The 72,089-nt window shown below is 35.8% G+C and overlaps 5 protein-coding genes across 6 annotated transcripts in view; 3 read left to right on the top strand and 2 right to left on the bottom strand.

Moving 5' to 3' along the window:
• Positions 1–3,773, bottom strand: part of LOC144453759 (methionine synthase-like) — an 18,634-nt gene extending 14,861 nt beyond the window's left edge. The window contains exons 1-4 of the mRNA XM_078145101.1: positions 3,628–3,773; positions 2,815–3,014; positions 1,764–1,853; positions 566–728 (exon numbers count right to left, since the gene is read on the bottom strand). Of these exons, the coding sequence (XP_078001227.1) occupies positions 566–728; positions 1,764–1,853; positions 2,815–3,014; positions 3,628–3,673 (499 nt within the window). The 5' untranslated portion in view covers positions 3,674–3,773. The remainder of the gene's footprint in view (positions 1–565; positions 729–1,763; positions 1,854–2,814; positions 3,015–3,627) is intronic.
• A 332-nt stretch (positions 3,774–4,105) lies between these two features.
• Positions 4,106–11,733, top strand: LOC144450244 (syntaxin-5-like). The gene is made up of 9 exons (XM_078140840.1): positions 4,106–4,311; positions 4,770–5,047; positions 6,940–7,010; positions 7,403–7,458; positions 7,977–8,089; positions 8,426–8,557; positions 8,863–8,950; positions 9,666–9,912; positions 10,382–11,733. The coding sequence occupies exons 2-9, from the start codon at positions 4,871–4,873 to the stop codon at positions 10,539–10,541; spliced, it is 1,044 nt and encodes a 347-aa protein (XP_077996966.1). The 5' UTR covers positions 4,106–4,311; positions 4,770–4,870; the 3' UTR covers positions 10,542–11,733.
• A 14,915-nt stretch (positions 11,734–26,648) lies between these two features.
• Positions 26,649–27,829, top strand: LOC144446428 (uncharacterized). The gene is made up of 2 exons (XM_078136191.1): positions 26,649–27,236; positions 27,731–27,829. Exons 1-2 carry the CDS (start codon positions 26,649–26,651, stop codon positions 27,794–27,796), a joined length of 654 nt encoding a protein of 217 aa, XP_077992317.1. The 3' UTR covers positions 27,797–27,829.
• An 8,984-nt stretch (positions 27,830–36,813) lies between these two features.
• On the top strand, positions 36,814–42,659 carry LOC144452945 (uncharacterized). Of its 2 annotated transcripts, XM_078144178.1 has the most exons (8): positions 36,814–36,944; positions 37,788–38,033; positions 38,219–38,350; positions 38,805–38,909; positions 39,237–39,355; positions 39,520–39,588; positions 41,279–41,311; positions 41,830–42,659. In XM_078144178.1, the coding sequence occupies exons 2-8, from the start codon at positions 37,838–37,840 to the stop codon at positions 41,923–41,925; spliced, it is 750 nt and encodes a 249-aa protein (XP_078000304.1). In that variant the 5' UTR covers positions 36,814–36,944; positions 37,788–37,837; the 3' UTR covers positions 41,926–42,659. The 2 variants fall into 2 exon arrangements, with proteins under 2 accessions (XP_078000304.1, XP_078000313.1); XM_078144187.1 differs by lacking the exon at positions 39,520–39,588.
• Positions 42,660–62,416: 19,757 nt separating this feature from the next.
• LOC144446418 (formin-like) lies at positions 62,417–66,640 on the bottom strand. The gene is made up of 8 exons (XM_078136179.1): positions 66,615–66,640; positions 65,993–66,122; positions 65,679–65,751; positions 65,169–65,242; positions 64,531–64,711; positions 64,053–64,197; positions 63,527–63,676; positions 62,417–62,537 (listed from the first exon to the last, which is right to left on the bottom strand). Exons 1-8 carry the CDS (start codon positions 66,638–66,640, stop codon positions 62,417–62,419), a joined length of 900 nt encoding a protein of 299 aa, XP_077992305.1.
• Positions 66,641–72,089: the final 5,449 nt, after the last annotated feature.

The raw sequence follows: 72,089 nt of genomic DNA, 5'->3' as shown, positions 1-72,089 counted from the left end.
CTTGTGGTAGGAAACAAGATTTGATATTGAATCATACAAACTCAAGAAAGAAAACAAACTTGCAGTCAGGGAAGCAGATTGATATTGAATCATAAGATGCTGAATAAAGAAAACAAAAGAACTTGTGGTCTGGAAACAGGTTGAATGTTGAATCATGAAAGAAACTAACACAAGAAAAGAGTGAACAGAAAATTGCTCCCCTTTACTGATTGACACTTGGAAAGGGCATTCATTGCTAGACGAAAGTTTTGAATAAGATTTTAATAAAAATTGATATGTATTAAATGTTTGTTTATTTGCGAACTATGTTTGTACACTTAAATTCATGAATGATAGTAACGATACTCACATAATTTTACTTGTCAGCAATTTGTACATGAAACCCTATAATATTTCACATATATGAGGAGATTTTTCTTATTTTGTATAGCATTTTAGGACAGCATGCAGACAGAGAAAAGTAACTAGCTATTCTGTAACATACACACATATACATCCTAAATAGAGAAAAGCAACCATTTCCACAGCATCATTGAGCTTCTTCCAAATTCAAAACAAAACTTACTGATATTTCTGTAGTCTGGTTTTTCAACAGATGGTGATATAGATAATGTTCTGTTAGTTGGTCCAAGTCCTCCAGCGACATACCGCTGTGTGCCAGTTTCCAAGGTTACAGTATCAGCAGCTTTTCTGGCTAACTCTGCAGCACATTTATTTAGTCTGTATGTCTAGATGCATTCAAAACAGAAATATATACATATTTGTATTTTCAAAAAATACTATGCAGTGTTTTTGTTAAAGGTGGCAAGTAGGTGAAATCCTTTATTGCCTCGTCACTGTATCAGGATCCCCACCAAAACTATGGTACAAGGCATAGAAAGCTTTAAAGGGGAGGGGAGGGGAGGGGGGGATGCACAAAGGTCAAGGCCAGGTCAAGTTCAAGGTCAATACATGTATGTGTTCAATTAATTGTTTCTCAACAGTGACTAAAGTTTAGACCACTAATACATGGCATACTAGACCTCACTTCTAAGTTCTATGTTGCCATTGTGTTTGTTTATGTCAGTGTCAGAATATGATTCTGTTTTCTGACAAGAAGTTTTTCCCTTTGATAAACTCCTGATGTTGATTCAAAAGAGTCCAGTTAGCCTGCCTGTCATTTGATTGTCATATTCTTTGGTGGTTTAGAAAGATCACTTCACACGTTATTCAAGATGTCCAGCAACTTTTCTATCACCTTTTGCTATTTTACAATACACCTATTATGGAAAGTGTCAATGAAACCCTTCTATTACCAGGCTTCCACAAACCATGGAGGTATAACACCTCCATGTACAAACTTATCAAAAATACTGGTACAGTGTGTGTGAATTAGAGAAATAAAAAATGTCTGAACACAAGGTTCATGTCTCTTAAGTTTTATCAAAAGTATTTTTCAAGTTGTTCTATCAGCATTTCATAAAAATATTATGGTTTGATGCAGCAAATGACCATGAAAAAGAACATATCATTCTGGAATTAAATTGTTTACAAAAAATCAAACTTCTCTACAACAGAACCATATGAGCAAATGTCCATACATACAACATGAAATTGATATTGTATTTTGTGACCTTTTCTTACTTGTTATGGAGAAATATTGGTACCCTTACAATTGTTTTCATTTCATTTTTCACCACAATAAATTCATGCACATAGAAGATGGACTAAGTATATGTAACAAAGTCCAGGGCACTCTAAAAATATCTGCAAAAATCTCTTACCAACTGTTCTAATCCATAGTCACTCTGTGATATGCTTGTACCACTAAATGTATTGGTTGTTATAATGTCTGCACCAGCTTCTAAATAGTCCTGTTATCATGACAAGAAACATGGTAGTTATAAAACTTATAAAATGATAGTTCTACAGCCACATTGGCACATGCACTCTACCAAATGAGTTATGACATAGCTGGAATTTGTGTGCCAAATGACATACTAACTGGAACTTATGTACCAAATGACATGGTTGGAATTTGTGTACCAAATGACATACATGTAGCTTGTTTCAAGTTCTTTGAAGGTACCATAGACTATAGGATCTATGAAGTTACCTACATGTATCAGAGTAGGGAATGTTTATATAAGAGGATATAGATATACAACAGTACTGTACGGACAATATATACCAATTGCACCTACATTTTTTTTGTAAGCCTAACAAGTGCAAAAGTTAGTGAGATAAAAAGTTGTTAGAAACAGTTTTAGGTTGTTAATATTGATACTAGTAGTATGTACATTTTTGTTCTCATACTGCCTTGATAGCTTTGTTTCCTATTTCCTGCCTCCACAAAAGGTACATACCACTTTCACAAAATACAATTTCCTATATAATGCATCAAAACAATGCTTATCATGTCCTGACTTGTATTGTAGAAGAGTAATAAAGTTATTGTCAAGTCTGGTGATGATAATATGCCTAGGAAGACAGTAAACTGGCAGTAATAAAACAAGGACTTGTTTCTGTATAATTGTCATTGGCTACCTTCACAATTTCCATGACTTACGTTGGGCCTTATCAAAATCATTACTTCACAAGTTCACTGAAGTACATGAAGAGCTACTATTGAAATAATCAAATTAATACACAAATTGTTGTAATGAATGACTATAGGTAAGGAAATGAGTAGAACAGATGCCTAAATTATAATGGCATCTGAATGGTAAAATATTAATGTAGATATGCAGACAACTTGCCTATAGAGAAGTTTGTTTGTATGTATTTAAAAGACCTCGCTAAAATTTATTCACCTGTATTTAGGGTTCAACTTACCTTGTGAATTTTGTAGATAATATCTGGTTGAGTGATGCTTAGTAAGTCATTATTGCCTTTCAATGATTTGAGATGATTTTGAAACTCTGTCCCACGGTAACCGTCTTCATCTAATTTGTGGGTTTGAATCATGGTACCCATTCCACCATCGGTTACCATAATTCTCTCTTTTAAAATGTCCAGAACCTGCTTCCCCTTTTCTATAGTATTTGGTTAGAAAACATGAGCGAAGTTAAACTAATTGGGAAAGTTGAAATACAATTAGGAATAGTATATAACATTACTAACAACTTGAAAAGTTAACTACCAAACTGACAATGGTTAATTATGTAATGGTATTTTATGTAAACTGGGGTAGTAAAGTTATGTTATGACTGTAAATTTCAAATCTTAATTTCATGACTGTCACGCTATTACAAAAACACAAAGAAATAAACCATAATTTTCTGAATGATTGAGGCTCATTGAGGACTTCGTCGTTGTATTTGACGTTCTAAATATAAAACTTCGTCTGCTGTTTTCTGATCAATTTATTGAATGACACGTGTAATGCTTATAAAACCAATTAATTAATTGTTTTAAACGCAAAATTCTAGAATTCCTTAACCCCCTGATTATTGTACACTGTCACATTTTGTTAATATTTTGGTAGAATATTTTTCGTTGTGAACATTGTATGCACAAGTGAGCGATATACACGTGAGAAAGTAACTACCTGCCAAGTTACATAATAACAGTGATGTATGTAGCGTAGATAATTATGTCTATATATTGGTAAGAAGTTAGATTACATTGATTCTTATCTGTACATACCTGACATGTGGACTGGCGCCATATTTGTGGTACTTGTTGGAGGCATGATAGAGGCTTGTGCAAGTTTCCACCTCTTACCGTTAAACCAGTCACTCAGTACCGGGTGTTCGTAGGTGATAGCCCTTTTCCCAGCCGTCCGCCAGCCGTGCTGATGCAAGAAGAAAGTCTACGGGAATCGTGCTATATGTTATAAACACTGAATTTGCATGTTTTAGCTACCCTATCTAACTCTAAAAAGTAATATATTATTATCAGTATGGCGTTTCTATTATTCTTAATATTCTTTATATCTAAGCATTTCTTAAAATACCGGACTTATTATTCAGCAATTCAAATAGATTTTAGAAGTAGTTTTGCTCCAATATGCGTGTTATGTGCCAAAAATCAACCATTTGTACTTTACATGCAAGCGGAAGTTATTTTTTTCCATCAACTTGCATTCTTTTACCCATGATTCTTTAGCAAGCTATAACGCATGCGTTAAAAAATTTGGTGACGTCAGATCGGTGCTGAGTCGTCTATACGTTGCCCCACTTTTATAGAAAAAATATCGGGATTTTAGGTGCTGTTTTTGGGTTCTTAGTTGTTGTGGTCGAAAAATTGTAATATCCGGTATCTTCTTCATCTGTGTAACCTTTAGTTTTGTGTAGTTCGTCAAGAAATTCTGCGAAAACTACATTTTCCGTAAGTACAGTGTGTGTTTTTAATGTTTGGCCACTTGGCAGTTCTGAAATGTAACGTCAACAATATTGTAACGACAGAGAAAAAAGGAAAGATGTAGATTTGTGTATTCTAAATTGCTGCTAACTTCATATTTGCGTGTCCAAAACAGGAGTTTGATGAAAATTTAGTTGGAGGCGAGTTATGAATATCTTTTCCTCAATTATGAACAATTTGTACCATGACATGTCATCAGGAAGAAAGGGGTATTTAATACTTTGAAAGGTAGTTTCAATGTTCATCATTACATGTATGATGTACACCCATAAAGTCACCGTTAGTGGTTTCATTACAACTTCACAGTTTGTACCAAGAGTTTAAATGAAAATTGTACTTTGATCTTTTTCAGTATTCTTGGATATATTTCTATGTGCATTTTCATATGAATGATAATCATGTAATGTATTGTTATCAATTTCCAGGTAGTGCCTAGCTGTTTTTTAGACTCAATTTTTTATAAGGCAAGCAAAGTGCCAACCCAACCCAACTGTTTTTTTGTGTGGATGTCTAATTATGTGGCCCAATGACCACTAGAAGGAGAAGAACTTACTCAGATGAAGCTAGAGAAGAAGAAAATTGGAACAACATTGGAAAATCAAATGTATCTCAAACATTTGTAGAAAGATACGATACAGATATGACTTGCCGGGATCGAACCCAGGAATTCTTATCAGCTGTGAAGTCTTTTCAGTCAAGACAGGTACATGTGATTAAATATTCATATGATTTAATAGCAAGTGAAGACATTTATGGCATGATTCTCGATGCAAAGTGTGATATCTTTTTGTGAATTTAAGTAATATGACAGATACAAAAGCCAAGCATCAATTGACATTTGTTTTGTAGTGGTTTCAACCCCATGAATTCTTGATAGCAATCAAGGTTAAGGTGACATGGTTAAGGACTAAGTTAAGGTGACACTGTCATACACTTTTACAAGTTTCCCATAATTACACTATTTCTGTCATATAAACACTGAAAAGGATCTCACCTACATTGACTGTACAAAGTGGTGTATGTATGCAATTGGGTGTTCTTTGAGTTAGTGTCATATTTGCAGAATCTGATAATCCAGTACAGTAGAACATATGAACATGATTCACTATAAGTACAAAATACCATGTTTTGTCAGCAAAATTGTCAGACTGTCCATGTAACTGCAAATGAATGAAGTTAGCAATCTCCTAAATCATTTTTGAGTTTCATTATTTGTAACCAGTGCAATCATTTTGAGAAGCTGTGTATCTGATGCAAATACTATTAAAGTGCTGTACATAATCCATATAAATTATATGGTCATTTTGTAGTGAAATACAAATGTTTGCTACTTCTAGTTACTAGACACTTCATATTTGCTCGCAATAACTGTATCTGATATCAAAGTGATGTATCATAACACAGTTTTGTGGATTTCACCCACACTTAAATATTTAGACTGAACGAATACATAGTCTCGGTTACCCAGACTCTCACCACTGGGAACTCTGCCTACCACTGGCCAGGTCTGGTAGGGATGTGTGGCCAATGCTGTCAATCCAAGGCCCCATTTTAGACTGATTTTGACCCAAAACCAAACCCCATTTTAGACCGTCCAACTTTTTAGAAGACCCCATTTTAGACCAATGTTGAATGCATGGTTGAACGATGAATGCAGTGTTGCGCATGCACAGTTAACGTAATGTTGCATTATGGGGCGATATCTAAGAACAAGCATTTCAGGGGGTTTGCATGCTATTGCATAGTGAACACATATTGCCTGGCCATGAGGGCTATAGCACCCGTTTATTACACCCGAGGGACTGTGAGTTACCAGAATCACATGCTATTTCCCGAGGCCAAAGGCCGAGGGAAATAGCATGTGATTCTGGTAACTCACAGTCACGAGGGGGTAATGAACGGGTGCTATAGCCCGAATATAGGCCAGGCAATATGTGTTTTATAATATACCTCATGCTGTGAACTCGCGGTGGCAGACGACATCGTCAGAAGCTGCCATTTTGACCTGCTGTGAACGCGCGGTGGTCACGTGACCATGTAAAAATTGATGGGACTATTTCCCCAAGCGAAGTAGTCATTCTATTTTCCTATCACGTGACTGATTCTAGCGAATCATGGCACAGCATTATCACTAGGTATATTATAATCTCAGATATGAAAATGTCAACCAGTGAATTAGAAGGGGAAAAAAATTCCCGGAAATTTCGAACTAGACGAGAGTTCCTTCCAGGACCCCATTTTAGACCAAACAAAATAATTTTTTTTTAAATTGTGAAAAGTGGACCCCATCTCATTAGCTCTAAAAAGACAGTACCCATTTTAGACCAAAGGTCGAAAAACCCTACCCCAAAGGGTGGCACATATACATATACCCAGTAGGCGGGAGTACCCCCCCCCCCAGGGACAAGACGTCCCCAAGGGAGAGGCTGGAGTTATGCTCTCAACAATGAGAGTCTGGGTAAACAAGACTATAAGAATACTTTGCTGTGGGATGGGACATCCTTATCATCCCTTTCCCTGATGAGAAGAGTGCCCACAATGGCTGATCTTTTAGTCTAAAGAATATGCTGATGATATGCATTTTTTCTTGTATAGGGTAATGGGTTGCCTCCACTGCCTAAAAATAATACAAAATTTCAACACAGTGAATTCTCCCAGATTGCAAGGTGAGTATAAAAATGTTCAGTAACATATAGTGTTCATTCATCACATAATGAGACTGCTGTGTGAATGTGATCCATTATTCTAGCCGATGAATGTGAAATACCAAATATATACATTGTCACACACACACAGGCATGGAAGTATGTTTTATATGGTGTGTATATAGAAGGTTAACAAGCATTATTGTCAATAAAATTATGGTAGAACATAACACAGTGGAGGCAGTAATTATTATATAAAATATCTGACCATTGTTCATTTGGTAATGTTTGCATTGTATATACATGTACATTTGTATTTTCAGAATGGGAAATCACTCAATACAAATTACAATGTGTAACCAATATCCTAGGCTATGTAAACTTGCAATTTTCTCAATTATTTTATTACTTAGGAAAATTGGGTATGATATCAGCAATACATTTGCAAAATTGGAGAAGCTCACAATATGTAAGTAAAGCATGGGTACTTTTTACATTTATAAATTCAAAGAAATCTTATGAAAGAAAGATTTTTATACCATGTAATTTGAATAGCATACACTATTATACTTAAAAAAATACACTTACAGTGTATTTTCAATTGAATGTAAGAACATTCCTTCTACGAAAATAATTCAGCAGCTGTTTAGTACTTTTTTGTTATTAAATGAAAATTAAAATCTTGTATATTATTACAATACCAACATTTTTGGAAACATCTGTTCAGTGACTTAAGTTCAGACTTATAAATTGAACATGGGATACCATACAATGTACATACATGTATGCTATCACTACATCTACAGAGTTTTCAATGATGTATCATTAATAGCATATCATCGTAGACATGATACATATGAAGTAAAAATCTAGTTATGCTTGTATCTTTTTTATCAATCAGTAGCCTTCTATCTTAGTTATTCACCATTTCTCTAAACTACATTGTAATCAACCTTTCATTTTGCAATGCCTTATTTCATTCCATAGTGGCCAAAAGAAAATCACTCTTTGATGATAAACCCATTGAAATACAAGAGCTGACATATATAATAAAGAAAGATATAAATAACCTGAACAAACAGATAGCACAATTACAACAGGTAAGTGCATTTGTGCCTTTTACTCTCTTTCTCAGTGGGTTATGACAGTGTCGTACAGATACAACATTTGTGGTACGTGTAGCTTATAGCCATTTAATTCTACAAGATGGTTTTGGAATACTTGCAGTCTCAGTGCATTCTGCCAGTCTGTTTATCAGGGATATAACTTTTCTATTGCTTCAGCAATCACCCAAGAAATAAACTACATGTATAACTTTGAATACACTATCATCATAACACAGTTTCAACGTTTTTCCAATGGTATAAGACCTTTTCTCATTTTTGACATGACATTGATAATGATATAATGACGTGTATTGTTTCCTCTTTTTGCAGCTTGTGAAAATGAAGGCACATAAGAGTGGTAAACACCTTCAGTCACATTCCAGTCAAGTTGTGGTATCCCTACAATCTAAACTAGCTACAATGTCTAATGACTTTAAATCAGTCCTGGAACTGAGAACTCAGGTAATTGACATTCCTACATAACAAAATATTGTTAAAAATCTAGTGACACACAGCCAGACAAGGATGAATAATTCATTTGTTGAAGTCAGCAATAATATAGCACATGACATCATGAAATGTGTTCAGTCATTGATTTAACAAAGACATATAGATATTTGTAAGTTAGTCATATTTAAGTCTTTGGGATAAATTTTTTGAAACATTTGTTTTAACCACATTGTATCAAAAGACATATATGAGTTTAAAAAGATAATGTAATGCAAAGTATATAAATATTGCATTTGTCTTTTGCTCTGTTCATAAAGAACCTAAAAGAACAGAAGTCAAGGAGAGAACAGTTCTCCCAGGGACCTGTAGCAGCAAGTATGCCCCCATCAGCAACAAATGGCAATAGTAAGTATTCTGCGTGTTAACTAATCCAACCTACCACAGAAAAGGGCAGTTGTGAGCATCATTTCTTGCTTGGTGATATAATGTCATGTTTAGCATGTGTTTTATGAATTGACTGCTCTGTAAACATGTCAGAGGTTTAACTTCACATTGATAAGGAACATACAAAAATTACATAAGTTTTTACTTCTCATTAAGTTTTGGAAATTCCAATGTTGTTCCTATGAACTCAAAGACTTCTAGATATATTGCACCATTTTACTTTATTTCAATGTATACAAGTACATATCCTATCACAGCATTTAGTTATTGATAATGACATATAAGTGTAAATAGTGACCATTACCTCTAAGTTATTTTCTGGTTCTGATCATACAAAGGAAATTTGAAATATTTACAAAAGAAAACCAGAAAGCTTGTGATTTGTCATTGTTCTCCATGGAATTTTTTCACTAGAACAGAAGACACATAACATCTTTATTTGCCAGTTACGGACCAGAAAGCGAATACTGTATGTGTGATGGCCCTTTTGATACCATTTTCACATAAACAAAGGGATAAAATAGGGAATGTGATTTTCATTGTAAAAAGAAGTTGCTAGGAAAGTACCAAAGGACTTGATGCCTTTCTTATTTTTTTCATGTTGAAAACTGTATAAATAACTATAATGCATTATACTTCATTACATGAATATTAATGTCTCTTTTGTTTCATATAGCTGGTTCTATTTTACTACAAGACGAAAAGACAAGCTATGGTGGCCTAGGTGGAGATGTAGCTATAAATATGGATGATGTTCACAAAGACAGATATCAACAACAACTACAGTTGATTGATGAACAGGATTCTTACATTCAGAGCAGGGCTAGTACAATGGAAAGTATTGAAGCTACTATAGTAGAACTAGGCAGTATATTCCAACAATTGGCACACATGGTGAAAGAACAAGAAGAACAAGTACAAAGGTCAGTTGGCATTGGAATATTAACAAGCAGAATCAAGGTCATGCATTCTGATCATGCATTCTTCAGAGAACATAATGACAGAATTTCTTTGAGATAAAATTTACTCCTAGATTTTATGTGTTATTTCCCCGTGATAGTAGACATTCTTTTGATATTGACCTGCTTGATACAACATTAACTTTACATGTTGTTGTTTTGTATAAGTTAAGAGTCATACACACTCATTGATAATTGTAAATGTAATATTCTGTATTTGAGTACAATGTGTACACTGATCTCATATCATGGATGTGATCAATCCCAAACATTCACATGTAGGTAAATATCAAGTTCAAAGTCAAGCTTGTGTACATTTACCTTGAATCATTTTCATCACAGTATTTCTTTAAAGAACTAAAGCTTCATGAATAATAACATCATAAGATTGTTCATTTATTGGTTTTGACCATCTTTCTATTTGTCTCCACAGGATTGACCAAAATATTGATGACACCCACATGAATGTGGAAGCAGCACACGGAGAATTGCTCAAATATTTCCAATCAGTTACATCAAACCGATGGCTAATGATAAAAATATTTATTGTCCTTATAGTATTTTTTGTTGTGTTTGTTGTCTTCATGGCATAAAACACACAAACAAACAAACAAACAAACAAACAAACAAACAAAAGAAATAAGCTATCGGTAAACAATGTCACTGTAGGTAGTGTCTGTATCAGTCTACCATACTTCTCAATATGGACAATATCAAAACTGACAGTGGAGTTTGAGTTGTTAATGCAATTTTATTACGACACAGACACTTTCCACAGTCTCCTCTTTCTACAACATGTGCCCAGCGATCAGTAAGGTTTGTCATCTTGTGTGATCGGAGAGTAGAGTTCAATCAGGAAGAGAAATAGACATTACAAAATGTAAAGAAACAAATGTAGCAGGGGTATTTTCAATCAAAGTCAAATTCTAGCAACTGAAATGTTCGGAACAATGCATGTATATACAGATCACCCCGGGACTCTTTCTTTCATAATTTTTTTTTTCCTTTTTAAAGCATTCCACTATAATAATTGGTCAAAAGTACAGACAACTAGAAAGTCTTACAAAATAAAAACCCCAATAAAGCAATGCTAAATAATGACGATGTCTAAAGTTCATAGTAATTCAATGTACGAGAGTGGTTTTTTTTTTTCTTTTTAGATTCTTATATTTACAGTAGCTGCCATATGTCTGATGAAATGTTAAGCTTGTGTAGCAAGCTATTTTAACCCATGTTAAACATCTTTATGTGCCTGCCTCTTAAAAAGTCTTTATTCAGATGACCACAAATATTATGGTGCCTTGAGTGAAGCAAAGTGCAAAGTCCAGTTTATTTACCAGTGAAGATATTCTTCTCTGTGTGGCTGTAATCAGCTATTGTTAAAAAGAGAGACTGAATTTGAAATGTTATAAAACATATGCTTTTCCTTTCTAAGTAGTGTTTTATTTTCTTTGCACTGCTGAAACTATTTCCCATGACAAGGATACATCTGTTCTATAATTTGAGAAGATCTCAGAGGAGGACCTGATCTAGCTACAGAAATAAGAGAAAGGGGCTTACCACTCTGAGGATGGGGATCATTTATAAGGGTTGGGATGTATATAAATTGGTGATGGCAGTACTTTCATCATCAGCTGTGTATGTATATGTCAAACATAGTGGGAGAGATACGGCTAATTTCTGCCATTCAACCGAAAGAATTGTTTCCTGCAATGAAATGTAAAGAAAGGGATGGAAGTACTAAATGGGATCACTTTATTAAAACTCATCTGAGTATTACAGTCTGACTATTCATACACGTTGTCAAAAGTCTCAATTCATTTTCTTGTGTGTGACTGAAGTGTGCTATGTTCGTACAGATTAAACATGGTAAATATTTGATAGTTCACAATACATGTATGCCATTACTAACTGAAAAACATATTTGCGAACCAGATGGTGTAAGTCGTACTGCAAAGCATACTGAGACAAGAGTATGGCACATTCATGCTAATGCAATTATTGCAAGCACATCTCATTAAAGTTGTTTTGTAGTATTGCCAATGGCAGTAGTGTTCATTGTTCATGGTTCACCCAATTTTTTCTATCTATTTATGGACAAATGTTTGTCACCAATAAAAGCAAAATGGCTAGTGACAGGTTGTTCAAGCTAACAGTCGGCCACTCTGAATGCACAAGACATCAACAGGTTAATGGTAACATCAGTTTAATTCATGATCAAAACATCTATAGAACATGTCAAAGTAAAATAGAAAGTCAATTTTGTTGAGTAGTATACAAGTTATGCACTAGTATGAGAGCACCCCGAGGTATGGTAAAAATTGATGCAATTTTATACTAAACAGTTATCCAGCATCACTGTGCACTTCCACCAGCACAGATTGTAAACTATACTGTGTATGTATTGAGGAAAATGTATGGATATTTTATCAGTTGTGTACAAGAATCCTATTTTGTAATGATGCGGGCTGTAAAATGTATTTGCAAAACTTTCTGTCCACATCAGCCTTTGGTGAGAGGGCTAAGGCTAGTAAAGATGCCCCCAGTAACAAATTCTGATAGGAATCAAAAGACAGAGGCAAATATTTTCATAGTGGTCTTGGACAAGGCCAGATTATTTGTGCATTATATCATTTATATCAAGGCGGTTTGAAAATGAAACCAGCCCGCCAAATGTTTTACAGCTTTTGTATGTCACTTTGAAGTAATATTGACGACTAGTAGACAGGTAAATCTTCTAATTAGAGGGATTGGACCATTTGCAGTGTAGTTATAACGTATTTTTTAATGACAGAACATACCAAAAAATAGTGGCCCATTGCAGCTAAATATGCCTTAAATAAAAATCTGTACCCACTTTGCCTCCGTAGAGGGCGCTGTGCCCATAGAGGGCGTTAATGACTAAGCTGAAAGGCTGACCCTGCCCTGTCGATTCACAGGATTCGATCAGTGCCTACTGAATTTTGTCCAGCAATTTAGGCTGCTAGAATAACATACATGTGGATCATTACTCCAAGAACATTAGCGTGAATGCTAACCTTAATCATATTTGCAGCGACCGTACCACTTTTGCACGAAATAGCGAGGGATTCGGCCATACACACAGTATGTAAGCTTATGCACATGCATGTCCAATGTCCATTCTTTCTTAAAGTTTTCCCATGATACTTTTCGTACCTGCATCATGGGATGCTTCAGTCGGACAGAAAACTTAGTATCTATTGTGAGTACCCAGGTTAGCTCGTAGAATATGTGTAAGGGACTAACTATTATGTTTCTCGGGCCGTGGGGGGGGGGGGTGTCGAAAGTCTGAAACCTCTTTGTAAAATCCAAAACGAAATTATCCCAATCACATTTCGTATGGCGGATTTTGGTAGGGGAAACGCGAGAACAAGATACCCACATGACTGGATTCTACGCCAAAAATACTGTGTCATGACAATAATAATTAATTATGCAAATGATTAATTACATTAAAACTACACACTCATCGAATATGTGCGCTTTGTTATCGATGAATGTACCAAATTGTATCACATATTATATATTGAAGTTTGCATTTTAAGATATTGCCTAATTACCAAATATCATTAATTGGGCGAAGTACGCAAAAGCACATCGATAAGCTTTATGATACATGTGAGCTTTATTATTGCCAACATATTTACCAAATTATATTTAATTTGAAGATTGCATTCTTATGACATGGCCTAACTGCTAAAAATAATGAATGATGCAAATTACTCATTAAAAGATTTTTTAAAACATCAACCATCTATATATGTCACGTGCGCTTTCTTAGCGTCAATGTATGTGTCGCATTATATGAAATTATATGAAGTTTGTATTCTTAAAATATTTACGTCATTCATTGCGCAAATAACTCTTAAAAACTAAAAGCATCAACATCAACAAGCTTAACGGAACATGTTCGCTTCGGCATTGTCGATGTATGTACTAAATTACATATAATTTGAAGATTGCATTATTAAGATACAGTATAATCACTGAAAGGGAAAGCGGCCGAAACTCCCATTAATAGAGGAAAGAACATAGGCCTGTTTAATACGACGCCTACGGTATATTTTGTTCAATCTCTCATCCTCCAGCATCCCCACCAAAACCCCTTCCCCCAAATCAAATGGTTTACCCCTTATTTGTGACGTTGGTGTGCCACCGGTTACGGTTCCACATCACAGATCAGATTGCATTGCCCCGTTGTACCATAAAACTATTAAAACATATTCGTCAAATCGATGCTGACAACCATGCACAACTGAACTGAAGGGTTCATGCTGCAACAATCAAGAAAGTATCGACGTATGTCTATTATGTTATTATTCATACTATCTGAGTTACAAACTACCGGACTTGGTGAAATGTTACGTATGGGGGTCGAGTTGGAACATTATTCAATGTAAAATGATCTTGCCATAGAGGTGAGTTTACATGTGATTTTCTAAAAAAAAGAAAATGATGTCTGGCGCGTGTGTTTTACAGTACATATAGGGGAACCCCTTATTCTGTTGAGATGTTGCAAGTTTTTATTGAAAAAAACGTCACGGGAAATATTACTTGTATATACTACTGGTATTTGATCCATGGAACACAAACTAGGTCGTCTCAAATATCATTTTATTCACAAGACTTAAACTTGAAAAGTGCTGAGTTGTTTGGTTATATATACGTGCTACTTCTTTTATGTAAAGCAAAATGATCGGATTCTCTGTCCGGGGCCAGAAAAAATGAAAAAAGCTGTTCAATGGGGCCCGACCTACCCATATTTTTGGCATTTCATTTTCCTTTTGGTGATGGCCAATATATCCCCATGCGGGCTTCGCATGTCCGTAATATGTACGCTTTAAATCAAAGGGATTTCTTTATAGTTTTTGAATAATACAAGTAACAATATATATTTGAGACAATTCCAAAGTATATGATAATTAATATCTTATACAGTGGTTGACTTGGCTCTGATGATTCTTACAAGAGTGAATTGGGATTAAGCTAATCTGTTGTATATCCAACGTGCACTAAAAGGAATGAGCAAATATTTACGATCATGGGAAGGGGAATGAACAGTCATTCATTCAATCAATCAATCAATCAATCAATCAATCAATCAATCAATCAATCAATCAATCAATCAATCAATCAATCAATCAATCAATCAATCAAATTTCTGTAGCGCCGATTTCCAGAACAATAACAGTTCTGTTCAGTAGCACTGTAAAGCACACTGTAGGCTTTGGTGAACAAATAAGTCTTCAGTTTTGATTTTTAAACAATCCAGGCTGCAGAGGCTTGGTGAATGTCAAGTGGCAAAGAGTTCCATAGTTTGGGGGCGACATATGACAATGAATGACCTCCATTGGGCCATCGAAAGTCTTGAAATGTTTTGCTCTTTATTCGTGATTTTTTGGAACCAAATTAAACTTAAGGAGAAGTCATTTATCAAGTGCACATCCGCATAATATCTTTCATCTTTGTCACAACAAAATACACCTCGTAGCCAGATAATATGTACTGCATAGCATATTTTTATTACCATATTCAAGCATTGTAAGACTTTATATTATGTCTATGGTTTGATTTTTTTATGCCTCTAAATGGCCTCCTACATTGTCTTATTTTCAAAAAGGTTTTCATCTTTGGAGGTGTCTCCTTCCAATCAGTAGCAATCAAGGTGATAATTGTCTTTCTCCCAAATCAAGATGGATTGTGTCTGGCTAAGTACCTCCCTGTAGAGGTTAGAGCTCATTATGAGACATCTCCTTATGCATGTGAAATTCACATCCTTTGTACAGTAATCTCATTATTGTAGTTGGATATCACTGTTATTTCAATGCGTCATTGTACCATATAGTTTAATTTCTCTACTGTGGTTTTTGTGACAGAAGGGGTGGCTAAAACTTGGCGGGTCTTAACATTTTTTTGAGAAGAGAAGGTGAGAGGAGCTACAAAATTTGTTTAACCCCAAATTGTGTATATTTCCTAACTGTAGAACTGATGGGAAATCGATTGCCTTACAGACGAATTGCTGGAGATAAAATCAATATGACTAAATAAGTACTACATAAACGCAACCTGAAATGTTTGCCATCATTATATATGGTTTGTTTTTACATCCTTGTCAAGCATTGTAAAACAAAGTTAATAATCATCGACCTACTTACCAAATGTGATGGGTTAAGTTGCCCGTTGAACAGCTTTTTTATTTTTTTCTGGCCTAATGTGCAAAGTAATTCACTATTAGTCAAACATTGCTGGACAGATTAGACTGATATTTGATAGTAATGTTCCTAGGGTGCCCATGGCATATTATTAGTATCAGGTCTAAAGATTTTCCATTTGGTTAAAGATAAAACTGAAGTGGAATAGTACAGATTAAATTTGATAAATGAATACACATGATGATTCTTTTAATTTGGATTTGTTTCAAACGTGATTTTGTATTTAAAAAGAAAAAAGAGAGAAAATTCAAAGTCTACTGGATAGAATGCTGTGGTGTTTGTTAAGTATTCTTCCTTGTATCGTATCCATACAAAAGTGTAGTATATTGTCTACTAGGAGCGTTCCAAACCTGGCACTCAGACATCTAACAACCATCACCACGTCCATAGCAACTGCTTTACCACTGTGTTTGTTATAAAGCAAGTATGAGGATGAATAGGCCAGAGGCCGGGTATTTTGGAATTTGCACAAAATATCACAACAAAAGTGACCATGCCCATAGTGACGGCTTGAGCGTGGTGTTACGGGCCAAATACAGATTTTACTAATCCTAAAAAAGAAGGGGTTGGAGAATCCAATATGTCACAGCAATCGCAGATAATATATGAGTACATGTATTATTGCGAAGACATGATACGTGCATCCCAAATTGCGATGAAATCCCTAGCAACAATATGGCTATAGCAACAGCACGATGACGGGTTGGGTAAAAGAAGACAAAACAATACACACCCTAGAAGATAAACAATATATCTTATATCCCTAGCAACAATATGTCCATAACAACTGCGTGATGACATGTTTACTAACAATGCATGTCCCAGAGGATAAAAACACATTCAAGAATATGATAAAACAATATACAATCATTTAATTTTGCCGTATTCACTTGTGCTACAAAAAAAAACATTGGAGCTATCATAATGTTGCAGACGGTTTTGATAAAAACACATCATGATAATGAATCGAAATGTTACAGAAGAAAATTCCATTTCAGCGCCTATATGCCATGGAAGCTACCATCTATGTCAACGTAAATGTAATTGTTTTGCACGACCCTTTTCGCTAAAAGTCACCTTGCCTTGCTTACACGTAAGTTCACCGTAACTGTCACTGACCTATAGATTAATATAGAAAAATAGTACTGCTTAACCATGTTACCATAGCAACCATTTTATCCCCCGTCACTTAAAACAGCATGCACAAATATAATAACGGCATGTCTTTCGGAATTCAAAGATGACTTCGGCTGATTTCCTGTCAATATTACAGATAGTGATTTTATTATCTTTATTATGAGATATAAATATTCTTATGGTGAAGACGTCATTCTCTTTGTCTTTGGATCATATATAACATTTGGAAAATTTATATATAAATATATCGAATTTAATATCTCAAACTTATTCGTCATCAGTGAGTGCTTCAACAATGCTTTCAGCAAATTAAAACTACATATCTCTAGATCTTTACACCCCACTTTAGTACTCACTCATCGGACATACATTAAAATGGCCGGTGGATGATAAAGCAAATTATGTTGAAGCTATAACTATAAGACGTGCGCTGATTTAAATATGTCATCATCATTTTTAACTAAATCAAGATATAAATCACTGTTGTACATTTATGATCATAAATTTGATTCGCATGAAATGAAAAGGTAAGTATCTGGGCTCGAAATCTTCATGTCCACCCCCACCCGTGACCCCTATTTCAAGCTTCGCCCACTTCGTTAATCACAAAGAGTGTGTGTGTGTGTGATGAAAATACATTATTCGATCATCCAAAGTCCGTGACACATTGCCCTGAACTATTCTGCAACTGTAATACTACATAAGCGATATTAAGCAACAAGGCCCCTTTTTATTCCTTATGACCTTGTCGTCTTCAACATCTTGAGTGAAACGACGCACATACCCCTGTCTTCAACTTGAAATGAAAAGAAGCGAAACTGAACATGCCCCGCTATTTCATTATTTTTAGCTAAGTCTCCCGAGTCTAAACACAACTTTGGGGTGACAAATAGCGGCCAGGCAATATCACAATTTACAGTTGCCATAACAATAATTATTAAATGTTTTCGTTATTGCATTCAAAAACAACATACGTACATGTAAGTGATATCCAGCAATTTCATAATTTGTGTTGTTGTGAAGATTGTCTGCAGCAACTGTAAAATATCACATCGCCTAGCCGCTCATTGTCACCCTAACACGGTTTTTAAACTTGGGAGACTTAGCTTTGGATATTTTAGTAATGAAATGGTCGAAAAGTGGGTCATTTTAGATGCTGTGAAATAGCAAAAATTACAAAGGCAGGGGTGTTTTTTGTTTAAAATTGTTTGTTTGGGGGGGTCGGGGTTCCATTTCGGCTCTGTTCATTTCAAGTTGAAGACAGGAGTACGTGCGCCGTTTCACTCAAGATGTTGAAAACGACAAGGTCATAAGGAATAAAAAGGGATCTCTCACTTATGTAGTATAACAGTTATAGAGATTGGACACAATGTGTCATGGATTATCTAAGCCTTCCAACAGGGGTCTCCAATTTCTAATTTTGTTTGCCATTTGGCTTATCAATGCCCCGTGCCCCCGCCTTTTAATTTTAATATTTTTGTTCTACAGTGACATGATCAGAGCAAATAGGTCATTTTTAATCTTGGCTTATTTTGTTGTAGCGTTTGTAAAATATTGTATAAAGAATATAAGAATAGAAATATTATAGATCGATATGTGAAATATAATATGATATACCGTTTTTAACATACGACTACTCTCAATGTTTATATATAAAGCCTATAGATATACAATCAATAATCATCCAGACATTAAACTAACGTTTATTAGCAGTTTACATCGTTATATACATACTATACACGACCGAATATGCACTTGAATTCATTGCAATACAGTCTGAAAAAATATACATTTCACAAAAATAAAATCCAAAACCAAATGAAATATTATTTCTATTTTCATTCTTAGCAATCCTATAGTATTTGCTATGAAGACAGTGTACAATAATTACCTAAGTAATCCAATAGTATTTGCTATGGAGACAGAATACAATATTTACCTAAGTAACGACATTAATATTATATTCTAAACTCTCATCTCATTAATGGGCAGGTGAAGATACCGAACCTCATTACTATACGAGCGAAACCTGTGAACTAAGGGCCGTCATTCCGATCATAAAACAAGTTGTCACAGCTGAGGCAGTTTTCTGGAATTTACTTGTTCAATGTAAGATGTCTCCGGGTTAGTTTCCAGACATAGATTTGGGTATAATCCCATCAAACCCAACCTCAGTCTGCAACCCCACCTAATTGATTGTTGTTGTATATATGATTTGAAAGTACATTGATTGTGCCTATTCGAATAGAGTATTACACAAATAAGAATACTGAAGGAGTCAGTCAACGCACTGATAATATTATGTAAAACATTTCGTATCTGTAATGTTGTAGTGCTGAATATAGCTGGCAGTTATTAGTAGGAATAACACACTAAGCTACTATCGGCTAATTTCCATCGACCTATGGTCAGTTTAATACCTTTGCTTCCACGTGAAGTGTGTCACAGTGATATCACACACCCATCGCCTCAGTGTGTATAATCGTATATTTGTATACATCCGATCATATTTTATAGTCTAAGCATTAATCGAGTTCTTGACAAATTTCTCTAAAATCCATACATCATTGCTATTATCATTCAAGTTGTCTCACATTAGTCTATTTAATACTATCATTAGTGTTTCTATTATTAGTTGATGTCTTACGTAGTTAGGCGTATGCTTTCTTTTTTTGTGTACACATTCGTCTTTTTGTATCGACGTTTAAAACACCAATTTAAATTGTAAACGTAAATTACGTAAATTTAGTGGCATCTGTACAGCCCATATTATTCATAAACATTATATCACTGGGTAGTATACATCAACCATTTAAATATGCTGCTCTATTAACATTTCTCAATTGATACTTTTGTGTGTTTCGACCGCAGAACATCTCAATGTTCGACTTCCTTTAGTTATTTCATCAAAGCCAGTTCTAAACGTTTCAAGCTATTAAAATTCAACAAAAAGAGACCGATGTTTAAAAAGTATATGATCACGATAATAGCACATCCATTCTGTCGGCCATGTAATTATATTTGACTAGTATTTCTCGATGCGAATCATCTGTTGTCACGATTTTCATAAAATTATCGGATATTAGATATCAAGTTTGTCGAAGATATAGAATTTAGCCGAAATCGTCTTCGGAAGGGACAAATGGAGGCCGTCATAATATATGGTTGACTAAGTTGTAGTAATTCCAGCGTATTAGACTAATATGTACACGTATCAACGATCTACCTACACTACTGTGGATTATTTTAATATGGAGTCCGATTACGATTATAATATGGTCTGATACTTGTCATTAGCCACCGGCAAACACGCACAGGTACACCACATTTACATTGTGTCTGAATTACAGCCATACTTCGTTAAAATGAGTGTACATTGCTATCATTCTTTTAAAAACTGACTCAAAATTTCGTTATACACGTAGACCTTGTGGAATAAACAAACGATATTGTTTGTTTGTATGTAGTAGGATTAACCCGTTACTCCAACATGTGTCCACAATCATGAGAGCAGAAAACCGCAGGTGTTTTCCCACAATGCTTTGTACATTACATGTTCGTTGAGCTTTAGATAATCTCTCGCCCACTTCGATGTCTTGTGGGTGTTATATCAACATGTACTCATTAAAGTCCGGAACTGAAGTGTATATTATGGAGTGTGTGTAGTATCCCCTGGATCCGTTACTACATTTTCACTAAAATATGTACTTCTTATACCAACGTCCCCCGCATTTAGAAACATTCATTAGCATATTTCACTCGGTTGTGACGTCATCAAGGCTTCGCAGTTTAGTTGTATAAGTTCATTTCTAAATCGTATGTTGTACACAGTGCCGCAGATTCAAAACACGGGCATGCATTAGCAAGACTTGCGACTTGGGTTCACAAGACAGTATTCTTAGACGAAATCTTTAAGGTAAGTTAACGTTCGACCCATTTATTTTCAAATTGCCAAGATTTCTTGACATATCCATGTTTTCCACAAGTTATAACAAAATATTCTTCTAGAATGCCGCAATACAAAATTAATCATTTGTTTCTCCTCTCCGAGACGATGTTCCCTCTTATATCCATGGTGAAAAACGTCACTGCCTTTGTAAATTTTGCTTTGACAAAATAATAAAACGGATCACTATGTTGTCAGTTACATATTCCCATATGCCCCCACCATGTCTGCTCATTTCAATCATGGATAATAGTTTTCATGGTCGTCTATTGCTGTGTTGAGATCATCACCAAAACAGAAAGATGACCTAGCTATTAGTTAATCATGGACTACTCATGTATTGTCGATCACAATCAGGCCGACATTATTCGGCTTCTATTGTTTCAATATGCTCTTCGTTCTTGCAAATCCACGATTTAAAAAGAAAAATTGTTTGGATCATAAAGGTGAAATCCATCCGTTTTCAATCACGATGTCTTAGTTGTACATTTAGTTTGGATATATTTCAAACACAAGACGCAAATTTAAAGTTATAGTGGAACGCGGACTCTTTTATGTTGCCAGGTTTATCATTTTGCCGTGCGGTGAATAGAAAATGATCCGTCTAGTATCATGAAATTGCTGTTAGCGGGTTACCTAATTCGTACACAACAGTAGATAACGTTTTCACTTTAGGCTTCAAATAGATCTGCCTTTGATTACATGTATATGCTTCTTTTGAAACTGACCTATAATGTAAGAAAATGCAACTGACAAAATTTAATTTCATGTCGATTATGTTGAATATTATAGAGGGTCTCTAAACGTTTCAGATTTTTATTTCAAATTGTGCAAAGGTAGTCTGGGAACTTTTGACGTCAAATGTCATCAAAGTCTTTTAAAAAAGACCTGATATGCCGTTAGATAATAGTTGGAAAAAGTTACTGCTCGGAGGTATAAACTTATGTATGGTTGATATTCAGAAGTCATTACGTCTGTACAAATTGCACGGTGTTTTGTGTTTCACAAAATTCTATTCGGTGACGTTATTTCTTCCAAATCAAAAAGCTTATCAGGATACATTTATTTTTATTGAGTAATGTGATGACGTACTAACAGATGTTGTTGGATAAATTGTACAGTTCCGAAAATCTTAATTACATTTTGTTGGGTTGTTTTTTAAAAACAGATTCATTTCTAGACGGGTCTGCAGGGACAGTTTATACTAGGATATTTTGTATTGAGGTGTTATGAAAAGCTTCACGTCAATTTTTTTTAGAAAATATGGTGGGAATACTTCATCATCAATTTAAATAGAATGGTGAGATTCATGTGGTGAATCAATGATTTGCCAAACATTTACGGCACAGTCAGACTCATTTCTTAACTCTACATCCTTACATACAAGGTAGAAGTTTGTATTGGATATTATGTGTCCGCTCTCTGAGATGGATGGGAGATTAGAGTAAATAGCTAATTCGACAAACGGATATTAAGAGCACATCTCATGGCGTATGACTTGAGGGGATTAAGGTCCATATGTAATAAATTATACCACTGCATTTTGTACTGTCACTTCCACCAAAACAATCGTGTGGAACGTTCCACTACAAATATTCAATTTGTTTTAATAAGCCCCTAAATTTCCAATTTCGTCTACTGACAGATATTTTGGTTAACAATTACACTTTACGGATAGTTTAAAAATAATGAATATGGGTATAGTATTCAAGCCATTTCTGTTTATAACATATGCGCTCAGCATGTGTAATTTGCCTAGACTTGAAGTGGTTATTCTATATCAATGACCGCTTATAAGTACACTCTTCAATCTGACCATGGTGTTCTCTATCTGTACAGAAACCTTCGAGTAAGGGTCCATGATTTGTAGAACAAAAACATGTATATTCTCGCTTGATACGTATTACATAATTTGGAAATTTTAATTTTGTGATATTTTGATGTTCTTGAGCTTCTATCATCTAAATTAGGAAAAAAATGTCAAATCGTGAAAGGCTCGTCTTACTCAACAGCCCGAGATACGGTACAATTATTTAGGTCGAACTCTCGAAAAATCAACCCTCCATTTCTTTCGTTTATACTACGAAATGTCAATGTGATGTGTTTGTAATTGTTTTCAGTCATCAACTATAATGTATGTGTAATGAGTGAAGATGAATAAGTACAGCTGTTGAAGATTAATAAGTGCAGCTGTTGTACAAAATACGTCACCCCCCCCCCCCTCCCGGCAATATCATCCTTAAAACATTAATTGCGCTACAATTTAACTAAAGGTGACATTTGCAGATATGCCGCAAATAATGACCGAGTGCACGCTCGATCATTATTGTCGTAGCATATATGCAAAATGTCACCTCCCGGGTATTCATCTACCAGCAAAATCCCTCGCGAGTCTTATCAAACCTTGTTATACTATGCTAAACTTTGACAATATAGGGGAAAACGTGAAATCACAGACTATTACTATTGCTTCCTATTCATGTTTAGAGTCGTCGAATGTCACCTGATCGTACAAATGTGCACTAATTTGCATTTTGTTTCCACAAATCCGAAATGATTAGACTGAACTCTTTCTAAATGAATGACACTGTCATAATTCAAACTAAACATAACATAAAAATGTTGAAAGAGTAAGTCAATGCTGTAGAGGTTATAGCACATTAACCCACATTGAGGTGATATGGTGCAAATTATAACATAGCTTGTTAACCAATCAGATCGCGTGTATCATGCATGTTAGGCATGCTTAAAAAGCGCTGAGAACACCAACACATTTTCATAAGTCATGTACATCATGTACATTTATCAGAATAACACGAATTAATTCTTTGCTATGAGTGAGAAATCTTTTACCATAGCACACACACACGTGCGCGCGCACACCGGCGCACGCACATACATGCGCGTGCTCGAGACTTTATTCACTTTCACTACTTGGGTATGCTTTGAGCTTGGACATTCTCGACAACATTCGGATATGCATTACATAAGTCACCTTGTCAAAATATTCCATATGACTGGCGGTCGGCGGTCGGAATCTATCGCAGTAATTCTGACAAATTCATATTGAAGTGTTTAGTGAACCTAACTATGACAATATCATTATGTTCTAGTGCATTGAATACGAAGGGAAACCTGTACTGTGCTCCCATTCCCATTATATGTTTGTATATATTAGAACGTTTGATACATTATATCCTCTAGGAGGAGAAACGAAATTCTGCTTTTGAAGCACATGGCGCTATATTAAAATCACAATATAATCCTGATACTACAGGTGGTCGTATACATCAAAGTCTATTGACATTTCATACAGAGCGAGGTTGTCTGTTCTTGGAATGTCCTAGATTAAGCTTTCCTTACCCTCATCATGTACGCATGCTCAATACGTTCCCATCAAAGACAGTCTTCATCTCTGTATAATACTAGGCTTTTTGTTTTAATGGAATTCAATAATTAAGGTATATACTAATAATATAGTTTTACTTATGTTATCATGGCAATGCTGCCAACAAGTCTCATCAATAGAAGCCTAAATAGTCGATTTTCCGGTTCCAAGATGCATTGCGCGAGATGACGTCGCTTATGTTGTTACATTTAGACTAATGTTGTCTTTATTACGTTTAAAATAACATTTTCATCAGAAAATGATGGAAAGACATGTTGACCTCTTTAATTATGGGTGATTTTATAGAACAGAGACTGAACGCCATCGATGACAGAGAGGGATTTTACGGGTAAACCCAGGGTACAGTCATGTGACAACCATCCCCCTGGGTAGCGCGTGCAAACCCGTCAGGGCGTACACAACGCATGGCATTGTATGGAGAGACGCCCAATGCATCTTGGAACCGGCAATAGGTCTATTGTTAGAGACTGAAATCACATTTCACAAGTGTTTTATCTAGACTTCGCAAATGTTGATCCCGCTGACGTTGTGTTATTGACGTTGTTGTTATTGTCATTGTTGGCACTGGAAATATCAAATCAAATTAAACATGTTTGCATATATTGCCGAGGATTAAATAAATCCCTCTTTTTTACTCGTTGACTGGGGATATGTTTGACGGTAACAGGACAAACGCCCCCGGGACAAACGCCCCGTAGGACAAATGCCCCCCGGACAAATGCCCCCGAAGAAATGCTTAAGGTAGGACTACGGCTCACGACTCAACCTAGAAAGGTCGTTCCCGAGTTGTTTTTTCAACTTTACACTATACATTCTTTAAGTGCTGGTCGTGTTATACCATGTATGCCCTGCTGCCTAACAAACAACGTGAAACTTATCGACATCTTCTACAACAGATCAACAATATCCATTCTAACCTAAACCCACGTAGTGTGCTCATTGACTATGAACAGTCCGCTAGCAGGGCCATCACGGATATCTTCCCAGAAACCATCGTCAAAGGGTGTTTTACCACCTCTCCCAGAACATACATGTATATCGGGAAGTTCAATCAGAAGGATTGCAACAATTATACCAGTCTGATGCCGACTTTGCATTGGTAATAATTTTGGTAATAATACAATAAAGGTGATAAAACCAAATCATGCCCCAAATAAAACCAAATTCAACGTTTTTGAACATCTCCTGTCTATTCATCCGTTATACAATAAACGTGATAAACGCATATTTTAAGTGTACTTCCCAAAATCTAGATATTTTGGATCTCTATTCGTAGGCAACAACAGTCCTATCGGGGGGGGGGGGGTGCGTTTGTCCGGGGGGCATTTGTCCTACGGGGGCGTTTGTCCGGGGGGCATTTGTCCGGGGGCGTTTGTCCGGGGGCCGTTTGACATATCAAAGGCAATCAATTGACATACAAAACATCAAACACATGGAGTATGTCACAATAAACACACACGCAAACAAACAAACAAGCAACAAACACATATATTATGTATGTATGTATGTATGTATGTATGTATGTATGTATGTATGTATGTATGTATGTATGTATGTATGTATGTATGTATGTATGTATGTATGTATGCATGCATGCATGCATGCATCCATGCCTGCCTGCCTGCCTGCCTGCCTGTCTGTCTGTCTGTCTGTCTGTCTGTCTGTCTGTCTGTCTGTCTGTCTGTCTGTCTGTCTGTCTGTCTGTCTGTCTGTCTGTATGTATGTATGTATGTATGTATGTATGTATGTATGTATGTATGTATGTATGTATGTATGTATGTATGTATGTACATTTAGATAGTTGATAGTTAATAGATAGATAGTTGGTTAGGTTTAAACGCCTAAATTTAAAAGTCATTATCATAGTAATCTCTTATGTTCCGCTCCTGCATCTTAATTTCTCTTGCCGTTTTACAGTGAGCATTCAACCATGCAAGCTGAATATTTCACCAGCGTTGTTGTCCTGGTGGTCGCCATGGCAACGTCTTGCTTTGCGACAGATATCCAAGCAACTATACCAGACGGAGAAGTTTTGCCGTTGATGAAATGGTTCCGGAGAAAAGACAATGGCATGTCACGTGAAGACGACGGTGGTACCTTCTCAAGTAAAAACAATATTTACGACTCTCCTAGTTACAACGATGATCTATTGAAATCTCTTTCTGAAGGTGTTGATGGGTTAAAAGAGACGCAACGGCCAGGCGATTTACTTGTGAAGCCTAAATTCCAACGCATGGAAGAATTTGCCGACCTGCAGGGTATCAAACAGGGGCCAAAGAAAATTACTGGAGGTAATGGAGATTTGGAAGAATTTGGACTATGGCAGCCTGCCAATCCAAATTATGGTGACTACAGCGGGGATTTTGATTGGAGTACGGAGGAGGCGAAAGAGGAGTCATTGTTTTCCGATTTCAAGGATGGAAGTTGGACATGGGAAACTGGATCGGATAAGAGAAATGTGGTTCCTCTTGAAATCGATGGTTATTGGTTTTATCCATTAAAAGAAGACGGTAGAATGGACACGGAAGATTTAGAAGCAGACTACCCTGCCGAATTTAAAGTTGTAAGTTTCCATTATTGCTTCTTCTGATTCGATGGCAAAGTATGTCCATCTTTTGATAACATATCATCATCATCATCATCATCATCATCATCACCATCATCATCATCATCATCATCTTTCTTGCTTTCTCACTGATTTTATTTTTGGCATCATAATTTCATCTTAGTTATCGCATAGTTTTACTGCTGAGCATGGTGATAACCCTTCCTTCCTTTATTACCACTGCTATTCTTGATTCACATAATTGAATTCAAAATGTTCTTCGCCCTTGCTTCTTTTCGGTTCATGTATTAAAATACAATGGAAATGGCGGCGCGTACTTTTGTAAATGACAATTGCTGGTTTGCCCTAATGGTGATTGAGGTAGGTAGATCTAATAATACCTGAATGTTTTAGTGACAGCATAGAGCCTACACCTTTCGTTAAGAGGCTAAGTGCTAGCGGTAACTTCTTGCTAACAACCTTGCTTTTTTTTCTTTTTTCACCTTCTTTAGGAAGACTTTTTATCACCAAATAATAAAGAATGGCAGATTCAACCCAAAGAAGAAGTGAAGGTTTAGGAAGATATTAAAACTATAGACAAACTTAAAATATCATCAACGTCAAATGATATATTTGTATAATCAAAGAATCGGTTGACCCAGTGCAACCCATGACATAATTCACAAATGAGACACTGTGCATGTAGTCCAATATGTCTCGTATAAACACCATGCATGTGTCCAACAAACACATTTTCACAATTATGAACATGTTTATATTCATCAACCTCGTTTCTTCAGTCTCGTCGCTTTTGTCAAATAAGTTTGTAATTTATACTAAGTTTTATCTTCTTTTTTTCACGTGGTAACGGCAATACAGTCCGGTATTATCAGAGAATCTCCAAACTTGGAAACTTTCAAAAGAAAACTGAAAACGCACTTATTCTCCAAAGCATACAGTGTGGTTTAGCCATTGAGCGTCATAGAGCAAAACAATGTTTTTGGATTTTGGCGCTATATAAACTTTGCTGATTGATTGATTGATATTATAAATAGTTCGTACAGTTGCAATATTCGTTCTACTGCTTTACATGTATAATATTCATGGCTAGATTTGGACGACAATCTCGTGTAGCCCTAAGGAATAGTTGAGATGTAACACAACGATTCTTCATTGACTTTATATTGATGATGTCATAGAAATACTACTATCTATATGAAAGATCAATCACTTTCATTATCTGCCAGCCTGACTTGATGTAAGTACAAGCATCATTATTTCAAGCATCATTGATTCCCGACTGATTGTATTTTCTTGGAGGCTAGTACCGGAAGAGAGCTTTTGGCGAATTAGAATGAAAATATATATAATGTACATTTGTATATTTCACTTTGCCTGTTATCGACAACAAGCTGGCCTTAAACTGCCAAATTACGTTTCGGACCAGAAACAACAATTTTAATTGTTGAGTAAATGACATTTTAGATTGAGATTCTAAAACGTGAAGAAAATGTTGCTATATTTAATACAAAATGCAATCTAGTCTAACACATGCTAAAACGCCTTGTTCAGCTTGCGGTGTAATGTCATTAATTTGAGATAAACGTAGTCAGCTATCGATGGAGAATGAAAACATATACAAATGTAGTCATGATCAGTTGTTGCCCTGGAAAAAAATTGTCAATTTTCTGTTTGATATCTCTATGGGTTTCACGAGACATGTGAGATTAGTATGCCGCCTACACAGTCCAAAGATCTTATGAAGTACAAATATGGAACCATTGTGACCAGTTGCACAAGAAAAACATGACTTGAAGCCAATGTTACTTTTGTTCTGTCACTGCAAAGTTACCCGATAAAGGTATCAGAAGAAGTTGTCCATGGATTAACAGTAAAGCGTGCCATTCTTTCTTAATAAAACGTTCGCTCCTTGAGGTGGTAAAAGTATTAAAACGGCGTATTTAATATATCACGGACCAACGTTTTCGATGCAGCGACTTTGATTAGTTCGAAACGTGGAAATGTTTCAATACAATCCGTAAAAAGATAACTTCTGAACGGATTCTTGTATAGGCGGTGTTTTAATAGTAACGTTCAATCACGTTTTTAAATAAACACCTCCGGGTACTAGTAATCCTTATTCTTACAGCTACAGATTGTCTTCTCTGTGCAGTGTATTGGTTAGTTCGGTTTTACCAAATTGTCAAGGCCAAACATAATACAAATAACAAGATAAAGACACCCTATATCTGTATTCAATAAGATTTCGTCTTATAAATGCAAATGATCAGTTTCATATTTTTTGACCAGCAATATATATATGAATATTAGTTTTGTGTTTATTAAATCTTGGTGTACTAAACGATATTGTTTGTCTTTCTTTTTATATCGATCGATTGTGAAATCCTAGGATCACATACATACAAGTATCACATTCATCGACATGAATTATTCTTCAGCTATGTCGTTTTAGCTATGTGTGTTCTGAAAACACTCGACAATTTGACAGAAGCCTCTGTTTAAATTTCTCGACAAGAATAAAAAGCTTTCCTGACATTCAACCCCATGTCTCTATATCAATCGTGTACCGATATCTTTTCTGTCGAGCCAGAGAGACAGAGAGACAGACAGAGAGACAGACAGACAGACAGACAGACAGACAGACAGACAGACAGACAGACAGACAGACAGACAGACAGACAGACAGACAGACAGACAGACAGACAGACAGACAGACAGACAGACAGACAGACAGACAGACAGACGGGCGGGTGGGCGGGCGGACGGACGGACGGGAAAGAGGGCATGGATTAGGCAGCAATACGTACGTTGAGTCTTCTTCAAGTTAACCTCGTCACACATCCTGTCGTTCGTGAAACACTCTATAACGTCGTGACATATCCTGTCGTTCATGAAACACTCTGTAACTGAAGTATCTTGTACCGTATATTGTCGTGACTCTTCAGGAAGTCAAAGCAATTTGAACATGCTCCTCAATAATGCTAAGTGTGTCCCCCATCTCATTCAACTCTTAACGATTCTTAATGATGCAAACACATCAGTATATTGAGTCTCAAGTTGTAACTCAGCTAAATGTATCTACATGTACACGTATATTGTGTTTTTCTGAATCAAAGAACGGTTTCCTAATAAATATTGATACCCTAACAGCTACAGAATGTAATAAAAGCTGACCAAAAGTCCACGCATTTGACGAGTTTTTCCGATGCACTAATGCGATAGTAATGGTGTTAGTATACTACAAAATATCAACTATGCACTCTATATGTATTACTCCATACTCTTTGAAACTATTTTAAGACTATCCCCGCGGCTGTGAGAAATAAGTGCAATAAAAAATTACACGGTGATAAACTTATAGTATACACCCGAAATTGTTGTGGGCTTTTAAATTTATGGTAATGCCGCAATCGTATTTCTGATATCTGAGTAGATACTGGCGAAATGATAGTGATCTTAAGTTAAAATGAAAGTTTGGTTATATTAGTGTGATATATGTTGGCATTGTCACTCAGTTTATGAATTCATTCTTATATCTTACAGAACAACGCATTATAAAATGATATGAAGCGCATAACACTTTTATTGATATCTGGATAGATGTAACCAGGGCCGTAGGCTGACCAAATTGCCAGGGGGCATAACTTTGTCTTGGTACAATCATGCATTTAAAATTTAGAAAGGTGACTAATTTACATAAATTTGCATGCGATTTGCATACGCAATTAAATATTATATGTAAGGCCAGGAAAAAAAAGCTGTTCAACGGGCAACCTAACCCACCACATTGGGTAGGTAGATCGATTTCATTTTTTCACAATGCTTGACAACGATAAAACAAACCATATATAATGATAGCAAAATACTTCAGGTTGAGTTTAGATAAAACTTATTCAGTCATCTTGATACTATCTCGTGCAATTTGTCTGCATAGCTACAGTTAGGAAATGTACACAATTTACGGTTAAACAAATGTTGTAGCTCCTCTCACCCTCTCTTCTCAAAAAATGTTAAGCCCCGCCAAATGAAACTCAAGCATTATTTTAGCCACCCCTTCTGTCACCTACACTACAGTGGAGATATAAAATTATATGGTACAATGATGCATTAAAATAATAGTGATAGCCAACTACAATACTCCGAAAAGAGATTACTTTACACAGGATGTGGATTTCACATGCATAAGGAGATGTCTCTAATTAGCTCTAACCTATACAGGGAGGTACTTAGCGAGCCAACTTCCACCTTGTTTTGGGAAAGGCAATTATCACCTTAATTGCTACTGATTGGAAGGAGACAACTCCAAAGGTGAAAAAAAATGAAAATAAGACAGTGTATGAGGCCATTTAGAGGCATAAAATATCAAACCATAGACATAATTTAAATGCTTACAATGCTTGAATATGGTAATAAAATACCAGAATTGAAACAATTATGCTATGTATTACATACTATCTGGAAGTGTACTTTGTTGTGGCAAAGCTGAAAGATATTTTGCGGATGTGCACTTGGTGAACGACTTCTCCTTTAAGTTTAATTTGGTTCCAAAAAATCCCGAGAGCAAAACATTTCAAGACTTTCAAGACTTTTGATGGCCCAATGACTGCTCAGCCCACTCCCATGGTCGTAAAGTTTTGCTCAATTCTTTTTAGTGCACACTGGATATGCAACTGTACAGCTTAATTTCATCTCAATTCATGCTTGTATGCATCATCAGAGCTAAGTAAACCACTGTATAAGATATTATATAATTTGGAATAGACTCAAATGTATATTGTTACATGTACTATTCAGAAAATATAAAGAAATATTCTTAATTTTGAAACAAATGCGAGGCCCGCATGAGGATATACTGCCAATCACCCAAAAAAATATATGGTTAGGTTGAACAGCTTTTTCATTTTTTCTGGCTAATGTCGTATCGTTCAAAGTAGTTGCCGAAAAGATGTCACATTCAAAGTAAAAAATAAAATAAAAAAATTGGATGGTGCTTTCTCAAATAAGTAACAGTCAATTTATCGTTCAATGCAACATCCTTGTAATGAGAAACCAGATTGATATACCAGTGTTTATCCCTTATCTCCAAAGCTTTCCTTTACCTCCACTCCCCCGCTCTGTAATACAAATATTCAATAATCTACTATCATATCGTGTATTCATATTGTGCGTCAAAATTGAAGATGACCGCTAGCGCGCTATCCCACACAACCATTGAAAACATCCCGTGCTTCTAATTACTTTCCGTTCGTAAAAGACGTAAAATTGAATTTTGAGAAAAAACCTATACAGTAACTAGTTGCTGTTATTAAAGGTATCGAGTAGGCGGAGAAATTATTTCTGTTAACAGCAATCATCGCCATATTATGGTTGCACGCCGTTCATTTTCTAAAAATTGTCGTTATTAAAACCTCAATTCGTGTTTTATAAGGAAATATGGCTTCTTTCTTTCATAAGCTTAGAAATCTAAATAAGCATGAAGTGATATTGCTGACAAGTAGTATTGACAATTAACGAACAATAATAAAACATTTTTAAATGTCAACCTTTAATATCTATAATATTCAATCATAGGCAGAGACCGATTGTGATGCCTCGGCTCTAAGTACAATTCCAGATAAGTGGGACACCCACGTGATATATGATGTGTATGACTTGTTCTGTTTATTAATTTGTCGTTTATTATCATTCATCTTTGTAATTGTGATTGTTCTACTTTATCGCTAATTACTCAGCTATGCCATTGAAATCACAGGAAGCTATTCCTTATATTGAATATAAACTTACACTCATACAGTCTCGTCCTATCTGTAGGAGTTTTGAATGTATTTTTTTTTATTTGTGACATCGTCGTAAACCACACCCTCTTTTACGGCACCGTCCAAGACGAACCGTTATTTCGCACAGTCTGTTCTTTCGCAGTTGATTTTATCTCCTAGTTCCGATTAGTTTAGTTCTACATAGAAATAAAAGCCATCATAGGTAGACTTCCATGTATAATTTTCATGAACGAACAAAAATATTTACCTGTAATATCATACTACAATAGCTCAATCAATGTTTTACATAAGTATTTTCAGTTGAGTAAAAGGTTTATAAACCCAGCTTGCGCCATTTTACCATGATGGCTTAATATTACTCTCGGTCATCCAATTTCTAGAAGTGTCCCTATAGACTGTGTTCGGTGCACCATTGTTACACTTACCATACTCACGCCCACGTCACCATCCGTGGGGACATCCTCACCATGTTCAGTTTACATGATTTTATATTTTATCATATTATAAAATGTATCGTGATGGGATTATCACCTTTGAATACGTTGGGTCTACCAGGGCTTACAAACGCCTTTCACAGTGGAACGTGTCAGTTACATACACGTGGATTCCTCACACATCACGAGGTTTCAATATCCAAATAGTCCATTACATCCATAGTATAACCTTCTAACTACAACTTTGTCTGATCTGTATTCTTGGATGGATTTTCCTTATTTAGTAACTCCCTTCATTAGCCACATTTCATTATTGTTGAATAAAGCTTACATAGAACAAAAGTATGATTATTAATCGAAAGGAAGGTTGCAAATTTAACTTATTAAAAGTGTCTTTAATAAGTGCTTTGATATGTAAATTTCTTTTGTTATACATATTTTAAAAAAATCAACATCTTTGGTGGCGTCATAACAGGTGCTACTTTTTTCCTTAGTACCATTGCAACTATTTTCCATGTCTTTCAAGCAATTTAGTTGAAAAATTATAAAATTATATTACTGTCTCCTGCCACCAAAAGTAATCGTATACCAGATTTAAACTAAATGCCTACCTTAAGGGCAAAACCATAGATTTTCGGGCCTACACTCATTGTTGGAATGCAAAATTCTGAACTATATTATATATGATGTACCACTTAATTGGAAAATTAATAATATGAAACTAAATGAAATTTGAAGCGTTCATAGTTAACATGTTTGCCTAATTATTTAAAAAAATCATTGATTATGCAAATTAACCATATATATAGCGTATAAGTTACAGCATCAAGCTTTAAATGACAGATGCACTTCTTTACCATCAATACATGTACTAAATTATCTGAAATTTGAAGTTTACATTCTTAAGAAATAGCCTAATTACCGAAAATCATTAATTATGTAAATTATTCATTAAACTAAATTTTATATGAAATTTGAAGCGTGCATTCCAAAGATATAGCTTAATTACTGAAGATCGTTAATTATTTAGATAACTCATTAAAATTAAAGGCTATGTCAACAAACTTGTGCGCATTGTTATGGTTGGTATATGCATCAAATTCAATGAAATCTGAAATTTGTATTCTTAAGATGAAGTCAAACGTCCCGAGTCACACAGCGGCCATGACAGTGGCGAAATGTTGATGTTTTTTATTGGTTTGCGAAGAAAGGGACTGAAATCTCATGTGACTCTGAAATCTCGCGTGATTGCGTAAGATCAAACAATTGAACTTTAAATCCCTCATCCGCGGTCCGCTTGGATTCCAGGTTATCAGAATCACGACTCGTGATTCTGATTAAAAACGATGTTACGCAATCAGTCTTTTTATTCGCAAGTTGATAAAAAACACCACGAATAAATTAATCAAATTCGAAATCACAACTTTACCTGTCTGTATTAAAGAACGTACTTAACAACACTCACTAGTCGTGTCAGAACGACATGTCAAACCTTTCTCTTTCAACATAAAAGTAAATTTGCATGAAGAAAAAAAACACTGTTATTTTTCAATTCATTTTCAATCTAAAACTTTGGAATAGAATAGTTATGACATACATATTTACCGTGATGTACGTAGTGTATGGCAATAATCAATATAGATGACAGTACATATAGTCTAAGCTCAGACCACTACAAGGAAATTTTCTAGAATAGTGGTCTGTGAAATGATGTGTATTGTGACAATGATGTATACATGTTAACCCCTTTCAAACGTCAATGCCTATTCGAAGAAGTACAGTGTCCTCGATTTCTCATTATCATGTACGTGACATCCATTTGTGAATCAAACATTCCTTGATTTCTCACTCTAGGACGAGTATACCGCTATAATCATGTGCCTGACATCTAAGTTGAATGTGGAAGGAGATTTATAAATGTGTACCAAATTATTATTGCATGCAATTAATAATTACAGACCTGATTTTGTCTAAATGTGTAGTATACACCAAGTGGTGCATATTTTTAAAAAGATTTATAGGCCCACACATTCCTGTCAAAACTAAAACACCACCCTTCTACCATGGGATGTATGTTTATTCAACCACAGGGGCGTGTAATATTTCATAGATTGTTGTTTTCTTATTGCTTAGAATGTCGTTTTCTTAGGAAAATATCGTACGAATCTTGCTGCTACAAATGTATCATTCTCTATACTACTAAGAAATATTAGTCTCTTCTCCTTACAGGTAGGAATATATAGTCAAACGGTTGGTATATTTAGTCTGTAGACCTGGAAAACAACAATCTATGAAATATTACACGCCCCTGTGTATTCAACGACAGAACAATATGGACCGATACCTCTTTGTACATAATTTACTCCTATGTAGGCATACTCGTATGGGGGCGCTATATGCATGAAAGACCAAAACCTGAGAACTCATTTTATAGACCACGTTAATATAAGCTTTAATATGTAATCAGCGGATCGCGGACACAGCTTAATACAAATTCTAATTTTTTAAGAATAGACCAAATTAGTGTACATGTGTTTGCTAATTTAAATTCTATAGATCGCAAGGCATTCAAATTCAATTGTTCGTCGCGAACGTGACCATGCAACAAGATCATAGTTGTCAAAACCGAACATAAAGTTAGCTTTCAAAAGTTCACAACGCCCTTAGACTGGATGCCAACTGTGGTCTAACTGTGAGTGAAGGTATAAATCGTAACGATACTGTATAGAAACTAGACTACAACGCCCTGTACTCCACCACTAGATGAACAGAATTTCGTACGTATATCAATGAGTGTTTGGCGCTGTTTAAAATTCCAAGGCAGAAATAAATCATAAACGTTATGATCATTAAATATATCTATATCATCGAGATTTTCAGCTTTCTAATTAGGCCTTCACGGTTTCTTTACTGAACTACCCAACCGGGACATAGTCTCATTTCTTTGCTGATTTGATATAAAAGATTTCGTCCAAAGAATAGTCTGTTTATTTAACTCAGCGGTGTGGTCACTTATTTACTGAAGTTACAATAAATATATCATTTTGAAGAAACAACTAAACGATAATCAATGGAAAGAGTTCATTGTCATTGTCGTCATTGCACTAGCAAAGATAATAATGCGTTCTTTGGAAGACCGTGAGTGCGAAATCATTGCTAGTGACGTAGTCAGTACACGAACGCCCACACTTTGGTTGCCATAGTAACATGATTTAACTCTGTCGTCGCTTCGATTATTACTTAATTATTCATTCATGACTCCTCTTCCCCTTATTCATATTCATATCAATGCGTCCGTTTCAAGCATGCGCAATAAAAACTGTAATATATATTGAACACTAATTTAGTCATGTGAATGCATAATGAATGACGTCACTAGTACACCTTTGTCTTCGTGAATACAGGAGAGAATTATATCAGGTTTAATTTCAAAGCTCTATCTGCCGTTTTTTTGTCACATTTGTTAGTTTCCTCAGAAGTACAGTGTTTACCAGGTAAGTTACTGAATTAAATATTACTCAGACGAATTATGGCTTTTTGTCAGTATCGAGAGGAATAATTCCTTTCCTGCCATGTCGCTTATTTTTAAATACATCTGTAAATTCAACATGATTTATTTCAGAAGTCATTTCAGAATTTCATGAAATGTGAATTCTACAAAAATTCTAAAGGTCAGACAGTATATATTTGCTGTTTGCTGTCTCTATTGAACATCAAATGTGACAATTGTTAATTTTCTTCTTTAAAAAAAAAACAGCTAGTGAATGAAAATCGCCATCTTGATTCTTTCTTGTTTTCAATATACAGTTCGTCACAAGGCTTATCGTTTTTTATCACATACAACATTTATATTCATATAAAGAAGTTATATATTTTTCTTATATTTCAAGTTCTCAAAATGCTTCCTAAAATATATATAGCCTTTTTGAAATCACGACACGGAGTATATTTACAATTTAAATATGTCGTCTTAATGTTGATAAATTCTCATGACGTACATATATGTTTACCCAAGGCTGTGTTATTCCAGAGGGTTATCCGCCCTAACATCATTGCATAGAAATAAGGCATTTAAAAATATTATTCATCAAATTATATCCAGCATTTTCCTGTCATTAACACCCCCCCCCCCAACACATAATTAACGTTATAATCGTTATATTCGGTTCATGCCATATCACTTGTGAAACCCATTTAACAATATGTTGATTAGAGTGTACGGTTTTGCTGTAAATTAGCAATTTCAATGTTGGTGTTCTCGTAATATTTCTTGAATTCATTCTAATTGCTAATGACGTATATATTTCTCTCCCACGGTTTCCTTTATTTTCTTTCAGTGTCTATACAGCCTTCACTGTGACTGTTGGGATTCGCCATTAAAATCAAGATGGCTAAAGTAACGATCACCTTGTTACTCATATGTGTTGCCATCGTGCAGGTATATAGCAGCCTAGATCTTTCACCAGCTGATCGAATGGCACTCCGTAGTCTGCTTCTACAAGATGCGTACAACTACGGCACACGGGAAGACGAGAACACAAACAGTAACGAATTACATATCCCAGCATTTACGTACATATCAGGTTAGAACAATGTAATGTCGTCATCATTAATTACATAGAAAATATGCAGTGGAAATGTAAACAGTTAAGTTCAAATAATAATTTCAACTGTGGATGACTCCGCCTATAAAGAAAACTACATATAAAGACATATTATATTGAAGATCTGGTCTAAAACGATTTTGTTGTGGTTGATTAACTTTCAGGGGGAGCAGGCGAAGGCAAGCAGCAGCTAGGACCAGCTAATATACCAAATGCACAAATGGCTGTTCCAGAAATCGATTCTCAAAAGTATGAAGTGCCACCTAATCCATGTGTGCCTGGTAGACAAATACAAGGTATGATCATTGCTAGAGTGTTATTTCCATCTGGTTATCTGTCTGTCTGTCTGTCTGTCTGTCTGTCTGTCTGTCTGTCTGTCTGTCTGTCTGTCTGTCTCTCTGTCTGTCTGTCTGTCTGTCTGTCTGTCTGTCTGTCTGCCTGCCTGTCCGTCCGTCCGTCCGTCCATCCACCCATCCATCCAGCCAGCCAGCCATTCACCCATCCATCCATCCACCCACCCACCCATCCATCCATCCATCCATCCATCCATCCATCCATCCATCCATGCATCCATCCATCCTGCCAGCCAGCCAGCCAGCCAGCCATCCATCCATCCATCCATCCATCCATCCATCCATCCAGCCAGCCAGCCAGCCAGTCAGCCGTTCATCTATCTATTTATCCCAATTGTATGGATTGTGTAGGCATGCATTTATCTTTCTTGAAACTATCATATCTTCATCTCCACAGGAAACCAAGTGGTTCGTTCTAATTTGTTTCCCGGATTGAAGTGTTCATGTAATTCCACGTGGAATGAAGGCATGGATATTCAAACAGACTGTGTCGATCCAGCAAGTAAGGCGATTTCCTGTACCATTGAGTCTTATAATCCCCCCCCCCCCGAACAAATATTTCTTCATATAGATTTATTCAAGGATTAGCTTGATCTTAAGTATGTTATTTCGATTTGCGGACGTGGTTTTGTTCCCTCACTGTTTTCATATATAGTGTATATTCCGTCCAACAATAGCTATAGCTATAGCAATTTATAGCTACTTCATTCCGTGACAAAGTATACAAGATATGCCATGAACGAAAACTCACTCTATTACACCAGGCATATAATTCCATCTCCACATGTATGTAATGGCCATTTTTTTATATTTTCTCAACCTTTTACAGGTGTTGGTTGTTGTATTATGAACATGGAAGATAACGAGAACTTCGTAGAATACTTTCAATCTGAACAAGGCAAAGACAGTGACGATGGAATCGCTAATGTCCAAAAAGTCTACAAAAAAGTGAGTAAATGTGTCGCCCTCTATAAACATGTCTGATGACATATGTGCATTCGTTTTCGTGTGTTGCCATGACGATAATTTCACAGTTCTCCTATTGAGAAATTCCCAATGATAGAAACGACAATCTATTGATATTATAAATTTCCCCTTCATCGTTTTCTTAGAATTCGTATCATGAAGGGGAAAAACGTGCCGGTTTGGTTGCAAAGAAGACACCACACATGTCCAAGAGAGTAAGCAATCATCTCTTTCTCTCTGTCTAAGCATTCACGGGGTGTGAGGGGGTCGCATGAACGTACATTATCTGTCATCGTGCAGCTTATTTTAGCGTTCTCTTCCTTGTTATGGTTACGTTCGTTCCTGCTGTATATCAGTTGCTTGTTTCTTTCTGTTTTGGTTTATAGTAATGTTCAACCAATTGCAATGCACTGTCGTGGCAATGCGTTAATATAACGAATATTTGTTTGCCACATAGCCTATGTAGATGCAGGTTGAAGTACACGTTCACTGCTATACACACATCATCCGTACGTGTATTGAACGTCTGGAGCATGATAGCAAGATCATTTTAGAACATTCGATGAGTGTTCAGTCACGATTTTCACCTCAAACATTAAATAAATAGCAACGGAAATTGTCATCTATTTTGATGTATCGTTTTGTAAAATCTGCCGTACGTCTAACCATAGACCCTACTACAGGAAACGTGTTGGTCTGTGGTCTAACCTTTAATTGATTTACTGGCAATTGCAAGTTATGACGACTAACAAATTGCTATACATGGAACCGGTAGATACGGCCATGTCAATTATATTATTTCTGATGATGAAATAACCACAGTGTGTATAAATCTGGTAAATCCTAGCTTGTGCACGTGACTGAAGCATAAGCAATGCATGCACAACTGCAGCTCGTGGCGCTAGGAAGCCAGTGTCTAGCGCCATGCCGTAATAAATAATCATTGGTCTAAGCGATTTTATTCATTGTCAGTCGTTGTTTATCAGTTTGCAATGGCAGTGTCCTGTTTGTCTTGCAAAGCGCTTCACTTGCATACTTTTTGACTAACATCAAATAGAACTAGCACATAATTTTATATATAATGACTCTTTTAAACATGTATGTATGTATGTATGTATGTGTGTGTATGTATGTATGTATGTATGTATGTATGTATGTATGTATGTATGTATGTATGTATGTATGTATGTATGTATGTATGTATGTATGTATGTATGTATGTATGTATGTATGTATGTATGTATGTATGTATGTATGTATGTATGTATGTGTGTGTATGTATGTATGTATGTATGTATGTATGTATGTATGTGTGTATGTATGTATGTATGTATGTATGTATGTATGTATGTATGTATGTATGTATGTATGTATGTATGTATGTATGTGTGTGTGTGTATGTATGTATGTATGTATGTATGTATGTATGTATGTATGTATGTATGTATGTATGTATGTATGTATGTATGTATGTATGTATGTATGTATGTATGTATGTGTGTGTGTGTGTGTGTGTGTGTGTATGCATGCATGCATGCATGTATGTATGTATGTATGTATGTATGTATGTATGTATGTATGTATGTATGTATGTATGTATGTATGTATGTATGTATGTATGTATGCATTTATGTATCTATGTATGTATGTAAAGTTATGTATGCGTGCGTGCGTGTGTGTATATATATATGCGTGTGCGTGCGTGTGCGTGCGTGCGTGCGTGCGTGTATGTGTATGTGTATAAAGTACCATCGTCTCCGGTAATTCCCTATACAATTCACTGTATATCGAAATGATTCGCCTGTTGCTTTGTGGGATTAATCACTTCCATAGAAGTGATACAAAATACCCAGCAAGCTGCAATATCAAAACTCTATCTCTTTCTTTCTTTCTTTCATTCATCAGAATTCATACGATTCCACTGATCGATTCGCCAGGGTAAGTTTTTTTATCCAATTTCACTTTTAGGCAATAGTTTGATATGTGGAACAGGATGCATTTAGCAATCTCGTTGCCTTGAGCGATTTAAACTTTAAGACACTTTATGACGTCGTCTAGTGCCAATTGTAGCCACAATAATTTGATCCAGGACTTGTTACATATCGACTTTAGTGTTTACTACACAGTCTAGCGTCCTCAGACTCCAACAAGCTAAACATGACGGAGACGCCAGTCCTCCTTTTCCTTGCCAAACTGTAAGCACCAAGGGGAAGCATTTTATACTAGCTCAATTTAGATATAGAGAAACAATGAGTTTCGTATTGCTTTAGGGCTTCGAAGTCTTACACCCATTACACATAATCTGTAACCTTTTATCGCGACGATCAGAATGTGGTGTACCGAAGGGGGATATATTATTGATTGTATTTCATATACAAGAACCTATATCCTGAGGTGTACCAGATCAAAAATACAGTATTCAGTTTCATGCGTATTTACTTTGTGTCTTTTTGCAGAGAGCAAACCGTTACCTCGACGGCCAAGACCGCATCAATTCCGTTGTAGCCAAAAAGTCTCCTCGCTATCTCGATCCGAATGGAACCTTTATGTAAGCTACATAAGTAGTCACGCCCTCTGGAGGATATTTCTAATCAAAAGATTATGCACACATACACAACCCATCCACCCCACCCCCAAAAGGAGAGAGATGACGTCCCCAAATCATTTAGTCATAACATGTTTAGACGATCAAAGACGGCTACCCCATAGGAGAAGGAAACAGAAATATGTAACTTTACACCATAGCTACTTGCTTTATCGTGTCTGCCTAAAACTTATATTACATCCAAAACAATTTAAACAATATGCATATCTAAATGTTTACCGTATAGTATGACGTATGACGAGGGCTTTTATTTTCTGTAGTCATGTGCATGTGTTGTCTCTGCAGTGAAGTTAGTCGATCCAAATTATCATAAATATTTAAAATACAAGCTCATAGATGTGCACAAAACCTATTGTAAGATATAAATCAGTTTGAGATTCGAAGATGGTTTATTTTTATGAAATAAAGATAAATCTTGGTAAAAAGATAAGTTGTTCTTGGTGAAAGCCCAGACAAAGTTAGTGAATCAGGGCTTAGAGAAGTTTAGATTTATTTTGTAGGGACATCAACACCTCACTTCAAGAATCTCATGAAAGAGACCGAGTGTCGGCCATATTGTAAATCCGCAATCTGAGTTTATAATTTCTTGCTTACTTTCTACTGATGTCCAAAGTTAACCTCTTTTGTTTTGTGTTGTACTCTTAGTTTGTTTTGAAGAGAGAAATAAAATACCTAGTTTGTGACCATGACTTGATTTTGTCCTCGCTGTATTTTTTTAAGAAGACAGACCTCCCATGTTGTTGTTGCCATATGTATTGATACATAACGAGTAAACGTAAATATTTTGAGCTAAATGTATTCGTAATAGTGTCAACCTTTGTGTAAGTTTATTTTCAATTCAGTACATTTCACTTACACACCCTTAAACTTGATCTGCTAAAGAACCACAATAGTCTACGTACTTTACAACTTAATTAATTTGAAAACTCATCCGCCTTAACACAATCATGCACTATACATAAAATGTACACATATACATAGTACGCAGAGAGCGAGACAGACAGACAGACAGACAGACAGAAGCACGCACGCACGCACACACACACACACACACACACACACACACACACACAGACTATTTAGTGTTTACACTGATGAAACATGCCATTCGCTCAATGCCACAGACCTGTGTAAACAGGGTGAGTATGATAAAAAGAAACTATACTGTTTCTTTCCCGTGTCAACAATTCTGTGAACTCCACACAATGACATGTAAAATAAAGACAGGTAAATTGTTTGATGGGAATTTGAACTGCTTTATTAATTGAAAAAAAAACCCCAGTATCTTTAATAGTCAAATATTTTCATAGTTATCATCACATCACATCACATCACATCACATCCCTTTCACCATAGCCTCCTCTTGCTGCTGCTCCATCTCCCCCTCCTACTCTTCCTCCTCCTTGAGTTTCTTCACAAGTCGAATGTATATCGTCTTTCTACGTCCACGACATGTCTAACTTTGTACATCATTTCCCTCCTTGGAATAAAACGAAGCAGTGTGTTAAATAGAAAGGTGGGTAACAATCGTCCAACGGATACATTCGATAATGTACACTGGTAGAACTATGAACACAATTTGTACAATTCCAATGTAAAACAAACACACTGTCATAAATTTGGGAGTTTTTGCCTCCCCGAGGTAAGTGCATTTATCAACACAAATATGTAGGACCACCGTGACATACGAACCATCTTTGTGTATTCCATGTAGAGATAGTTGTCCCCAGGAATACTCTCACATGTCGCTTGTATTCAATGTGTGCACACAAACTCCGGGCGTTGTATACAATTTATCCCAATTCCCAGCAAACCCAGCAAGTTTTAATTTACCTGGAATCCGAACACCCAACTAGTCATTGCGGTTGTTCAACAATATTTGGTATTTGGGTGTAGTGCCAGCATCCTTAACAAATGGCAAGTTGTCACGGAATGCGAGAGTACTCATGAAATCTGAGTACATGTCAGGTAGAATTATTGGACTTCCCTAGGACTATTACCAGTGTACTTGTGCACACAGGGCGTTACAAAGTATTGTCATAAATGCGTAGTATTTGGTTGTTCATGTTTGAGACACACGTAATATCAGTGAATTTGATAATTCATACATCAAACTCATGACTGTAGTGAGTAGTTCTTGTAACTATTGCAAATCTTGACACATCATTTCGTTCGAGATAACGGTGAATCTCTGAACAGTAGCAACAGTTGTCCTGAGTGACAAATTGACAGTTGATCATCGTATGTTAGCCAATGTGAACACTGCATACCGAATCAAAATTTAGTGTTAGTATACCTTATGCGTTTTGCCTTTATGTCAGTAAACTTGCCTACGACTATATCTTTAGACAATTGCTGTAGGTCTAGCTTATGACACATCAATGTCAACCTGTCAGGGAACGAGAGTGGCTGATGAGTGAGTGAGTGAGTGAGTGAGTGAGTGAGTGAGTGAGTGAGTGAGTGAGTGAGTGAGTGAGTGAGTGAGTGAGTGAGTGAGTGAGTGAGTGAGTGAGTGAGTGAGTGAGTGAGTGAGTGAGTGAGTGAGTGAGTGAGTGAGTGAGTGAGTGAGTGAGTGAGTGAGTGAGTGTGAGGGAGGGGGGAGGGGGGAGTGATTGAGTGATTGATTGAGTGAGTGAGTGAGTGAGTGAGTGAGTGAGTGAGTGAGTGAGTGAGTGAGTGAGTGAGTGAGTGAGTGAGTGAGTGAGTGAGTGGTTGGGTGGGTGGGTGAGTCAGTGAGTCAGTGAGTCAGTCAGTCAGTCAGTCAGTCAGTCCGTCAGTCAACCAACGAAAGAACAAACGAACGAACAAAAGAATGAATATATGAATGAATGAATGAATGAATGAATGAATGAATGAATGAATGAATGAATGGATGAATGAATGAATGGATGAATGAAGTCCCTTAAACCTGTCTCTTTCTCCATTCCTTTGAATTTAAGTATCTTGTATATCTACTTGAATGAATCATAGACCATCAACTGAATGAATCTACATCTGGAACTCCACCTGTTGTTACTATTGCCTAGCAGTCTGTCTGTCTGTCTGTCTGTCTAGATCTGTTTGTCTGTTTTTCCGTGTATCTCTACTTAAAGTTACTACTACCATACTACTGCTAGCCAGTCTAAACTTGTCGTGGAGACTGTTTCTCTAGATTCTTCATGCCTCAACGACATCAAAGTTTCAGGGTTAATAGTCTTAACTGATCTTAATTAAAGGTAATTGGTTTAATAATGTCGTAATTGGAACTGATATATCACGGCTAAATGTCTGCTATCTTGCACAACCCCCATGGAGACTTGTCAATTATACAATATCCAGATAACCCTGATATAAGTGTAGATATCTGGAGACTCCGTGGCACGCAGTCTTATCACGTAATGGCCAGTTCCAAAATGAACTCTGACATGCTAATTACTAGTCAGATAGGCTGAAGACAGATAAACAAGCGAGATGGTAGGAGCGGCGTCCGACCGTCCGACCGTCATGCAAGGTTTTCTACCGTCGCCTTCCCCGCATTGGGTCGTTTATAAAAACAAAGCCTGTTGTGGCAATGGCAAACTTGTCTACAGTTTACTAATCATTGCATGAACCAATAGCATTGAGACTATGGGTATAGATAACATTCCATGGAAGTCAACTTCTCGCCACTACGGCGCTAGAGTCATAAACTAAGCCTCACAATTTCGCTCGTATTATTCGCATACTCTATTTCGTTGTATTTATATAGTGTATGTCTCATAGACGCCAAAGTTAGGAGGCGAACGCTACTGGGCTCTCAACCACTCATTTCCCGTGCTGCCATTCAAGTGTGCGCGCAATTTCCAACTTTTTACAGAACTCAAGACATGAAAGTGTAAACGCCACTGAATTTATAATAATTATAGAAAGTGGATATTTTTACGAGATCGTCAGGAGTGTGTTTTTGAATTTGGTGAGTACAAATTTATGTATATGTAAAAGTTATGCAGTAGATTCAATGTTTTCACTTCAGCGTCTCTATCATTTCGATGTTTTTGATATTTGTGGTTGGACTATTTCCTGTACTGAAGTACTTTTTGATAAATCAACTTTCCACGTGGTACCTACTTTATGTTAGACGATCGTCAGTCAATATATTACAATAAGTCTCTCCCTATCTCTAAAAAGTTTATTCTTATTCACCCCCCCCCCTCCCAACTACCCATATTTTTGTAAACGTATAATTTTACTATTTTTCATCCATCAAGTGTTAATATAAATACTGTGATGTAGGAATCTTTGTACCAATGCTTGCTAAAATTCGGGAGTGTGACGCAACACAGCATGTTGAGTTTTTCTCAATCCGCTAGCAGGAAAAAACAGGAGTTGGTGAAACGTTGCACAGTGCATACATTCAATTGGTGGTTAAAAACAACATAAAACGTGAACCTTTGCCACCGTAAAGTTCAAACTAGTTGGTACTTGAGTATAATAGTTCAAGAGAACGAGCTACGATCTGCCAACAGCTACGTAAACTATTCAAACGCTTCAGAGACCCACAGCAGTTCACTTTCAGATTTTAATTATTTTCTTACTGATTTAACTATTCAATAAACCGCAAACCACAAAAGTTTATATCTAGGCAGGAGAGGAATCCACGCGTAGTTCACACAACAACCTGTATTTTACAAAGCAAGATTTCCACGCTATGTGTACTTACATGCACTTTTACTGACAGGTTCTTACCAACATAATTGCTGTTACCCTTTCTCCTATTGAATATAATACCCCGTCCCTGTAATGACTTGGCCAATTTTTTCTTCCGAACTTCCGATGTAGCACTTGACAACGGAACATCTAGATAACAACTTAAGTCGCTAAAACCGGAATATCGATTGTTCTAAATCATTTGATGGCAATGTAAAAGTTGGACTTGTTTAGGATTGCCGCTACTGTATACTCGATGACACGAGCACTAGAACTCGACGCTGCAAGGAAAAATCAACAGCGGGAAATCTGCCAACCAAAGTATTCAATGAAAGAAAGACGATCCGTCCGCCGCTGACCTTTGCCCCTTTTCCCAATGAATTCTAACAAAATATTGGCGTTTCTAACCTAATGAAAACTGTGAATGGAGTGAGAAAACTCGTTGTTGGGAATAATAGTGAGCAAATAAAGTTGTTGATAATCATACTTAGCATAGTTGGTGTCCTTGACTTATTTCCACTTATACATGCACATGATGTAGGGCATAAATTGGAAATTCTAGATCTCTCGTATAAATGTCTTACGCTTCACAAACGATGCCAACAACGGTCGCGGGCCTACTATTACTTCACAAACGATGCCAACAACGGTCATAGGCCTACTCTTAGAAATATAGCAAGAACAAAGATGACCAGTTACTTGTGTAATAATTTGAAATATTTGCGTTATTATTTTATACTTTTTTGACATTTTCGCCATTTATTGATTTCAATGAGAAAGAGCGTTATAACAGAATAATTATTTTTGTCGATCAACTTTTTCAATAAAATGTATCAAACTATTTGACGGCTGATCGAGGTTTGAACACTTACGTACGAAATTCATGAATGGTGATGATGATGATGATGATGATGATGATGATGATGATGATGATGATGATGATGATGATGATGATGATTTTAATGATGATGATGATGATGATGATGATGATGATGATGATGATGATAATGATAAATGATGATAAATGATGATGATGATGGTGGTGGTGGTGATGATGATGATGAGGAGGAGGAGGAGGAGAAGGAGGGGTGGTGGTGGTGGTGCTGATGGTGGTGGTGGTGGTGATGGTGGTGGTGGTGGTGGTGGTGGTGAGGAGGAGGAGGAGGAGGAAGATGATGGTGGTGGTGGTGGTGGTGGTGATTGTGGTGGTGGTGGTGCTGATGGTGGTGGTGGTGGTGGTGAGGAGGAGGAGGAGGAGGAAGATGATGATGGTGGTGGTGGTGGTTGTGATGATGATGATGATGATGGTGATGATGATGATGAGGAGGAGGAGGAGGAGGAGGGGTGGTGGTGGTGATGGTGGTGGTGGTGATGGTGGTGGTGGTGGTGGTGAGGAGGAGGAGGAAGATGATGATGATGGTGGTGGTGGTTGTGATGATGATGATGATGATGATGATGATGATGATGATGATGATGATGATGATGATGATGATGATGATGATGATGATGATGATGATGAGAGGAGGAGAAGGAGGATGAGGAGGAGGAATAAGATGGTGGTGGTTGTTGTGATGATGATGATGATGATGATGATGATGATGATGATGATGATGATGATGATGATGATGATGATGATGATGATGATGAAGATGACGAAGATGATGTAATTGTATTGAGATGTGATTTGTAAAATCTCATCTAATATTGCGTCTTATGAATAAAATTTCTTACAGATGGGTTTTTGCGAAATGTTGAAAAAAATTACTAAAATAGTATCAACCCAACGGTATTTATAGCTGTTTGTATACCTGAGTTGCTATTCTGGTGGTTGGTTAGAACCACAACATCTTACAAAACCATTGTCCTTATGGAATGCAATAAGCACAAAGCTATTGATTCAGACTTGAGAGACGTCCATCCTTTGGTACCACTACATTGTGCTATACAGAAAACTGAACAAATTAAAATACGCATATCGGTGACTGTAAGAGCGATACGTACGATCGTCTACTTTCAAGTGATACAAGTGAGCAAAGTTTTGTTGTTTGTTTTCCGTCATCATATTAATACCTGTAGACAACGAGGTCTTGACATTTTGAAAGCTCAAAACAGGAATGGTAGAAACGTATCATATAAGAACCTAGTCAGGCTTCGATTGTTGATATCAAGCCCCTGGTAAAACGACAACGAATAACAATTTCCAACTGATTTGACATGTCATAACAAATAGAATAGCTCGTTTTAAATATTAAAGTCTACTATGGTTACTGAATTCCAATGTTTTATTGACGATTGCATGTCCAAGCGCAAAAATCCATATGGTTTAATCTTCGGTTCTGGAGTTCAACACTCGGTCAGTCCCAATGCGCCTTCTTTGAGTTGCCCTACTCTCAGCCGACAACGTACAATAAACAAGAACTCTTTGGAAGTGTACTTCAGTACCTCATCAATAAAGCACTTATGAAACCAAACGTTTATCCTCTCCAACCTAACGATGGATCGCATACTTTTTTTCGTCAATGTTCTAATAGTTGTGAATTGTTATGACTTCAAAGTGTCTCTGGTACGTTGACAAGACAAATGATGAGACGGGGGACATAATCCAGGTTTAGCGTTTGGACAAGATTATAGCGCCGTGATGTCTTAAGGCCAGATTCCTACCCTAATCCAATTTCACTTGGTATTTGAAAAATCGTGACACAGCTCTCTGGATTGGCACGAACCGAAAACATCTTTTCCCAAATTCCATTTCAAGAATTGTTTTCCCTAATTTCGCTCAGTGTTACTTCCACCATCGTAAGATATTGTTTAGAACTTGGTATTATTATCTCCTCAAAACAACAAGCTCACACTTCTTAAAACTTTTTATGAGAATTACCACATTCCGTTCATGACTCTTTTTTTCAGGTCACTGTCATCACACACAGCAGAGTGCCTAGGGAGTTCATTCAAACTCCCCGTGTTTTCCTTAATTTGATAGACCCAGTGCTGAGACACTCCGTGAAATTTATTAGGCATTGAACATGTCACCACCATAGGAATGTTTTCTGTCAAGCTGTACGTGGTGACGACTTTGACTCATCATTAGGCGATGAAAACGATAAAGTTAATCGGTAGAAACGAGAAGTAATTAATCTTATTGATTTGACGAAGAAAGGCAGACGATTTGGGAAGGCATCGCGCCGTCTCATCAGGCAGTATCAGTTCAATTTAACAACAGCTGTTAGTTGATGTCGTCGGTTCCATTGAATGTTTTGCAAACACCATCATGTCTATTTCGGCCTTTGAATGGCGACAAATTGGCTTTACACTGCATAGTCAAAATATACACGGTTCCAGTCTATTTCAACGATACGTCAATATGTACATTACAGATATTTACAAATGAAGCACGGAGTCCAGCTGTCCACTTCGACAGTAGGGATATCCTATCGTAGAGTCAAAACATTTAACAACAATAACTTCGTAAAAAATACCTTATACATTAATAAATTGCTGGGTTGAATTATCGTATTTAGTCCTCTATCATATACAGAGTAGCGTTCCAGTTCACTGCACTTTTCTCCCAATGAACCATGTAGCAATGTATGTAGAAACCATCACACATCCACACTAATTGGACAAATGTAACATAAACAAAACAAACTGACTAGCACAACAGTTACATAGACAAGATGTTTCTTCAAAAAAGGAAAGACAACCACGAACTTTTATAGCAAAGTAAATTCTCAAGTTCTCTTTTAAAAGTTGTTGAACTCGGAGTTGATCTCATTGATATGGACATACTATTCCACAGACCAGCAGAGCTGTAATGAAATGTCCGTTTGCCTTTGCCATGTTCAGTTTTGGATGTACATGTTGCCATTATTCTGTATTGGCATGTTTCGCGTTATGGAAATGAATCTGGTTTGATAGACTGAACACTTCAGTAAGGCTATGTTAAACATACTACTAACCGTAGAGTTATTGATACGCTGAAAATGTCCAAAAATACAATTTCACATACCCCCCCCCCCCCGCGCTGTTTTCGTTATATTATGTCTCTGTGGATTCTGTAAGAGGGATATACAGTAAAAATCGCAAATTCACTTTTCTCTATATTTTCACCACATCATATGCATCATGCAAGGATAAATATTTCAAAACAGAAAGAATAAAAGTTGCCACACGATGAAAAAGGGTTATATTAGACTCTCGCCACGATACACTTTTGAGCAAATTGTCGCCAGTGAAGGTGATTCATTTTGCATGACTACGTAGAGGACAGGACAGAAAGGATGCTGGATCAAATTATATATATATTTAATATGGATTAGTAGTTTGATTTCCCAACTCCCGTCATAGGCCTACATCGGTGTTGCGGCATAAACTTATTTCATTTTTGTTTTCTTTTCACCAACAGTTTCTGATGGCGTTAAGACACAATAACACCATGTCAAGTCTTCTGCTCGTTGTCTTCGTAACTCTAGTTTTCTTGATCAACGTAATTTCATGCACTCCTAATAATCATCAGGGTAGAAGAGATGATCACACAGACAGAAGGGAACATGGTCGCCTTCCGATTGGATACATCCCCTCACCAGTCAAGTACCTAACAAATGATGAGGACGAAAAACGTCCCTCGCCTGATGAAGTTCTGACGCCCTCTAGCGATGAAGCCATGACTATTACCAATAGAAAATATTTGCGTGGAGACTGGTGCAAAACGCAACCATTAAAACAAACCATTCATGAAGACGGGTGCATACCTCGTACAATCGTCAATCGTTTCTGTTATGGACAATGCAATTCATTTTTCATCCCGAAACAACAACTTCCACAACAAAACGCAGCTTTCCAATCGTGTTCATTTTGTAGACCGTATCGCTTTAGCTGGATTAGGATTACTCTGAACTGTCCGGGTTTGGCGCCCAGAAACCGGAGGAAACGTATCCAAAGAGTTAAGCAGTGTAGATGCATGGCCGTACAGCTGCCCTGAAATATTAGCACAACAAACTGTTATTACTTTTGACATAATATTGGACTTCGTGGAAGAAGTTCACCACCTCAGTAGAAATATATACCCTCGGTAAAGTACGAGCGGTAGGCGTTGAAATCAGGGAAAGTTTTTAATAACGTTGTTCGAATGTGTTGTGAACAAATCATCATAACCTCGTTCAAGAGCGTGATCGCGTATCAATAACAAACAAGTTTTGTCGGAATATTTAGAGTATTTATCAGTTGATAAGTGTGGCGCCGTGGATAATAACGACATTTACGAGTAAATCATCACAACATGGCTTAAATGTCAAATTTATGTCGCCCCGGTAACTTTCAGGGTTGAGGTTACTATGGTAACCCCGGTCCATTTACTGAGTAACGTGCCTCTAAGGCAAAGTCACATGAGGGTGCTAGGACGAGAAAAGCGATGCATTAACCTCGATATTTAATCCAAAGAAAACGTAATCCTATTTTACAGTTAAGTCATTAAGCTAAATAATGGGAAATATTTCCTCCGTTTGTGTCGGTCGATGTGATAAATGTATATAGAAAAGATTTTTGAGCAAGTTCGAGATTTTGAGCAATGTATGTTTGTGTTAACGTGAAACAAGGGAAGTAATGACTACATACTTGTGGACAAAATAAACATTTTATCTGTATATTATCCACACCAGAGACAGACATGATGAAATATCTGAACTGTATATTCAAACAAATTTTGTCGTATAAAACATTTCCATTGTACATGTACTTCAAGTTTCTACTCTTTGTTTCGTTCACTTTGTTAATTATGAAAAAATGCCATTCTATCGATAGTCCCTACTAAAACAGGCGGATGAAGTCTAAATGATCCCAAATGTTTGTAAATGAGAATGGTAATTTTTAAATACGTCTACTTCTTCAAAACAACAACAACAACAACAACAACAACAACAACAACAACAACAACAACAACAATAACCTTGTTGGACTACTTCAGTTCATTTAGAGTTAATTAAAGCAGAAGCAAAAACAGGCTGTTTGTGTACTGTCACAAGCTAAGCATATAAATAACTTAAGTATCATGCCAACTTATTGATATATCATAGAGGTCATACCACTACCAAATTTAATATGCACATCCCACTGAAATTAAAATGAAACAACACATTTTGCGCCGAATGGCATGAAGCAAGAGGACTTAGTCTAGACATCTGACTCCCTAAATTTGACTACTGTAAACCAACCCTCTGCACGTAGACCATTGGGTACCATAGCAAATATGATTAGATGTAAATTAAACGCCTTCCGTAAGGGCAAAACCATAAATTTCTCCAACAACATTGTCGGAATGCAAAATTCTGAGATATAACAATCATAGCATGAATTGGCACGCCAGTTATACCAAACTGTATGAAATTTGAAGCTTGTATACTTAAGATATTGCCTAATTACCGAGAATCATTAGTTATGCTAATGTAATTCTTATTGTACGCTAAATCAACAAGCTTTCTAGGACACATGCACTTTATTATCATCACCGTATATACCAAACTATTTGAGAAGTTTAAAGAGATTGCATTGAATTATACAAATGCCAAATTTCATTTAAAAACCATATCAACAAATTATATCAAATACGTGGCGTCATCAAGTTCGGTTGAAGCATGGGAAGGGTTCTCATTTTTCAATCACTGTCATATGACCATTACAATTCAATGACTGATTCTATCATGGAATTCGTTAATGAAACATTAGCATTTCTTACATACCAATGGCAATTTCTTACAATTAATTGCTGTATTAAATGTTTGCAGTCAACTTGTATGTTTGATGTTAAAACGTTACGTTCCATTACATTTAACTGTGACGGTTTAATGAGAAAATATAATGTTTGGTCGACGGATTCCAAGGTAAAACCATTTCATGCGACGGTCCTAAGAAAATGTTTGTAATATGCACACGTGATTGAGGCATGATAGTGTTATGTTGCGTCCTGTCCGCTCGCATGGAAATTTCTGCAAAGTATATTTCCTCCAATATGCGGATCTAGAAACTCTTGAAAGTTTACTAGAGTGAGAGAAAGAGACACTTCCTCGTTTATGACATTTATCATGGAAATGTAAAGTGATTGGAGCACAGAAAGGTATAAAACAAATTCAAACACCATGACTTGACTTCGTAATTATGGTAATTTGTTTATAAGTTGTTTACACGTTCCAATGATTAATAGTAAACAAAGTGACCAAGCGCCAGTATTAAAACGTCATTCGTTATATTTTGATGCATTTTCTTAGAATTGTATTTGTCTTTACAACAGCCTCCTATCCCATACTATCGACGAGGGGATAATCAAAACAGTTTATGGTAAATTCACCAACAGGTTGAAAATGAATTATACGAGCAGGTGGTTCTTGTTTGTCATTTTAGGTCTTCACATGGAATAATCTTATACATTAACAATATATAGGTATATGATAGTAGATAGGAAAAGAATAGATAGAAAGGAATACATGCATATGGTCTTCTGCCAATGTGCATGCAAAGTTGGTTCATCCATATCTCCATAGACAATAGTGGAGAAACCAACCAAAGCACATTGGATCAAAGTGTCAGTGCACGTGTCCAAACCGTCGTCATATATTGTCATGAGTATCTATGACACTATATTACTCCGTCAAACATGTGGCAAAAAGGAGATCAAATTGGGATACTCGGAATTCCCTGATGATTGTTTTTTGTCAAATGGAGACTGGGAGGTTCAAAGTTGGAATATGACACCCCGACAAAGACTTTAAACTAAATACTTCCGAACTATTAATCCTTATGAGGTCATGTTGACCCCTAAACTTTGACTCCTACATCTTCTTAACTGGTGACAGTTACAAAGCTTTAGCGGCTTCCAGAACTGATAGCCTACTTTCTAATCCATGGTATCATTAATCAAGTGATTGGATGGACAACATAGCATTTTGCACTTAACTATTTTCTCACTGAGAGTACTTTATTTATGTGCACCAAAAAATCTATCTTTTGAGAGAGATCGGTTTTGCTGAGATCATCTTCATCTGTACAGACAGACCAAAAGGCAACATATCGATCGATCTGCACATTCAATGTAAATACCAAATAAGATCAGTGATGACATAACATACGCCAAGAGCACGAAGCTGAAGTTGCAACTGTTAGCAGTTGACCGTGTGTTTGTTTGTTCGGTTTGAGACATATAGGGTACGTAACAGACTAAGCCATCTTTCCGGAACTGACACGAAGATCGCGAAGATTCCTGAACGAAGTCTTTTTAAAAAAGTATAATATCCTCCTACTTCGTAATCTGGTTCTGATGAATAACATTTATTTGTGTCCCTGTATCAAACTGTGTGCTATAACTTCCAAAAATACTGCGAGGATGGGACAAGTGGCCCCATGAAAGATAACTCGATGACCCTTCATCATTTAAATAATGTGGGTGGAGATACCATTGATTATTTCCATGTATCGAACAGGTAGGGTGTGCAAAAGTAAATGGTAATATCTCCGATACTGTAATTGTTTATTTGTCTGTCTGTCTGTCTGTCTGTCTGTCTGTCTGTCTGTCTGTCTGTCTGTCTGTCTGTCTGTCTGTCTGTGTCTGTCTGTTAGTTGGGGGGGGGCGGCCATATTAAGAAATGTTTTAAACCTATACAATTAGAGAAGTATATGTAACCAAAGTATATTTTGATTAAGTTCATATAAAGGACTATTCATGTTGAGATGTAGTGGTCAGAGCGTATACGTTATCACTACTAACACAATAGGTATAACGCTGTATCCATATGTACGCTATGACACGTACATGGATGGTATTCCGAATAACGTGGTAGTATATATTGATGTTGGCGGTCTAGAATGGATGAATGAACGAACGAACGAACGAATGAATGAATGAATGAATGAATACATGCTTCTAAAGTGAACGTTTTCAAAATCAAACTATACAGAATGAGACTATTTCTTTTCTCACTGTAAAGTAATATAGGTACACGACTCTAACACAAGTCACATATTTCACTAATACATGTAGATGCATAAGTGGATTCTGAGCAGAATGGGCCCTACTATGTAATGCTTTCAGTGACTTTACTGTTTGACCTTGAAGATGAAGGTCAAGGTCAAAGCTTTAATGTCCAACTAAAAGCTTGCCTCTATAAATATGGGTGCAGATAGATAGCAGATACAAAACAAAAGTTACTGAACAATTTAACCTTGAAGATGGCAGTCAAGGTTAAAGTGCAGGGCGTCGCCCGTTGGGGGCTAAAATGACGGGCTCTTGCCTTTTTTGGAAGAGTGATAAAACAGGTACAAATCTGTTCCTAAATTAACCCGGTATTAAACGTTAAAATTGTTGATAGATTTGAAAATATGGGTACAGTTTAAAGTATCCATGAAATTCTAATATCCACTGAGAATTATTCTCTATTTGACGTACATGTATCGAGTTTGTCTATCAATGGTGTATTGAAACTTCAACATCCATTTATTTATTCATTAAGTCGTGCACACAAGAAGTGACACTGGCAAGAGAACTTAACAAATGAAAAATCGATGTTCAATTGAATTAAACTTACAATGTTTTGAAACTATCTAGTATATCATTGAAATAACTGGCAGTAACAGTAGCTAGAGTCATCTACAAATGAAAAATAAAGAACGTTTATCAAACTTTAGTAGCTGAAATTGTAAACTAAATATAGTATCAAAGTATTTATCTCTAATATTCTGTATTTTTTAATTGTTACACAGCATTGTACAATGAAACATCTCCAACACTTGAACAAACGTGCACAATCTATGCTTCCTTTCAATGTTCTTGTAACGACCAACTTCAATTGGAGAAATATGGTTCGAAATCCTCAGTTTTGTAAAATCTATTCTTAGTCTATCAAAAATGTTTCTAATAACAGATAAATATTTGTCAGGTTGAAAATTTGACTTAATTTATTTATAAACATGAAGGTTGTTGTTACTTACATTATTACAAGGACACCCCCCCCCCCCCACTAAGCCCATGTGTATTTCAAAGTAACGTGACACATATTCGTGAGTGATGAATTAAGCTCCCATGGTTTGTATGTGAAATATCGTACCGGCTTCTCATTATGCCAGTTCAGTTGTTCTTTGGACATATTTATCGAGTCCAACGAACTTTCGTGGAGATTCTGTGACGTCTAACTTGGGCTATCAACCTGTACTGGTACTTTAGATTTATTATAGCTCACAAAAACAACAATATGATGAATGGAATTACGAACAAGTTTATATAGAGGCGTTAGAAGGGCGTTGTGATCATGGATAATTGCAACATTACTGACATTTCATTATATTTCCTTAACGAAAAAAAACGAGCTTGTGATATAGCATAGCTAACATACTTGGTTTCAACCACTGGCATGTTCAAATTTGTTTTGTTTACGCAGTCGCAAGAGAAAGCTAAAATGTATACACACGTACATAAATTGTATGCTCCCATACTACACCAAAGCAAAGCTTTGCAAATGCGATCATCATATTTCTTCGACCCCACCCTCGTAAATATTCAAAACACACCACTTTATCTTAATCATAGAACCGTGGGAATCAGAAACTGATAGTTTGTTACGATTTTTCAGATCTCCCCCTTTCTTAAAATAGAATTGAGTATCATAACCTTCGATGTTGTCGTTAGGTTTATTTTTGTTGTCTCCTGTTTGCTCCATTTGTCTGTTTGTTTAGAACGTGTGCGGGTTACATCAAGGGTTATTCGAAGGCTGTCTTCGCCTTCTGCAGGTTACCTCTGACATCTGACCTCTGACCTATCATGGCATAAACACCATCAATTAATATTCTTTTCAATACAAAGCTGCAAAATTGTATTTCAAGTTTATTATGTCTACGGTTCGCTTTTTAAAAATCACGCTTGGAGTTTTGTTTCAAGATGGCCTACACTTTGGCTGAGATTAAAAACTGATGCAAAAATGTAAAATTTTAAGATTTTCTTCAATGGTAATTCTCATTATATTTTGTAATAACCAGTTGATCAAAATTCCATTTATAATACAAGATCACAATTATACCAAATAAAATTCAGATATTAAGCCCATATACACATGTGGAAAATTATTAGAGCTAAAATAGAACACTGAAGGACACGTACACATAACTTCAGTATGCACCAAAACGTTCCATCAAATAACACACATAACAATTATTTGTGTATTCCTTTTCTCCTTTCCGGGATCATTAAAACATAAAAACCCCGGTAAAACACCAGAATGTTCTAAACAGCGCCGACATGATCACGTTATCGACAGAGGGCGCACTAACGAGTACAATCATAAATGTTTACCCTTGCTACGTGAATCATGCAGAGAAACATTACACACAGCAACATACCTTCTTGATGTTTTCAATATATGTACATTTACTTCGATATAACTTAAATCATTAGTATATAAATTACAACACACTGACCATGTTGCAGACTTAAACTGAAAAGCAGGATTTCCATAATCACAGACAATCACTGACTGAACCTGAGCTGACGACTTGACTTGACCACATCTCATTGCTACAGAGGCACACATAAAGTTTTTTCTGTCTGTAACTATTTTTCTGACTCATTCATACAAAATGTGGCACAAGAAAACTGACAAATAAACTGACACTCTATATAAAAAGCCTAATAACTGACAATGTATAATTGATAAATACGATCAGACTAGACTATATGGTTTGGGTTTGTAAGACAACACTGACTAAAATGGAGTATACATGTATATATTCTTTGGCAATGAAAGGATCATGTGACTTGCTTCTAACTGACATATTTACATGTTTGCTATAAATCAACATGAACACAAGATTTCTACAATACAAATGTTCAGAGGGTTTCATTTACAGTAGAAATTATAGTTGCATTCAGTTAATATGGTCAAATATGTTTGACAAGAACCACATTCAACCATGAGACATCAACAAATATTGCAATAATTAACCTCTGTCCAATTAGTGTATGTAATAAACAGATGGACTTGCACAACCAGTTCTACACTATGAACAGTGAGCATAAATTTGAACAATCCAGTTCTTTTCATTAAGTTCTTGTTGATGTTACTAACAAATATTACTTTATCACAGTTCTTGGTGATGTTACTAACAATTATATTATAGCATTACCAATTCCAGTGAATTTTGTGATGTCATCGCTGTACATTATTACTGATAATGTACTCCGTTATTGGGCATCGCGGCCCCGGAACGAGCATAACAATACAAGCTTATGTCCGTAAGTGTACGTACGTGTGTCGCTATGATTAGTATTCAGCTTCCGGGCCGAACATGGCAGACGATGTTCAGCGTTGTGTATATTATACGTTGTTTTGCGTTTCTCGGTCTACAAATTCACTGGAATTGGCAAAACTATAAAATAATAACAATAATGTACGCCCTCCCAGTCCATAATGGACTCAAGCAAACTTTGCACTCCATAATGGGCGAGGCGACATGGATTTTCAAAAATGTTCTAAAAATATCAGTCACAAATTACGTCTTAGTGTGGGATTTGTCACTAAAAATAGATAGTTATACGCAGTTGATAGATGAAACTTACAATAATCATCAACATTCCACTAAATCTACTGATCTAGGACTCATATACTGCTTTTCATTAGACATACATTTATACTGAGTGAGTTAGTAAACTGTGCAAAAACAACATTGTGAATATTCATGTGTGTACAGTACATCATATGAAATTAAAAGTAACCTTAGAACTTATACCGTTTATAAATATAAATACATATTACGAAATGCAAAAGCACCATTTTGTTATATGAAATTAAAAACGAAGTATGAAAACAGACAAAATAAAAACAAGATATTGAAATAGACATAGTTAATGAAGACAGGTTTAAATATGACATCTGACATATGACAAAAACTGAGTAGAGTATTAATCACTTTGCAAATATATGTGCAATAATTGGTAACCCTTCAGTCATTGTACATGGAGAAGGCACACTGTGTTTAATAACATAATTTTATGTAAGGCTCAGGGAAAAACAAGCTCTGGTTTGACATTAACGATAAAATTATTATATGGATCTGGATAAATACTGCATAACAATCCAGGTGGAGTGAAACATCACTGGATAAATAATGACTCTTATACAAGCATTTTTATATTCTAGGGCTTCAGTACCACCTGAAATTAACACTACAAATTTGTTAATGTAAATGATTTCATAATGACTACATGGACATTACTGTTAATACATGGGCATTATGCAGATAGACGTTGTGTGGTCATCAACAAGTCCCATGGCTATACCTCAGCTGATTGGTTACTTGTCAAATTTGACACCATAATAGCATTATACTATAGTGCCAGGACACAGCCTATTACCCTTCACAGAACGGAATTGGATGACATGCACATGGCACTTTAAGAAGTGAATATCCTACAACATTTGAAGGCATTGAAGGTATTATACAGAAATTCAAATACAAATCTATCTTTTGATTGTAATAGTATTCTTGCATATTTTGCAATTGTATGAGTTAGGTTTGCAAGATTATTTTGAACAAAATTTGAAACAGTATAACACATTTTTGTTAAAAAATACTACAAACAGCAAGCTATTAAGCTTGCAAGTAATTGTTTGTTCTGCTAATGCAATATTAGAGGGTGTACTTATCAATCTTTCAAGTATTAGACACATTCAACAGAAACCAGATTTACAGAAACATAGCTATTTACGCAACCTCCCAATAAATAAAGGGTGGAGCAAACTTCTATATAACCACAAGACTAGAAGAACTCTATACTGGGGAAATTTAAAGAGTGCTTCTCTTTCAACTTTGAAAACATTTTCTGTTAAATCAGGAAGACATGTCTCAATATTTGTGGTGCATACTTTAATATTAATGTCACCACTTTTATTCAACATTTCACAGATATATATTGCCTGCATAATATCATATTCTTGTATTTTATGAGAAAAAACTCTGACTTTAATAAGACAATAAATAACATGTTAATATTTACAGGTTCTCTTACCACCACAACTGACAACGAATTCATACAAATTGCTGTACATGTACTTTACTGGAAACACAGCCCTGGCTAAAACGCCATAAAAACAAAAGTATTCATGATTGAACATTGGTGGCGCTACATATTACATATTGCTGAGTTATTCATGGTCATACACATGTGATATTGCTTTTTCATTTACACAAAATATTCATACATAATTTACATATCATTTCTTAATAATCAAATACATAACAAGTAATTCTGTCTTAATATTACATATTTTCAACAATCACAACTTTTTCAATAACAAGTTATCAACATACCCTCTTATAATTCATGTTAAGTTCAGTACTAATACTCACACTTACACAAACTCTAGTGAAAAAATCCTTCACTAAGAACTATTGTAAAGCACTTTTTCCATAGAAATGACCTATGACATTACTAGTGGCTAAGGCTGACAGGATAAACCTCCATAACTGGATACACGACAACCTCTGACCTAGACTAAGACCTCTGACCTACCACAAGTATAGCCTTGCCACCTTTATGCACAGTGCTAAATTCAATGAGTGTTCATCACCTACTGAACTTACAGAATGCTCACATACTGGAATGTGAAAAAAAAATCTATCTTTTTTACCCATGTCCAATTTTATTTGGCGAAAAACAAAAATTATATGGATAAGTGAAAAAAAGAATTGGCTGATGTATTTTGTTTAAAATATCTAAAAATATACCTATTAATCTATGACTGTCATGTGGATCATTATCTCTTATTTCACTATAAAACTACTCTACAATTTTACATCTCTTGAATGCATTTCATTTACTTGGCCTTGGATTTCAATCCACCAGCTTTCACTACTGAGTTGAATGTATTTCATTTACTTGGCCTTGGATTTCAATCCACCAGATTTCACTACTGAGTTGAATGTATTTCATTTACTTGGCCTTGGATTTCAATCCACCAGCTTTCACTACTGATTTGTATGTATTTCATTTACTTGGCCTTGGATTTCAATCCACCAGATTTCACTACTGATTTGTATGTATTTCATTTACTTGGCCTTGGATTTCAATCCACCAGCTTTCACTACTGATTTGTATGTATTTCATTTACTTGGCCTTGGATTTCAATCCACCAGCTTTCACTACTGATTTGTATGCATTTCATTTACTTGGCCTTGGATTTCAATCCACCAGCTTTCACTACTGATTTGTATGTATTTCATTTACTTGGCCTTGGATTTCAATCCACCAGCTTTCACTACTGATTTGTATGTATTTCATTTACTTGGCCTTGGATTTCAATCCACCAGCTTTCACTACTGATTTGTATGTATTTCATTTACTTGGCCTTGACTGCAGCAACCTTGGATTTCAATCCACCAGCTTTCACTACTGATTTGTATGTATTTCATTTACTTGGCCTTGGATTTCAATCCACCAGCTTTCACTACTGATTTGTATGCATTTCATTTACTTGGCCTTGGCTGCAGCAACCTTGGATTTCAATCCACCAGTTTTCACTACTGAGTTGTATGCATTTCATTTACTTGACCTTGGATTTCAATCCACCAGCTTTCACTACTGATTTGTATGTATTTCATTTACTTGACCTTGGCTGCAGCAACCTTGGATTTCAATCCACCAGCTTTCACTACTGTTTTGTATGTATTTCATTTACTTGACCTTGGCTGCAGCAACCTTGGATTTCAATCCACCAGCTTTCACTACTGTTTTGTATGTATTTCATTTACTTGGCCTTGGCTGCAGCAACCTTGGCTTTCAATCCACCAGCTTTTACTGCTGATGTTGTAAAACTTCTTCTCTTTTCTTCTTGTATTTGCTTTGTCTTCCTCTGTGCTTCTTCAATACTGCAAAAAAAAGAAGCAAAATGACAAAGTATGTATAAGGCTAATGTAATGAGGTTAGTCATGTTAGGAATTAAAAAACAGGGGTCAAGGGTCAAAGGCCAAGTTTGTAATGGAAGGTGGTATGTAAGGTAACTATTTCAATCAATTAATTGAATCAATTACATGACATAGTGATTACATTACAAAGACACATCTCAGTTAAGTGGTTACCCCATTGAGTGAGTAGTACACTTTAATGGTTGTCATGGAAACTGTAAGTAAAGTGGTGATAGTAGGTCTCTCCAGTACAACATATATTTTTCTACACACTACTCTATTGTCAGGTTACGTACTGATGTCAACTAATGATGACAAGAACATATTGTCTAAAATCACTCCTTTCAAGTGATTCTCTGTAACATATAAATTGTGGAACTAGAAATCTACATTTAAAGCCATTCTGTACTTTTCATATGTACAGTACCTCTTTTAATCTATGTCAACAGTGAAGCAAGGATGTATTTTTATTTTGACACATCTCTTTCTGTTCTATCTGAAGTGATTCATAAATGACTTTAGAGAGAATTGCTAAAATACTAGATATACTGTACACATAACTGTTTTATAGGTAATGGTCAAATTTGGAAAACTAATACTCTGAACAATTAACATTGCAATTATTGATGAAATGATATGTTCTGGATATAATTGTTACTTTTTGCATAAGTAAATGTACGTGGTATAGGATGTGTGGTATATGATAAATAAATACACCTAACACAACATATTTCAATCTTTATATTCTAAATAGTAAATGGACCATAATGGTTGTTCATACTATCGCAAACTGCCAACATCACAAGAACTGGTCTATGTTAGATGAGTCAACCCCCCCCCCCCTCCCCACCCATGACAGGTCTCTGAGAAAACAGAATGGCTGCCATTCTCCATCATTTCAAAACTATTATGTATGTGTTTCCAGTAAGACTACAGGCTATACTAATACTTACTTCCGTCTTGTAATCTTCTGCTGTTCTTTCTTCCACTCAGTTTTGAAATCCCGACAGAATGGAAACCAGAGTCCAAAGAAATATGCTGGTGTGACTTCTTTGTCACCTGACTTAGGCTGAACGCAGAAAAACTTTACAGCTTGATCAAATCTATGGAGGTGTACAAGGAGGAGAAAAAAGAACATTTGAAATGTGAAACACAAATATCAATATTTCCCCAGTTAATATATATTGCACTGCATTTCATCAAACTACAACACAATGTATTCTATATGCACATGGGTGAAGTGTGTGTGTGTGTGTGTGGGGGGGGAGACATGTTAGGAGTGGTGATGGCTGTTACCTACACTATCAATTGTATCAGGATATATTTGAAATTTGTTTATCTTTTCCTTTAATTTAACAACAGACAAAAACATTTGATATACCATTTTATTGGGTCAAAATGTCCAACTTATTTAGCCAGCATGTTTTCAGAAAAAAGATAACCATCATGTAATGAGATAAAACAAAACATAAAACATACTTTTGTTGAAAACACTGCAGATTAATTTCCAATTTCAGTAATTCTTCTTTTGCAGAAATGATAAAGTTTTCCATATTGTCTTTGAATGGCTGCAGTTGATCTTCTTCACTATTCTCTACTATACGGATAATCTTCTTCTCACAATCTGAAACATACAAAGTACAGCATGTAATGAAAGTTCTCAGACACATACAGCATGTAATGAAAGTTGTTACTATTTGTAACATACAAAGACACATACAGCATGTAATGAAAGTTCTTTGAGACATTGATATATCTTGATGATAAATTCCAGATCTGGAAATCTTCATTTTTCCTGCAAAGCATGTGACCACAGTGATTACAATAAAGAGCCTTGTTGTGACAATCTGTGAAATACACTCTGTATATGCAATTTGTCTGTATTAAATTTATAGGTATTTAAGTTTACTTGTACATGTACTTTTTTTCTGTACTAACCAGACAGTTAGACACTCACCGTTTAAGTCTTTCCCAGTTTTCTTCCATTCCTTATGTAATTCATCAAATTTAATGAGTGCAGCTTGACTGACTGCTGAAGGTTGAGGCAGAGGATATTTGGTTTTCTCTGTACCAGCATCACTGTCAAACTTGGCAATATAGCATTTCACAAGAAATGAAAGTAGGTTGGTACTATTGTCCTGTAATAAACATTAAAGCATGAGTTATGTGTTACCTGATTGTACGTTTTGTAGACCAAGGTTGTATGGCAGAGGGTCAGTCTTGGTAGAGGCTGTCAAGGTGTTATCATACACCTCATGAAATACTAAAATATGTTTAAAATCAATAATTTTGACATTTTTGAGAATGTGGGATGTGATATTGAAAAGTTATCTTTGCCTGGTTAAAATCTCAATAAAAGTCAAGACTGTGTCACCAATTAATATACATCATAACAAAATGATATAACTTAGTCCTTAATTCTTGTCAAGAAATCACAAGTTAGAACCATAGACCCTAACACTATACTTTTGTGTAGGGTCTATGTTAGAACCCACTACTCTTTTGCAACCTGGCATCAACTCTAATACAAGACATAATCAAATCCTACAGCTTTCCTCATAACCAACAACTAACAATTTAAACTCTGATACTTACTGCACTTTTAACGTCTTTGATTTTAGAAAGAATGTCTAAACCAAAGCCGTCAGCCTGACCTCTTGTTCTGCTTCCTGAAAGCGTACATAAATATTTCAATTAATTCAAAATAATCTAAAATATCATAACTTCATAAATATCTAGGGCCTAGCTTTTTTGGCAAAAACAAATGATTATTAAATTATTGAAGTTTCATTTTCTATTGTTCAGTTCATTCTTCATCACTCAGGATAATAAACTAAAATATCTATACTACATCCATTTTCAACAAGTGGTCACTACTTTTAGCTAAATAATTTAGTACAGTATGCATATGCATTCAAAACAAAAACATGACGTTGAAATTAAAAGATATTTCAATGTTTACCTTTATGATATTTCAAAATTTCAAAAATTGGAAATATTTTATTGTTTGCTTTGTTCAATAAGAAATATTATAGGGTTGTACAGTCTTGATCAAATTCTGGGTTTCACAAATGCCGTCGAAATTGATGTATTTTTTGTCTTTACCTCCATTTAGATAGTTTCCAATGCAAAGGATCAGCCGCAGTATATTCTGTACACTTTCTCTGGATTCTAAATCCTACGTAGAAAGAGTGTAAAAAGTTCAATAATCTGACCAAAAAGTCAAAAGTGTGAACATATGGTTGTTAATGTTAGGCAACTCTAATAATGAAGTACATCATACTAGAGTTCATCAGACAACAAAAGTAATTTCACAGACATTTCTTCCGATTTTTGCAAATGTAAATATAAACATTTGAATAGTGATGAAGATGTTGAATCGTGAAACAAAAATATATATGTATATGTATAAAGCTTACCTGACAAATTTCACCTATTGTGGCTAGTTTCTCATTGATAGCGGTGACATTCTCTTGAAATGTAGTTTGGAAGAGAATACAGTAAACTCTCTCAGCAAAGCAGTTGATATCAGATAGTTGTAATAGAAACCTGTAGATAGATGAACACAATGTATGTCAATACTAAGTAAGGTACTATACACAGTAAGACATAGAAACAACGACATTGCACAATGAGGGTAACTACTAAAGTTGAACTATAGGCAGAATGTGTTGGCCTCAAGAATGTAATTTTCTGACTGTTTTTGGTGTTAAAATGGGTAATGGTTTCCTGAATCCATAATTTTGAAGCCCAAGTGATTTTACCAGCCTCATCTAATTTCCTTAGCATTTCATAGGCAGCCCTAGGGTACCGAAAACAAACAATTTGTACAAGTTTAAGCCTATACGACACACATCTTTCCATGTACATACAACAGAGTGAGACCTACCACACTCACCCAAAATGGCTTAAGTATTTGTGCTTCAGTAACAGGACTTAACTGATAGTATAAGACATGCAGCTGGCAAGACCAACCACCAGGTAGCAGCTAGACTACAAATAGTATTTGCAGTATGTCTACATGACAATCATTATATGTACATGAGATGTACATGCAGAGGTATCATATTGTAGCTCCTTGGCATGTGTGAAATATGGTCTATGTATTTATTCAATGACTTACTGTTCTGGTTTGTCAAGAGGTGTTTCTTTATCTTTCTCATGTGCTGTTTTGATTTTCTTGATTTCATCTGCTGTTGGGCGCTGGATAGAATGAAATAAAAGAAAACAAAGTATGTAACAATTTTTTGATATATGTGATGTCCTGAAATGTATTAACACTCTTGCCCAATCAATAAACTTTCCATGTACTGGATACTATCTTATTATTGATGACAACTCTATCTGTACTTCACACTAAACAGAATAAATTCTTTCACTATGGGTACAGAGTAATGCCCATCAATGAGTGGGGATTAAGAGCTGGTGAGAGACTAAAGTTCACCAGTTTTTTTTATTTGTACCTGTTGGGGAAAGAGTGCCTAGATTCTTGATATATTTATAAAGTTCTAGTTGTTGCCTGGTTGAGTCTGTCTGTGAAAATTCACTGTTGTGTGCAAGGTATATCCACTAGGGTGCCTTTCACATATTAGTTTACCTAGGGGGTTCTGTTATCATTACATACATTCACTGGCTGGATTCATACACCACAACAGTCATGCACTGTAAGTTTTACCTCTTTACTTTTAAGCACCATTTACTTTCTTGTTATTTTATTTGTTTAGATTTTTTTACCACATAGCATCATGTTATTTTCGTTACTTATGTCCGTTTGCTGGTTACATTGTCCTTTTATTGGCTGCTTTAATATATTTTTAGGCTAGCCACTGGTTTTCATTGTTGTATGAATATTCTTACACCATTACTTTGCCAGTGTTATCAGTTATTGTATATATTTTTACTCATTGTCTGTCTTTGATTTTCTATTCCTAGCATTCTGAGGAAAGCTTTCTACATGTAGAGCCAAACTGTAGAAATAAAAGATTTTAACTGACATTGATGTTAGTCATCAGATTTTTGTAGTTTACTTTATTTTTGTTTGTCTTAGTTCTCTATTTTGGAAATTGTGGAATATACCTTATACTTCCCCTTGGATTTATTATGTGCTATAAATAAATTATCATATACACCCACAAAAAAAACCTGTTTTACTTTTGTGACAGGCAATGTTTGTACCTGGTAGAAAGTAGAAGAGGAGCAGGTATGTTTTAGTTTTAGTTCTACTAAATGTGAATGTCATCACCTGAATGTGTGAAAGTTTATACTTTTGACGTGTCACAAATTCACATCACACCATTGTATGTTAATGAGAAATGACTTTTTGAAGAACGTGTCATCATATAGTTTCTCTACGTAATAGAAATGTATTTATAATACAGTAATTAAGTTACAAAAACAATCAGTCTGATTTTCATTTTGTTCTTCGTAAAATCAATGAAAATAAGTTACAAGAACTTGCACTAAAAGTAAAAGTGCATAAGCTGAATTGATATGCTTTAGGGGTAATTTTTACTGCCTATTACAAAGTATCTGTAGCATTGTACTTAAAGAGACATATTTAATTCACTTACTATCAGTAGAACTTAAACCGAGTATTGTGGCATAATGTTTTGATGATATAATTTAGTTTGTGTATACTAAAATGTCCAAGGTATCCCTTGTATGACTTCAACAGGGCTTATACTAGAAGACTGTGTTTTAATTGAAGGTTTATATCTTTAACATTATAGTGCTGGTCTAAAAGTTTAAAATCTGCTTGAGTTTGCTGGCGTAATTTTTATTTATAGCAAGAATCTGAAGTGTGACATGTGTCAACAGTGATACTGTACTTTCTGTGGTAAAATTTTGATGATAGCAAATCTGTACCCATCAAAGCTCTCGCTACGGAGTTCTTTTGATCTCCGCAAAAACAGTGGACAGTAAGTCAGGTAAGTGTTTCAACCACTCAGCTTTTGCTACTTTGACCACTCACTTCTTGGCATCACATGTACCAGGGAAGTACTTTAGAAAAGGCAAACTGAAATGTTGATGTCTAAAATGTTGTAGGATTGTTGACACATAGATCACAAAGATATGTATATCTTGACAATTAAGTCAGAAACATACGACAAGGTATATCACACCATATTCAACGTATGAACAACATTACCAACAATCTATTTAAAAACTTTGGATTTCAACATATTTATTTTTAGCAGTGTTTCCCCAATATTGCCAAGATTTCCATTTCATATAATTTACCTCAAAATACAAGTATATTTTTATTTATTGATATCGAGTTATGGCCTTCTGCTACTCATCATTTCACTGTGTATTAGTATCACCACCTGTAGTGCTGTAACCATTTTCTCTCTCTTTTTTTTACATATTTATCTGTAGTTGTACCTTTGTGAATCTTATTCACATCTCATACACATCAACATTTCAGAGGCTATGGACATCTCCATCATAATATTATAACCTCTATCAATACGCATACAGTTATCAAACCTAAACTAGCAGACATGGCATTGCAGTAAATCATAACAAATGCAATGACATCTCTGTTAACTACTTCTTTTTCAGTGTCAAGTCACAACATTGAAATTGTCTGAATACTGATAGTGGATGTAGCCATGGCAACACACGATGAGGGACTTTGCTTTGTTGGTAAAAGTACTTCAAACATAAACTTCTTAAGATGTACATGCAAACATCAATTTATGGAGCCACCACCAAAGATTACACCAAGTAAGTCACTTGACTGTTATAATTTCAGTGTAATATGTCTAACTAGGCAGACACTGTCTGATATCACTCTAGTTCAAAACATACAAGGTATACACAGTCTGAACAGCATAATTGATAGATACTGGTTTCTGGAGCACTATGGTACCATATTGATCAGTTTGCTATAAAACCTGTCCACCCTATTACAGTCAATGTGTCAGAGCAAACTGTCATGAAAGTTTCACATAATGGCTGTCAGAGATCAATGTTATATTTATTAGAATCAATTTATAGTAACACTTGATTCTGAGTCAACAGTAGAAAAGGGAAGATTACACAACTCATTAAAACCAGTGTATGTTTTACTTCCCTTTACAGATCTACCAGATGACGGACCATCTTGTAAGTACTAGTACCTCGGAAGTTATGATTGAAGTTTTCTTCAAAATAGGAAGATGGTTGTCTGTACAAGACAAAATGTTCATTTAAATTTGAAAAAAACAATTTTTTAAGAAAAAAGACGTGAACAGGTCAAAAGTACATTCATTCTTGTTTTGATTTGTTATATCCACTACAGCTAGATTATGTCAATTCAAGCATCAAAATTTAGGCAGGCATATTACAGTTTAATCAGTTTATGACACAAGATGGCCGTCTTAGCAAGGTTTGACTGTCTTTCTGACTATTAAACCAAATTTACTTTTAGTTGACAGCATATGATAAGAATACATTAAAATTAATATGACGGTTAATGTCACTTTATTAAGTTGTCATTATTAACATGATTTAACAGTTCCTCTAATTTATCTCACAATTCTTTCACAGCTTTTTATGTGAATGTGATCATTGGGTGTGTACTTGGTGGATTAGCAGCTCTCATCTTTATTGCTGTCATTGTAATTTGTTATTGTAGGTAGGTTATTATCTACATCACTAGTACTTCTTTTGGCATTATCTACTAGGAATCTTTTGTTCCTCTATCTTAGTAGTCTGTAAGGTACGCCATGATGGGGCGCCCTCAAACATCGGGCAACCCCTAATACCTGAGAGGAGGCCGGTGAGGGCAAAACGTCACGACGTATCTTATAGTCTACTATCTTAGCAGCAGAGTTGTATTTTTTTAGATCTAAAATAGTTTCTCCCACACAATCATGCAAAGTCGGCAACATAAAAAATATGTTTTTGTTGCCAGTCTTTCGTTTCATATCTTCTTTTGAAGTTGAAGTTAATTTTATTTCCATTTCCTTGACAAGAACCTGAGTTAGGATTACTAATACCTCATACCACTATAGAGAACTATAGTGGTCTGAGCTAATACATGTTAATTCTGACAATGAGAAATTTACAAAAGTTTTCAAGTAATCTCATTGATTTTTGCAAAGTTCAAATTTTTATCTTCTGACCTTTTAACTTAGGAGGAGGAAACAACAACTCCAAGAGACTGATGAAGCTGTACGAGGTAACAACAACGTTAAACCAGTGAAACACAGAGAAAGTGAAAATGACATCACTATAAAGTCCAGATACCGGGATGTGACATCTCCTCATTACAACCATTCCAAGCACACACACTCTACATGTAGTATGAAGTATGATGTCATTGAAATTCAACCAGCAGAAGTCACTTGCAATGCTTTAGTTATACAACAGTCAGATGTAGACAGATATGAGAACCAAAATATCAACATGGATACAATGGACTGTAGTCAGGATATTCTGGTTGATAATGAAGAGGTCAAAACTGTAATGATCGTTAACAATGGAGATATTAGTCAGGCTTCAATAGATGTCATACCAATGACAGCCACTAATGATGGAGATAATGAACACAAAGATGAGCCACATAGATTTTGACACACAAAGAAATAATCAAACCAGAGAAGTGTCAAAGAATTATTACTCTAGCCATCACAAACCACCTATGAATAGCAAGGTTAATAGTTAATCTGACAGCCTTCAACCCAAGATTGGACATGACATAGAAACAGACAAGAATCAGAAACTGAAGAAGAGACTTAACACTGAGATGGATGATCAAGAACAAAAAGAAGTAGGAAAAAGTGGTATTTTTTTAAAAGACTAGGGGCAACTACAAGGTTTCAATTAGCCGTGGGCCAACAATTGATTATGAGAATGATGAAGATGAACTTGGACAAATCATACATACAGAGGGAGAGAGATAAAAAGTGAAATACAGAAATATACTGAAGACAAGGAGTTGCCAAAAACTTGTCACTGCTACCAACCACCAGAATGACAAGCCCAAAGATGTTGAACTTAAGCCAGGACAAGACATCAATACTTCCCACAATCAATATATTAAAAAGGAAAGAAAGATGTTGCTGATGAAGATCATAGAGAAAGAGAACTAGACCAAACTGTAAATACTGACAAAAAAATGGAGAGATTAATGAGAATAAAGCCAAGATAATACAAAAGAATGTAGATAAAGATGAGGGTGGTAATGGACACAGGAAATTAATGCAGGACAAATATATGAAGGTGAACTCTGATTTCTCACATACTAAATTCTAAGTATGCACAACCTGTGGTGAAGTCTGATAACAATATTCCTCAAAATAATCCTGGAGCAGACATTCAAACATACTCAGATGAGAATCAAATTGGTACACACAATGAACTCAACACAGACAAGACAGTGTATTACTAATACTTCACTAAGTCTATGGAGCCCAACATAAACAGAAGAAGCAAGACTGTAAATGTTGTGTGTAATAAAAGCAGCGACTTGGCAAGCATGGCTGAAATCATGATGTAACTGGACATATGGACAAGTATTCAAATTCA

The sequence above is a fragment of the Glandiceps talaboti genome, chromosome 2, assembly GCF_964340395.1.
Source record: "Glandiceps talaboti chromosome 2, keGlaTala1.1, whole genome shotgun sequence".
Taxonomy (NCBI): domain Eukaryota; kingdom Metazoa; phylum Hemichordata; class Enteropneusta; family Spengelidae; genus Glandiceps; species Glandiceps talaboti.
This window is presented reverse-complemented; position numbering and strand designations above follow the sequence as displayed.

Coding starts and splice junctions, on each gene's coding strand:
- LOC144450244 (XM_078140840.1), top strand. CDS start 4,871: ATGACCACTAGAAGGAGAAGAACTTACTCAGATGAAGCTAGAGAAGAA. Junction 7,011..7,402: donor GAATTCTCCCAGATTGCAAG/GTGAGTATAAAA, acceptor TTTATTACTTAG/GAAAATTGGGTATGATATCA. Junction 7,459..7,976: donor ATTGGAGAAGCTCACAATAT/GTAAGTAAAGCA, acceptor TTCATTCCATAG/TGGCCAAAAGAAAATCACTC.
- LOC144446428 (XM_078136191.1), top strand. CDS start 26,649: ATGGCAACGTCTTGCTTTGCGACAGATATCCAAGCAACTATACCAGAC. Junction 27,237..27,730: donor ACCCTGCCGAATTTAAAGTT/GTAAGTTTCCAT, acceptor CACCTTCTTTAG/GAAGACTTTTTATCACCAAA.
- LOC144452945 (XM_078144178.1), top strand. CDS start 37,838: ATGGCTAAAGTAACGATCACCTTGTTACTCATATGTGTTGCCATCGTG. Junction 38,034..38,218: donor AGCATTTACGTACATATCAG/GTTAGAACAATG, acceptor ATTAACTTTCAG/GGGGAGCAGGCGAAGGCAAG. Junction 39,589..41,278: donor CACCACACATGTCCAAGAGA/GTAAGCAATCAT, acceptor TTCATTCATCAG/AATTCATACGATTCCACTGA.
- LOC144446418 (XM_078136179.1), bottom strand. CDS start 66,640: ATGATACCTCTGCATGTACATCTCAT. Junction 66,123..66,614: donor CCTCTGCATGTACATCTCAT/GTACATATAATG, acceptor ATCTATCTACAG/GTTTCTATTACAACTATCTG. Junction 62,538..63,526: donor CAGAAGATTACAAGACGGAA/GTAAGTATTAGT, acceptor TTTTTTTTGCAG/TATTGAAGAAGCACAGAGGA.